The sequence below is a fragment of the Mustelus asterias genome, chromosome 25 (genome assembly GCF_964213995.1).
Source record: "Mustelus asterias chromosome 25, sMusAst1.hap1.1, whole genome shotgun sequence".
NCBI lineage: Eukaryota > Metazoa > Chordata > Chondrichthyes > Carcharhiniformes > Triakidae > Mustelus > Mustelus asterias.
In genome coordinates, this window is record NC_135825.1 from 18,715,170 (window position 1) to 18,787,258 (window position 72,089).

Here is a 72,089-nt window from a genome sequence, read left to right on the forward strand (position 1 = left end):
CATTTCTGGCATTTGATTTGTGTCCTCTTTTGTGAAGACAGAACCAAAGTATGTATTCAGCGTTATTTACATATCATAAACAATTCCTACTTTGTCAACTTAAATATATCGGTGTTTCTTCTTTCAGCCACAACTCCATTACCAAGCTCTACTGCAGATAATCCATCATCAAACTCAGAGTCTTCTACCATATGTCCTGATCTGGAATTCTGCCTTGAAAAAAGTGATGGTAACTATCCAGTTCCATGTGCTGTGGACAGCTTTTATCAATGCACCAACAAAAGCACTGACATAGAAAATTGTCCCAGGGGTACTTCCTATAACATGATTAAAGCCGAATGCGTCTGGCCGCCCAGATTATTTCCAGCAATCAATTTAGCAGCCAACAATTTTTGCAATGGCAAACCCAATAGTAACTATGCGATTCCAGTTCCCATCTATTATAAATGCACTGCGGGCAAATCACAGATAAAGCAGTGTCCCGCAGATCTACTCTATAATGCAATCACCAGAAGCTGCGACAGTGCAAATATTTTTGCTGACTTTGATGTGAACTTTTGCAGTGATCATCTTGATGGTACCTACCCAATTCTAGGCAGACCAAACAAATTTTACCACTGCTCCAATAAGGATACCAACATAGGGAGATGTCCTAAGGGAAGTGTCTATAATAATTTATGTAAATGTTAGACACCGCATTATGCAGAATAAGTCCACATTAAATTTCAATAAAAAGAACTTAAGAACTGCAACATTAAACTGATTTTACTGGAGACCATTTATAACACAAGGCATATTGACTATCTTCTTTAGACTATTATACCACATTGTTCAAATTTACAATTTCCAAAAGTTATCCATCCCCATCTTAGCCCACCATAAGACTGATTGTGATGTTCCTGGTGACAAACTTTAGATCTGCTGCACGAAACTGCTAAATTTAACATCCTATCTTAAAATTTATCCATGTTTCCTCTCCACCCTAACAATGATGTTTGGGTTCTGTTGGGACCACTCAGTTCCTGACTCCATTACAGCTTTGGTTCAAAATGGACAAAAAAGAGCTGAATTCAAGGTGAGATGGGAATGATCACCCTTGATATCAGGACAGAATTTGAGCGGGTATGGCATCAAGGAGCCCTCACAAAATTGAAGTCAATGGGAATCGGGATGAAACTTGCCACTGATTGCAACTATACCTAGCACAAAGGAAAATGGTTGTGGTTGTTCATGGTCAATCATCTCAGCCCCACGGCATCACTGAAGGAAATACTCAGGGTAGTGTCCTACACCCGACCATCTTCAGTTGCTTCATCCATGACCTCCCTGCGTTATAAAGTCCAAAGTCTGAATTTTTGTTTATAGTTGCAGAGTTCAACACCATTAATGACTCCTGAGATACTGACGCAGTCTGTGCCCATATGCAGCAAAAGCTGGACAATTTTCAGTCTTGGGCTGAAAAACAGCAACAAACCAGACAAATACAAAACAATAATACTCTAACCACAAGGTAATAATCTCGCCCCTTGACACTCAATGGTATTACCATCTCTTAGCTCCCTATAATTAAGCATCTGTAGGGTTACTATTGACCAGAAACTGAACTGTTTCAGCTATGCAAATACTGTGGCTACAAAAGAACATCAGGGGCTGGAAATTTGGCAATAAGAAACTCACATCCCAACTCCCAAAGTCCACCCAGATCTATAAGACTCAAGATAGGAAGGTGATGGAATACTCTTCACTTGCAAATACAATACTTAAGAAATTCAACATTACCTAGGATAAAGCAACCTGCTTGATGTATACACCATCCACCACCATAAACATTCACTCCCTCCACAGCCGGTACAGTGAAGGCAGTGTGTACCATCTACAAGATACACTGCAGCAACTCACCAAGCCTCTCAACAGCACCTTCCAAACTGTAGCCTCTACTGAGGACAACAGCAGGAGACCCAGGGAACACCAGCACATGAAGGTTCCCCTGAGACCCACATACCATCCGGACTTGGAACCATACCACCATTCCTATACTGACAGTGGGCCAAAAACCTGCAATTCTCTTCCTATCAGTTCTGTGGAAGTACCTCCAACAGGTGGACGGCAGTGGTTCAAGAAAGCAGCTCATCATCATCTTCTCAAGGGCATAGGGATGGACAACAAATGCTAGCCTTGCCAGCAATGCACATCCCATGAAAGATTTTTAAAAATCTTCTTTCAGCTGTCAGATCATTGACGTAGACATGTCACCCCATCCCTTTACTACCTCAGTTTTACCTTCTGTAACTTTCAAAAACCTCTCGGCCTCTGAAAAGCTTTCTTCTCCCTTAAAACCCATCTTTTCTAGTTATGGTCTTATTCTCTCTCTTTTTCAATGTTTTGACATCAGTTCCTATCTAATTTCCAACTATTACATGTTTTTTTAAAACAGCAAGAGTTCTATGCAAAATGTGGAAGATTTTAATACACTGGTTAAAATAAAAAAATCATGATTAAATTCCAGTTTGCTTCTCTTCCACCTCAGGAGACTTAATTTCTACAAAATAAGTAGATAATGCTCATGATTAAAAATTTAAAGAGTAGAAGCTTGATTATAAATGACTGACATAAAAGACTGTGGCAAGTAGCCAAAAATAATTAAACAAAGAAATAATTTTGAAATTCAAGTTTTTTAAAAGTTGAATATGCTCATTCGCACCAAGAAGTATTTTACTATAACCATTGAAACTGTGATAACAAATAACTTGCTTAGTCAGATAAAAGGGAAAAGTTGCAGATCAGTTCAGAAATCTAACTCAGAGAGCTAGGTTTTATGGGATCAATCTGCAGATCAAATCTCATTCATTCCAAACATGGCAACAGTTTTATTACTAAACTCCTTGTTTATAACAAAATAGCATACAAGTCATAACGCAATACCTAGTTTCTACAAGTGGATCTGACTGTATAATAAATGTGACATCTTCAGCCTTCATGTACGTGTTGCACGTCTTGCACTGTCACAAAAAGTTTGATGCAGTTTTCTAACACACAAATAAACTTACATTTTCATATCGTCGGGACATCCAAAGCCAATGAATGACTTGAATTACAATCAGTTGTTTTGTGGGTAAACACAATAACCAATATATCGAAGTTCTACAAACATGAAACGAATGAATGGCCAGATAAGGAATTTCTGGTGATGCGGCTCGAGGGACTGCTGGTTAGAAACATCGGAAAAACAGTTTGAATTTCGACATTCCCCCGAAAGGTAGACAGTGTCTTGTCCGAATGACAGCCCTCAATGCAGAACTTCTTCAATTGTTAAAGTTTATTTATTAGTCACAAGCTTACATTCACACTGCAATGAAGTTACTGTGAAAATCCCCTAGTTGCCACACTCCGGCGCCTGTTCGGGGAGGGAGAATTTAGCATGGCCAATCCACCTAAATTCCACATTTTTGGACTGTGAGAGCAAACCGGAGCACCCGGAAGAAACCTACGCAGGCACAGGGAGAACGCAGGCACAGGGAGAAGGATCAGCGAAGGGTCAGTCTGACAGATGCACTCATATCCTGGGACATGACCTTCTGATTCAGGATTCTGGCATCACAGAACCAATACTAAGATCACGTTTTGTTTTCTTGTTCAGAACAGAAGAACTTATTTTTACAAACCACTTGTGTCAGTGCAGGCACTCGCTTCCATGGAGACAGTGGTATCATAATATTTTCAAAAGATCGTTTAACGTGCTAGAATGTTAAAAGAATGCTTTGTGTAAGCAGCCACTGGATCCAAAATTGAGTAAAGAACTAACAAGAGATCATAGATTTAAAATTAAAAAGCTTAGCTACAAAAAAATAAACTCTTCCATCTTCACAGTTCAAAACAATGATAAAGTAAAACAGATTCTGAACAAATCTGCTAAGGTTCCATTAACTTCTTTTAAAAGGGAGCTAGTCAAATGTCTGATTGGGAGGTTTTCAGCTACAGCAAGCTACACATCACATATCTTGGTTAGCACTGCTGTCTCACAGCACCTGGGACCCGGGTTTGATTCCCGGCTGGGGTCACTGTCTGTGCGGAGTCTGCACGTTCTCCCCGTGTCTGTGTGTTTCCTCCGGGTGCTCCAGTTTCCTCCCACATCCAAAAGACATGCTGGTTAGGTGCACTGACCATGCTAAATTCTCCCTCAGTGCGCCCAAACAGGCGCCGGAGTGTGGCGACTGGGGGATTTCCACAGTAACTTCATTGCAGTGTTAATGTAAGTCTATTTATGACACTAATAAATAAACTTTAAGCTTTATCTACATGGAGATAAATCAAGTATAGCACATAATACAATGGGTTCTGCCCTACTGCAGGATGGAATATTGTGCTCAGAGAGCAGCCAGCCAGGGTTGGAGAGAGACGTGGACATGAATTTTTAGAATCTTGCTCAATATTATTTGAGGCTCAGGTAGCATTTAGGCAGAGTGTTCCATTAGGATATCAGTGTGGAGACCAACATGTACAATATGTCAACTGTTCCTGGTGTCAGCTTGCAAAGAAAATTACTTGTTAGAGCAAATTATCTTTTTAAAAACAAAACGTAAAACGTTATATAAGAGTAGCTAAAGCTAATATGGAATTACACCTCATAAAACTCAAAACCCAAGGGGAAAGATTTTCAAGTAGACATCAAAAAAAATGGCTAGCACACATCAAATTACATTTGTCATGTTAACTCTGGTTTAAAAAGATTGTGGAAGAAAATTTTAACCAGTACATCTGGAGAAAGATTGAGGGGGAAAAGACACCCCCAAAAACTGCAGCGGAAAACATAAAACACCCTACTGCAATGGCGCAGGCCAGAAACTCCAAGGTGTTTCGTGAAGTTAGCCTAGACCCGAGGTTTCACATTTGAGTTTGGCATTGGTAAGCATAAGGTGTTTCACTCAGGTCTGTTTCAAGTGATCCATGAGGAAACTTCTATCAAATAAAGTTTATTTAACAACACAACTAAAATATACCAAAAAGAATCAGCATAGCTTTTACCAATTACTTAAACATGACAGTATAATTCGTAACAGCTAGCTATCTCTGTTGTTCCAATTTAAAGCAATACCCCATATTCACACACCCTTCTTCAGAACTAATTAGCACTAAAACAATTAAGCTCGCGGGATATTAGCTTTCCAGCCGTTTTCAGAGGATATATCCTCAAGACAGCAAAACAGAAGTAGACCTAGTCTTTAGCAACTTGCAGTCTTCAGACTTCAGAGACAGAAAAAAAAATCTCTCTCTGCAGCTTCCAAAACAGCAACACTCAGACCGCAGAATCTCCAACTCCAAACAGTATCTGAAACAGCAACTAAGCCAGAATTCTCTGCGAAAGCCTAACTGTCCCCAGTCATTTGACCCGATCTGTCAATCATCCCAATCATGTTCTACTCTGCAATCCCGGGGGAACCCTAAAACAACAGAATACTGTTAAAACAAACATGGTATCAATTATACTGCTTCAGTAATAATAGAGGATACCAGTTGTAGACAAAATGATTCCGATAAAATGCCAGGGACTGCTAGAAACATCCTGCAGAGAAACATGATTAAAATAAATTTCCTAAAGGCACAGTAATGTCACACCATTCAGCAAGAACTTCAAGGTCTTCACAAAGGAGCACAAAGGTCTGAAGACCCCTATGAAACTCAGCAATGTTAAGCAACATCCAACAAGTAATAAAATTTAAAACAGCAATTTAGAGGGACACTCAGCTGCAGTTGTAATTCTTAGAAATCTTCCTAAAATTGATTTTATTTTAGTATAATTCAAGACTAATGAGACTATAATGTTACACTTATCAAGATTTCCTTCATCAGTTATATCAGGGAGAATTGGAAAATTTTGACCACAGGAGTTAGCCTTAACACTCACCTGTGGAAGAGGAGGACAACCGGTGGTAACTTAACAACCATAAGGCAGCACTGCGCATTGGTATCCTTGTTAAGGCTCGTAGACCCAGAGTTAACCACTCAGAAAGAGAGAGTCAGGAAACTGTAGTTCCAAAACAAGCAATCGGAACTATGTAGCCCAATCGCAACTAACTGTGGCAACAATAAAGGTAACCAAGACCCTAATTTTATCTATTCTGTTTTGAATGCCAGAGTTCAGCTAGGGACATGTCTCATCAGGCCATTAATCCACAGCACATCCAAGAACTTAACTGATTATGGTCACATCCAAGAACTTAACTGATTATTTTGCAAAGGCAAAATGATTGCATCAGTTTCCCCATGGACATCTGTATTCAACAGGGTGCAGTTTTTGCTGTCGCTCCAGTGCTCCAACCACAGGCAGCCATTGATTGAGTGCCACACCCTTAACATGCAGCTTGCAACATGTGCAGAGAATTATGCAGAAACATGCCCAGTTCTCTGGCAACCAGCATGATGCACCTATACTTTAGCAGTTCACCACCTACCCCATTGTTGGCGGAATGTGAGGTTACAGGCTAATTACTAGAGGCAAAGGACACCCTCCATACAAATGACTAATGTCAATTCTGCAGAACTCTGGCAGAACAGATGTAATGGTTGCAACAGACATGGCATTTAAGCAACAATTTTGATGCTTTCTGATGATGATACATCGAGTAGACTATTCAGAGTAAACTAGGGTGGTAATGCCACAAGACAAAATGTGCACAAGCTGCAAAGTAACTCTTTCATATCCTCAGACATGCTGCTCCAACTTGGAGGCAGACCACCCAATATCATCATAATTCTTGGTGCACATTAGTGCAGTTTCCTTTTGTGGTCTTGAGATCTGGTGAGCATTCCAACTTCCAACAAAAAATTTACCAGGATGCTGCCTGGCATACGAAAAGAGATTGGAGAAATTTGGTTTGTTCTCACTGGAACGACAAAGGTTGAGGGGGGACCTGATAGAAGTCTACAAGATTATGAGGGGCGTGGACAGAGTGAATAGTCAGAAGCTTTTTCCCCAGGCTGAAGGAGTCCATTATTAGGGGGCATAGGTTTAAAGTGCGAAGGGCAACGTTTAAAGGAGATGGACGAGACAAGTTTTTTTTTTACACAGAGGGTGGTGGGTGCCTGGAACTCGCTGCCGGGAAGGTAGTGGAAGCAGATTCGATAGTGACTTTTAAGGAGCGTCTTGACAAACATATGAATAGGATGGGAATAGAAGGATATGGTCCCCGGAACAATAGGGGGTTTTAGTTCAGTCGAGCAGCATGGTTGGTGCAGACTTGGAGGGCCAAAGGACCAATTCCTGTGTTGTAATTTTCTTTGTTCTATTCTCAGCAAAGCTAGGATCTGGCTATGCTTTTGAGACCCATCACCTGGGCTAGTTTTTCCCACTGGCCCGGGATCCTTTTTACTTGAGCTCTGAGAATCAGCATGTAGCTCATTAACTATCCCTGTTGCTTTCTCCATGGCAACGCTTCAGCCAGAGTTGATTTGTCATCCAATCAGCACCTTTTTTTCCCTGTAGCACAAGTTGTTGGATTTGGTATTCTTGCATTTGTCCTGATGAGTGCAAGACAAAGAGCTGTAGTAACATCTCTAGTCAGTCAACGTCTTCACCATGTACTTGAGATGATGGTTTAGGTAATTTTTTTACTCCAGGCTTGGTGTTGTGCTTAGGAACACTAGTTACCCAAGAGAATGAGGACCTGTCTGCCTGTCCTCGCCTATTACACTTGGACCACTTCTCCTGTGGGGCTGTACCTAGAGACTCTTGCTTTTGAAATTGTGTGCCTGATGCTGGAATTAAGTGAAATTACACTGGGGCGGCATGGTAGCACAGTGGTTAGCACTGCTGCTTCACAGCTCCAGGGACCTGGGTTCGATTCCCGGCTTGGGTCACTGTCTGTGTGGAGTTTGCACATTCTCCTCGTGTCTGCGTGGGTTTCCTCCGGGTGCTCCGGTTTCCTCCCACAGTCCAAAGATGTGCAGGTTAGGTTGATTGGCCGTGCCAAAATTGCCCTTCATGTACTGGGATGCGTAGGTTAGAGGGATTAGTGGGTAAATATGTAGGGATATGGGGATAGGGCCTGGGTGGGATTGTGGTCGGTGCAGACTCGATGGGCCGAATGGCCTCTTTCTGTGCTGTAGGGATTCTAAGATTCTTCTACACCTTTTTAAGTGATGCGTTCATCATTTAGATTTTTCCCACCAGCAGAAATCCTACCCCTCAACAAATGGGCAAGCTGCAAGTCACTGCTGCAAATCAACAAGATAAAAATGAGGCCACAACTTCAAAACTCGTTGGGCCTTCCGCCTCTGACTAGGCAGCTGGAGTCATCATTTCACTGACTAATCTCAAATCTATCCCATTTACTTTAGCAGTGTTCCCTTGTGCTTTATTTTTAAACTGTCTTATGATTAATTTGTGTGTACTGAATTTAAAAGGGCAGGGTGTTCTGCCATTAGATGGCAATGTATCTGATATGTTAGGAAGTTGGAATAAAGATAAAAAGTAAAGAATTGGATAAAAGAAAGACCAAGTGATTTAGCTGCATGGAGAACTTGTGAGATGGGGATTAATCTAGTAATAGGGCAGAAGAGACTTTTTTATAAGCAAAGTGGAGACAGTTGCAAAATGAGTCCTCAGAAAAAACAAGACTTTTGTGCAGAAGAAAACTGCAAGTCAGACCCCAGAGGTTCTGCTTTAAACTAGGAGAAAAGTTTACCAAAAGAAAGCTACAGGCCCTGTAATTATTTGCTGGATTTGGCTCATAGTTAAAACCTATGGGATTTTTTTTGGGGAAGGTGTATTTTCGGAGATAACACAAGTAGATAGATTTGGATTAATCAAGTATACTGTCTCGGTGACCATTATTGTGGTTAATTGCAAATGCTGTTCTGTACTATTGCTCGTGTGTTTTAAAGTTTAATAATTGTTTTATCATACGAATATTGACAACAAGACTTTCCTCACACAGTTTCATTTCTTCTCACATTATTCTAAATCGCAAAAATAAAAATTAAGAAACAGCATTTGAAGTTTCCATTCTGGGGTTTGGGATGCTCTCACATTGAACATCAGCAGGGTTTATAAAAGATAACAACAATTATGTAATATTAAGATCCACAATCCTCCTCGTGCACCACCAGCATCAACCTGGTGGACAAGGAAACAAAATTAAAAGGAGGAACTGGAGCTTGCTTAATTTTTTTCCAAACTTTAGTGATTACTGCCTTGAGACAGGGTGCCCAAAATTATCAACTGCTAATTATATGGGATGTGATGGCTTGCAATGCTATCAGTGGTCAAATATAAACGTGCATATTCCCACACTCCAACTTGAAATTGTAGCAAGTCAAAAAAGATTTTAATGGTTGCAGCCACAGTAGCTGTGGGGAAAGGCAGGAAAACGAGTTCTTATCTCCATCCACCCACCCTTTTACCACCTCCCCCTCCACTGCTCCCCACACCTAGAGACAACTCAAACGAGACATGTCCAGCAAGCCACCAAATGCTCGTACCAGAAACCAGTGTCAAATCTTATGCAGAATTCAGCTAAAATTTTATAGTTAGAAAAGCTACTACCTTCATCCAATAAGTATGCAGCTAAGTTCATTTTGTGGAGGATCTTGCTTGGTTCATACAAATCAACTCTAATTTGAATTAGTTTGTCTTCAATGGTCACCAAAATGTCTGATATATCAACTTAGTTTCAGAGTATTTTACTAAACGCTTGATAGCAAGTAACTGACAAGTGAACACCAAAGTTAAAAACAATTGTCCATAGCCATTGTATTTCTTGGTGCTTAATATTTTAAAACATTAAAATTTATACTTACTGAATCTTTTACTCAAGTTACAGACATATTTTCCATACATCATAAAGCCGATTCAGTCACTAAGATATAATAAAAAAGTATCGCAAATAAAACAAAAAAAATTACACAAACGAGAATTCAACAAAGCACAAATGTTCTGCTAACAAAAATATAGCAAATTTACAGAAATAGGACTACCCAATGATGTAAATTGCATAAAGCATTGGTTAGCTTGTTTCATTTAATAATGTGAAAACATTACAAAGTGGAAACGATTGTGAATAGTAGAGTACCAGTAGAATGCAGGTTGCAGGCAGCAGTCAAACCCCTGAAAAAGGTCAATATTTTAAACATACATCAATCTGGAGAGGAAAATTGCTACATCAGAGGTAATCTTAATAGCAAATACTATTACTGTACTAAACTATTTCTTCAAGTCTATCCAGCACTTTCCCTGAAGCCACCATGTCCTTTCAAAGTATGATTTATCTGGAATGAAGTCTTAATATTCTTCATTATTTTGTATTCTTTTCAGAACCGCATTAAATTTCCTAACTATTGCAGTTTTTAAAAAAATCAAACCTACGGAACATAAATGACATTGTGTGGGGACAGTTACACAATCAATGAATGAGGACACGCACTCCGGCAAGTCTGAAACATCACTGTTAGTAATGATTATTACAATACGGTGAGGCATAGCTTTCAATTAGAAGGATCGCGAGGCCAGCATCATCTTTTACGTACCCACCAGGTTACAACTTCCAATGTGCAATAAAATAAAATAGGCAGACTATTAATCAGCATCCACAAAAATCTAGTGTCCGTAGACATTAGGAGAGCCTTCAACAAAAGTGTCATATAGATTTTTCAGACGATCAAGGGAGAGCATGGGAAACAGAATTCAACATTGATTAGGAGGGAGAAACAGAAAAGGAAAGTATTCACAAGTGATTGAAAGTTATGTTCTGATACCTCACAGGGTTGAGTTCAGTGGACACTTCTGTTCACAATGTATTCATACCAATGATTTGGATACAGACCTATAGGGAGCAGTGTGACAATTTGAAAATAATCAAACCAATTCTTTAGAATACCAAAGAAAAGCTGCAAGGAATACTGACAAGATAGGGAGCCAGATACAATTTGTGGTGATATAATACAGGAATTACATTCTAAATAAGTGGCTTGTTGCTGTTGAAAAGCAGAGCAGATTTGGAGGGCACAAATTCAAGGACATTTAAGGCTCTCCTACAATTGATCAAGGTATTAAGAGTTAGTGAAACTCTTGTATCAGGAAAGGAACAGAACGTGAAAGCCAAGAAATAAGGATAAATCTATACAAAACCTGAATAAAATTTCAGTTGAATGTTGCATATTATTGTCCACACAATTGCAAGGATGATGGTGCTTTAGTGAGGATATGAAACACATTCACTAGGATGCTGTTTGGTATGAACAAATGCAACACAAGAAAAACTGGGAAGTTGAAGTTTCTTCATCAAAGCAACATGGGATTTTAGAAGCATATATACTTACGATAGGATGGAATGGAATGGGACAGTAGAAGTATACTCGTTCTAATAGTAGAGACCCCAAGAAGAAGGAACCATAGAACAAAATTAAACACAATATTGAGCAGTGAAAGCTTTTTAAGAGGCTCGAGGCTGCGGAATTCACTGCCAGAATAAATAGTTGGGGCAGAAACGATACCAACATTTACGATTAGAATTGATAGGTGGATTAAAGGAAGTGGGATACAGGAACAGGGCCAGTAAATGTGATTAGGACCTTTTTGCATGGAGGGTAAATGCTTAGATAGATTGGTTGAGGCAGATAACCCATTTCTATGCTGTAACTTCCATATATTCTATCAACTAACTTTCTCCCACTATTTACTCTGAGAGCAAACAAAATGGCATTGCCATTAATTTCAGTTGTCCCAGGAATCATTTCCCACTTTCTCTCCCCTTTCAAAACAACAGCAGACTGAATATTTTACAATACGAGTGGCGTCATTGGACAAAATATAAATGTGGAATTTTAGTAACCATGTCATTTATTTAACGCAATCCCCATACGAACTCGTAGAGATACTAATTAAGTTACCATTAAGTCACCAGCCTCTTGCTGAAGAGCAGTGATGGCATATGGAGGCCCTAATAAAAAGGAGAGAAAAATTGAAAATGTGATGGCTAACAACTAATTAACAGGAGACAACCCATCTTATAAACACCAACATTATTTGTTTTGGCTACATGCCTAAACATACTATTTAAAAGTAGATTTGTTGGAATCCTGTGAGGAAGAGTTCACTTCCATCACTGTGGATTAATGTACAAGATATTCGCTGTTTTACTATATACAAGTCTGAAGTCCAAGAAAATACAACAAAATCAACACACATACCATTAAAAATGGTACTCCCTGTCCTTTCTGTGCTTCATTCTATAATATTTTTCTTCACTGTAACTGTGTCCTTTCCCACTCTTTTCAGAGTAAGTATGCCGAGGATCACTATTACTAGAGTGATACCTCCTGGATTCATAAGGTCTTTCTCGGTCAAAATTATCTCCTTTGCGGCTTCTGTCTGTATAATGATCTATCCGAGGAGAATTTTCAAAGTGACTTCTTTGATAACTTTGCTGCCCCCTTTGATCATAATCCATTTTTTTCTTTTGATAATAACTATCACAGGAACTTGGACTTCTGGAACGATCTCGACTCCTGGAGCGATCCCAGCTCCTGGAGCGATCCCAGCTCCTGGAGCGATCCCAGCTCCTGGAGCGATCCCAGCTCCTGGAGCGATCCCAGCTCCTGGAGCGATCCCAGCTCCTGGAGCGATCCCAGCTCCTGGAGCGATCTCGGCTTCTTGAACAATCTCGCAGAGATCCACTTCTTTCTCTAGATCTCCGATTTTTCCTCTCTCTGGAATATTCATGCTCCCTTGTTAAAGGAAATAAAAGGAAAACTCATTACTGTAAGCCATTCAATGGGTTAATAACACAAAAATGTTCTATTTTGGTGTGTGTGATTACAAACAAACTGTTGTACTGCAAGCTTATGGAAACCAAAATTCTATGCTTCAAATACAAAAACAATCAATGTAATAAATGCCTGTTACCGGTTGGCTGAATTGTTAAGCAAGCTGGATATTTTTTTTAAATTACCATATTCCTGAGTGTTCAGCCTCTCCCCTGTGACTCTGATCTGGAGAACAGTTAGAATCACTGAAACTATCTTGTGCAATTGCTTTGGACTTTTTAACAAAAGAAACAAGCCGAAGTAGAGTCCCATAATCTTCTGAACCGTCATCTGAAACAGACAAGAAAGCTATCCAGAAATGTATCCTGCTTTTCTTTATTAGTTACACAAACAAATTTAGGTTTGTTCCTACTTTTAAAAAAAGCTTAATAGTATTACTTGAAATTTATTTTTAAAACATTTTAACAACAGATGGTTTACAAAACTAGCAATTTAACACCTATTGCTAATGAGGTCAGAGTCTTAAATGATTGCAGCCTAAGTAACAAGCAAGTCCACTCTAAAGAGACTGATTACTGTGACAGCCAAGTAAATAAAAGCTACCACCCAAACAAGTATCATCTTTAACGCATCTTTCTGTAATTCCTTTCCTTTTCTAAGTGCCAGCTGTGACTCAGTTGCCTCTGAATCATAATATTCTGGGTTCAAGTCCCATTGAAGGGCTTGAGCACAAAGGTTAAGGCTGACACTCCAGTGCAGTACCAAGGAAGCACTGTACATTTGTAGGTGCCATCTTTCAGATAAGCTGATAAACCGTCTGCCTGCTTGAGTAGATCTAAATGGTGCTACTTAAAAGGAAAGTAGGGAACATCACAAAAAAGCTGTTTATCCAATCATCAGCACATTGCTGTTTGTGGGAGTTTGCTGGTTGCTGCACATCCTTCGTTGCATCAGTGGCTACATTTCAAAAGTATTTAATTGGTTCTAAGCACGTTGATGATCAGGTGGTCATGAAAATTTAAGTCCTTCTTTCATTTTGATACCTCCCCCGCTTGCCCATCTAAGCTACGCAACCCACCTCCCTCACTCTCAATCTTTTTGCTGCTGACCTGCAAACTCCATCATTTCCCCTCCTGGCCCCTATGTTAGTTGAAGTTATTTACAGGCCTCTTTCCTGGATAAAAACAAAATACTCCGGATGCGGGAAATCTGAAATAACAGGAAATGCTGGATCAATTCAGTCGGTCTGGCAGCATCTGTGAAGATAGTAACAGTTTTCTGTTTTAATCTCTTTCTGGATGTCGTCCTTTAAATCTACCATTGTCATCCCCTCCTCATGCCTCTCCAAAGCCCATGGCCCCACCAATTTAGCAAATTACCCTCCCATCTTCTCCAAAGCATTTGAACCTTTTGTCATCTCCCAAATCTATGTCCACCTTTTCCAGAATCTGATGTTAGAATTCTTCCAGTCAGCCTTTTCACCCCTGCCACTGGACTAAAATGGCTCTGACTAAAAATCACATGACAATCCTAGGTGACTGTGACAAAGTTAAATTTTCTCTCCTTATGCTTCTTTACCTGTTTGGTCAACCACACCATCCTTCTCCAACATCTCTCTACTATCAGGGAACCTGCAGATGTAATATACTTGGATTTCCAAAAAAACGTTCAATAAGGTACTGCACAAATGGCTACTTAGTAAGATAAGTTATAAAATAGGGAAATCTTGCTAAAACTGCACAAGGCACCAGTTAGACCGCACCTGAAATATGGGAACAGTCTTGGTTCCCTTATCTAAGGAAAGATACACTGGTGTTAGAGACAGGATGTGGAGATGCCGGCGTTGGACTGGGGTAAACACGATAAGAGTTTTAACAACACCAGGTTAAAGTCCAACAGGTATATTTGGTAGCAAATGGCATTAGCTTTCGGAACCCTGCTCCTTCGTCAGGAGGAAGGAGCAGGACTCCGAAAGCTAATGGCATTTGCTACCAAATAAACCTGTTGGACTTTAACCTGGTGTTGTTAAAACTCTTACTGTGTTGGAGACAGTCCAGAGGAGGCTCACTGGGTTGATCCCAGGTATGGAGGGACCTTCTTATGAGTGGTCAAGTAGGTTGGGCTTGTACTTATTGCAGTTTAGAATTGGTGACCTTATTGGGACATACAGGATTCTCAGGGTGGGTGGGTGGGGGGGTGGGAAGGAGGGGGTCTTGATAGGGTGATGCTAATAGGTTGTTTCCTTTTGTGGGAGAATGGGAACTGACCTCATATTCATGCCATTACTAAAAAAATGCCTATTTTCACAAAGAACAAAGAACAGTACAGCACAGGAACAGGCCCTTTGGCCCACGCAGTCTGTGCTGGCACAGATGCCTCTCTAATGTAATTTTTTTTGCTTCTACGTGGTCCATATCCCTCTATTCCCTGCCTATTCATGAATCTATCCAGATGCCTCTTGAAAGTTGCTATAGAATCTGCTTCCACCACCTTGTCCGGCAGCGTGTTCCAGGCATTCACGATCTGTGTGTGAAAAACTTGCTTCTTTTAAACTTCCCCCCTCAATTTCAACCAATGCCCGAATAATTGACCCTTTGACCCTGGGAAAAAGACTCTGACTATCCATTCTATCCAAGCCTGGCGTAATCTTGTAAACCTCCAACGTGCCAATGAAAACAATCCAAGTTTGTTCAACCTTTCTTCATAGTCAATATCCTCCAAACCAGGCAACATCCTGGTAAATTTCTTCTGCACCCTTTCCAATGCCTCAACATCCTTCCGGTAGCGTGGCGACCAGAATTGTACACAATACTCCAAATGCAGCCTAACCAAAGTCTTATACAGTTGCAACATGATTTTCCAATTCCTATACTCAACTCCCCGACCAATGAAAGCCAGTATGCCATACATCTTCTTGACCACCTTATCCACCAGAGCTACCACCATCAGGGAACTATGGATCTGCACGCCTAGATCCATCTGCATGCTAATATTTCTAAGGGCTCTACATTTACTGTATACTTTCGTTCTGCAGAAGACCTTCCAAATCACATCACCTCACATTTGTCTGGGTTAAATTCCATCTGCCATCTTTCGGCCCAGGTTTCCAGCCAATTTATATCCTGCTGTATCCTCTGACAATCCTCCTCACTATCCACTGCTCCCCCAATTTTTGTATCATCTGCAAATTTACTAATCAGACAGAGGCCCCAGCACTGATCCTTGTGGAACACAGCTTGTCAGACCTCCAGTTAGAAAAGTACCGTTCCACTGCTACTCTTTGCTTTCTATGCCCAAGCCAGTTTTGTATCCATCTTACCAGCTCACCTTGGATCCCATATGACTTCACCTTCTGTATCAGCCTGCCATGAGGAACCTTATCAAAGGCTTTTCTAAAGTCCATGTATACAACATCCACCGCCCTGCCCTGGTCAGTTTTTCTTGTCACTTCTTCAAAGAACTCAATCAAGTTTGTGAGACACAACCGCTCCTTCACAAAACCATGCTGCCTATCGCTAATAAGCTTATTCCCTTCTAGATGTGAGTATATCCTGCCCCTAAGAATCTTCTCCAATGGTTTCCCCACCACTGATGTAAGGCTCACAGGCCTGTAATTTCCCGGATTGTCTTTTCTGCCCTTCTTAAACAGATGAACAATCATTTTTCACCTCTGGAACAATGGCCTAACTTTACCCGTCTCAGCTGAAGCCTTGTTCATGCCACTGTTTCCTCTATACTTCACTATTCAAATGCACTATTGGCTAATGGATCACTTTACTCTCCGTGAACTGGAAGTTATTAAAACTCTGCTGCCCATGACTTAAATTGCACTAAGTACTGCTCAACTATCACTCATGTGCTCACTGACCTACATGAAGCTCAGTCAAGCTACGTTTGATTCCAAAATTCTCATTCTGGTTTTCAAATCCCTTAGGCTGCAACTCTCCCTAACCCTCCAGGGTATCCACACTCCTCTAATTCTGGCCTCTTGAACATCCTCTCTACACATCTCTGCCTCTCTATCTTACTTTTGTCTCTTCAGAGTCTCTTATAACCTAACACTTTTAACCACCTCACCTAATATCTCCTCCATGTGGCTCTGTTATTTTGTTTTATAATGATCCGGTGAAGCGCATTGAGATTTTATATAGCACCTTTAACGTAAAAATAAATTATAACCCAAAATCTACAATAGTCCAGGATCTCTGCTCTCACTGTACTTAGGAGACAATGACCTTTTTTTAAAAAACTTTCACTGGCAATAACTACCATAAAGTCTAGTTTTGCAAACTGTGGAATGTCTAGATTAACACATGAACATGTAGAAATCTACAGCACAGTCATAATTCACGAAATAAGAAACCCCCCCCACCAAAACCGAACAATGTTCTGGTTAGTAAATTTGAGCTCCAGCTGCTTTTGAAGTTGATTGCAACATTGATTAGGAACTTTGTACTTGCCATTCCTCGGGAGTCTTTCTACCTCTTTTGAATTAAATACTAAAATAAAACCAAAATACTATGAATGTTGAAAATCCGAAATAAGTGGAGAGCTCTGAAATATCATACGGAAATGTTAACTCTATTCTTCTATTCACAGATGCTACAGGCTTGCCGTGTTTTTCCAGCATTTTCTGTTTGTCTTATCTCTTTTGAATATCTGTCCTGATTTCTTGTTCCATTTCATCTTTACCCCCAACCACAACATAGGCAATTAACAGGTGACCCGATAGCAAAATCAGTTTGGAGAATTAGTGATGAGAAAGTTAAAAGTACAGGTTTTTAAAATAAGATTAAATGGAATTGTGTCCAACAGCATAAAATACCTCGAGAATTCTACCTCATTTTGCAATTCACACATAGAAGTACATTTATTTGTAGGAAGCATATCTATTCATATTAATTAAAATATAATAGTTGGGCTACTTCTAAGTTTCTAAGTTGGAATGTTGAAAATTAAATATTGAAAATTAATATTTAGTTATATCACAGAACACTTACCTTTGCTTTGATCAGTGGTTGAAAGAGCTCCTATACTATTAAATTCTCTTGTAGGTTCCATCGTGCTTTGCAGGGTTTCCAGAAAACCTGTTTCCCTTTAAAACAAACAACCTATTAGTTTTAGGATGTAAAAACATCAGTTGAATTTACAGTTTATGACTCAATAGATTGAAGATGGAAGGTAAACCTCCATCAAAATGCCAAAATATTCTGTATTTCTGAAAGGTGAAAGATGCACAGCACAGACAAGATCTTTCTGAATATTGGGATTTAATAAATAGACTGGCCTGCAGTTTCCATTATACTGCTGTATTTTAAACACAGAGGTTTCAGCCATGATCTTATTGAATGGCGGGGCAGGCTCGAGGGGCTAGATGGCCTACTCCTGCTCCTATTTCTTATGTTCTTATGTTTCTGTGGCTGCAAACATGCGTCCTGGATAGTAAATTGCCATTCTGGTGCCAGGGTCAAGGGTGTTACTGAGCAGCTGCAGAGGACTTCAAGGAGGGAGGACGGACTGTCGGAGGTTGTCTTCCATATTGGTACCAACAATATAGATAGAAAGAGGGATGAGATCCCGCGGGCAGATTTTAAGTTGCTGGGAAGGAGACCAGCAAGCAGCATCTCAATTGGTAGCAATCTCTGGATTATTCACTGGCTGCAGAGATGGTGAAAGAGGAAGGGCTTTAGATTCCTAAGTCTTTGGGACCACTGGGGGAAAGAAAAATCAGTATCAACCAGATGGGTTGCACCTCAACAATGCACGGACTATTCGCCCCTATGGGCAGTTGGCTATTGCTGTCAGGGAGATTTTAAATTAAAGTGAAAAGGGGACGGAAACCAGGTTGTATTATTAGGAAGGATAAACAGAATTTAAAAAGGATTAGAAGAGAGAGTTGGCTCTACAGTATGAAAGTATAACATATTGGATCAGGTCAGACTGAACAGCAAGACTGAACTCAAGTTTACAGTTCACGCGTGCAAATGCACCAAGCTAGGAAAATAAGGTTATTGAGCTGCAAAAGCAAATACAGGCAGTAACATGTTATTGTGACAATTAAAGAAATATGGATACATGCATCCTGCATAGTACATTGCCACTCTGGTGCCAAGTTCAAGGATGTCACTGAGTAGCTGCAGAGGTTACAAGGGGCAGGACCAGGTATTAAATAGTCCTATATACAAGCTGTAACAGGGAAGGAAAGAAGAGGGATGGTAGTATTGATTTAGAAAAAATATTAATGTTGAGAAGAGGGACTGTCCTGGAACAGTCAAGAGCAAAATCCATTTGGTTAGTGTTAGGTTACCATCTGAGGAGACATTTGGAGGCCACCTCCTGCGAAGACTCGACCACCTAGCACAAAGATGGAAGAGGGCATGTGAGACCAGCCATCGTAAAGAACACCAAGTTCAAACACAAGGCCATTGGAATTGGCAGAGTTCAGAGAAAAAAGAGTCGGACCCAGCAGAGCAGTCTGGCCAAGTTCAACTGCACGGGTTGTATCAGAGTCTCGGACAGACAGTATGTTAATAAGTTCTAAGATTTATTTTAAATAGAATTTTGATAATAAAGTTCTTGGGTTGAACTTTGAGTAAACTCTTGCCCTTTGTTCGTCTCACAGCTACTCAGTGACATCCTTGACCTTGGCACCAGAGTGGCAATATACTACGCAGGATGCATGTACCCAATGAGTTTTAGTATAAACTGGTGAAGTATCTAACGTTAGAGCCAACACATCACATTGCTGGGCATATTCCACCAACAAATGGGAAAGATACAGAACAGCATATTGCAAGAAAGTTAGAGGTGCAAAAGCTAGAGTAGTGACAGTGAAGAATTTACATTATCTTACAATAAACTGAAATAGCAAAAACACAAAAGAGCATTCAAAGAATTGATTTGATCAGGTGACAGAGGATCGATGAGGGCAATGCAGCTGGATCTGTATACAGATTTTCAAAAAATGTTGATGAAGTGTCACATAGGCTCATCTTTGCTGACAAGCCTATGGAATAAAAAAAAGTGACAGCATGGGTACACACCAGTGAGTCCAATATCAGATGTGGGGAAACTACTCGAGATCGCTGTCAAGGACAAAATTAATTCTCATTTTGTGGAAGATAGTGGAGTAGTAGTATTGTCACTGGACTAGTAATTCAGAGACCCAGGTTATAGAGTCATAGAGGTTTACAACATGGAAACAGGCCCTTCGGCCCAATTTGTTCATGCCGCACTTTTTTAAAACCCCTAAGCTAATCCCAATTGCCCGCATTTGGCCCATATCCCTCTATACCCATCTTACCCATGTAACTGTCTAAATGCTTTTTAAAAGACAAAATTGTACTCGCCTCCACTGCTACTTTTGGTAGCTTGTTCCAGGCACACACCACCCTCTGACTGAAAAAATTGCCCCTCTGAACACTTTTGTATCTCTCCCCTCTCACCTTAAACCTATGCCCTCTAGTTTTAGACTCCCCTACCTTTGGGAAAAGATATTGACTATATAGCTGATCTGTGCCCCTCATTATTTTATAGACCTCTATAAGATCACCCCTCAGCCTTCTACGCTCCAGAGAAAAAAGTCCCACTCTATCCAGCCTCTCCTCATAACTCAAGCCATCAAGTCCCGGTAGCATCCTAGTAAATCTTTTCTGCACTCTTTCTAGTTTAATAATATCCTTTCTATAATAGGGTGACCAGAACTCCAAGTGTGGCCGTACCAATGTCTTGTACAACTTCAACAAGACATCCCAACTCCTGTATTCAATGTTCTGACCAAGGCTGAATGCCTTCTTCACCACTCAGTTCACCTGTGACTCCACTTTCAAGGAGCTATGAACTGGATTGATTCTATTGAACCTGGTTCAAACATGGCAGCTAGTGGAATTTAAATTAAAATAACTATGGAATCAAAAACTACTTTATTGGTAACCATGAAATCATGTTGTTAAAAAACCCATTTGGTTCACTGGTCTGCCTACACGTGATACCACCAAGCACACCTACACTAATGTGGTTGACTCCAATTATCCTCTGAAATGGCTTAACAAGCCACACAGTTGTATCTAACTGTTCAAAGTCTACAAAAATGAAAGAAACCGAACAGATCTTGACCTAGTCACCGGAAGCGACAATGACAAACCCAGCCCTGCCAACTCTGCAAAGTACTCCTTACTAACATCTGGGGGTTTGGGCCAAAATTGGGAGATTTGTCCCAGACTAGTCAAGTGACAGCGACCCGGGTTCAATTCCTGGCTTGGGTTGCTGTTCTCCTCGTGTCTATGTTGGTTTCCTCCGGGTGCTCCGGTTTCCTCCCACAATCCAGAAGACGTGCTGGTTAGGTGCATCGGCCATGCTAAATTCTCCCTCAGTGTACTCGAACTGGCGCCAGAGTGTGGCAACTAGGGGATTTTCACAGAAACTTCATTGCAGTGTTAATGTAAGCCTACTTGAGACCAATATATAAACTTAACTTTAAACTTTACGCTCCCCACACCCCCTCAGCTGATTAATCAGTTCTCCATGTTGTACATCACTTGGAAGCAGCAGAGAGGACGGCGAGGACACAAAGTATTCTGCGTGGGGGCTTCAATCACCAAGAGTGGCTTAGTAGCACCACGAATAACTGAGCCCTAAAAAGATATAGCTGGAATATATCTTCAGCAAGTGGCGAGCGAAACACGAAGAAGGAAAAACTTACTTTGCCTCGTCCTCACCAATCTCCCAGTTTCAGAAGCATCTGTCCTTGGCAACATTGGTAGGAATGATCACCTCTCAGTCTTTGTGGAGACAAAGTCCCGCCTTCACATTGAAGATATTCTCTATCAGGTTGTGTGGCACTACCACCATGCTAAATGGTATTGATTTCAAACTAATTGAGCAACTCAAAAAACTGAGCCCCCATGGGGTGCTTTGAAACATCAACAGCAGAATGGTCTACAACCACAATCTGTAACCACATGGCCTGGCATATCTCCCACTCTATTAGCAAGCTGGGCACCACCCTGGTTCAATGGGGAGTGCAGCAGCACTAGACAAACCTAAAATTGGGATGACAACCTAATGAAGCTACACAGGATTATTTACATGCCAAACAATGGAAGCAGCATGCGACAGAACTAGGAGATCCCACAATCAAAAAATCAGATCTGAATTGTGCGGTCCTGCCACATTTAGTCATGAATGTTGATGGATAATTAAAAAGCTAGGCACCACAAAGATCCCCATCCTAAATGATGGGTGTGCCCAACACATTCGTGCAAAAATAAAGCTGAAGCATTTGCAACCATCTTCAGCCAAAAGTGCTGAGTGGAAGATCCATCACAGCCTCCTCTGGAGATCCACAGCATCACAGGTGGATTAGCCTTCAGCTAATTTGATTCCCTCCATGTGATATCAAGAAATGGCTGAAGGCATTGGATACTGCAAAGGCTATGGGCTCTAAACGTTCCAGTAATTGCATTGAAGATTTGTGCTCCAGAACTAGTCTGCCTCGAGCCAAGCTGTTCTAGTATAGCTACAACATTGGCATTTACACAATAATGTGAATAATTGTCCAGGTATGCCCTCCCCATAAAAAGGACAGAAATCAAACCCAGCCAATTACTGCCTCATCAGTCTACTCTCAATCATCAAAGTGACAGTGCTATCAAGCAGCCCTTGCTCAGCAACAACCTGCTCAATGATGCTCAGTTTGGGCTCTGTCAGGGTCACTCAGCTTCTGACCTCATTATAGCCTTGGTAACCTTGGTTTAAACATAGACAAAAGAGCTTAACTCCAGAGGTAAGGTGAGAGTGACTGCCCTTAACATCAAGGCAGCATTTGACCAGTATGACATCAAGGAGCCCTAGTAAAAGTAAGTGTCTGACTTCACCGGTTCAAGTTCTTTAATGAAGGCAGTGCAAAAGGTGTTGCGTACAATGATTTACAAAAGGCACTTTATAATGTGCCATGTAACAGAGTTAGGTGAAAAATAGAAGCATATAGGATATTACCATATAATTGGTGAAGGGATATCAGGCAGAAAGTAGTACAAAGAACGGTACAGCACAGGAAACAGGCCCTTCGGCCCTCCAAGCCTGTGCCGCTCCTTGGTCCAACGAGACCAATCGTCTGTATCCCTCCATTCCCAGGCTGCTCATGTGACTATCCAGGTAAGTCTTAAACGATGTCAGCGTGTCTGCCTCCACCACCTTACTTGGCAGCGCATTCCAGGCCCCCACCACCCTCTGTAAAAAAACATCCCTCTAATATCTGAGTTATACTTCGCCCCTCTCACCTTGAGCCCGTGACCCCTCGTGATCGTCACTTCTGATCTGGGAAAAAGCTTCCCACCGTTCACCCTATCTATCCCTTCATAATCTTGTACACCTCTATTAGATCTCCCCTCATTCTCCGTCTTTCCAGGGAGAACAACCCCAGTTTACCCAATCTTTCCTCACAGCTAAGACCCTCCATACCAGGCAACATCCTGGTAAACCTTCTCTGCACTCTCTCTAACGCCTCCACGTCCTTCTGGTAGTGCGGCGACCAGAACCCGGACGCAGTACTCTAAATGTGGCCTAACCAGCGTTCTATACGGCTGCATCATCAGACTCCAGCTTTTATACTCTATACCCCGTCCTATAAAGGCAAGCATACCATATGCCTTCTTCACCACCTTCTCCACCTGTGTTGCCACCTTGTGGACTTGCACATCTAGGTCCCTCTGTGTTTCTATACTCTTGATGACTCTGCCATTTATTGTATAACTCCTCCCTACATTATTTCTTCCAAAATGCATCACTTCGTATTTATCCGGATTAAATTCCATCTGCCACCTCTCCGCCCAATTTTCCAGCCCATCTATATCCTGCTGTATTGCCCGACAATGCTCATCGCTATCCACAAGTCCAGCCATCTTCGTGTCATGCGCAAACTTGCTGATAACGCCAGTTACACCTTCTTCCAAATCATTTATATACATCACATTAGCAGAGGTCCCAGTACAGAGCCCTGCGGAACACCACTGGTCACAGACCTCCAGCCGGAAAAAGACCCTTCGACCGCTACCCCCTTTCTCCTATGGCCAAGCTAGTTCTCCACCCATCTAGCCATTTCTCCTTGTATCCCATGAGCCTTAACCTTCTTAACCAACCTGCCATGTGGGACTTTGTCAAATGCCTTACTGAAATCCATATAGACGACATCCACGGCCCTTCCTTCGTCAACCGTTTTTGCCACTTCCTCAAAAAACTCCACCAAATTTGTACGGCACGACCTCCCTCTTACAAAAATATAGTTTATGGTTCTCTCTTACTTTAGTCCCTCTTTACAATTTGCTGTCTTAGTCCCGCTCCTTAGAAAATACAACCATTGACCACACCTTGCAAACCTTCTCCAACCTCCCATTCCTCAACAAAGTCCTTTTTCCATTTCCATTTTCCAAATCTGTGCCTATCTTTCCTGGCCTCCATGTTTGGATTCTTCCAGTCCAGTTTCCACTCCTTCCATAACCTTGAAACAGCATGTTATTTTTGACTTTGACAGCTATGTGACAATAAGAAATCTATCCCTCTTTTTGTTTTGCAATCTGTCTTTGACACAGCTAGCAACACCATCATCCTCTAAGCCTCTTTATCTCCAAGCTGGATGGGACCATTCTCATCCGTTTCCATTCTTACCTATTTAATCGCCATTAGAGTATCACATGCAATGGCTTCTCTTCCCTCTCCTGTATCATTACCTCAAGTGGCCCCAAGGATCTATCCTTGGGCCCCTCCTATTTATTATCTACATGCTGTCCTTCCGGTAGTAGAGTGTTAATTTTCACATATGCATAGTTAACACCTAGCTCATGCTCACAACCACCAAGCTGAACTCCTCCACTGTTACTAAATTCAATTATTAAAGAGCAGAAATTTCCTCCAACTAAACATTGATTGGGGAGGCTGAAGCCATTGCCCTCAATGCTATATTCCCTAGCTACTGACTCCTACTCTGTCCCTGGGAATAGTCCAAGACTAAACCAGTGTGCTGCCCATAAGAGAAGTGGAAGCAAAAACAATCAAGGATTTCAAAAGGAAATTGGACGGACACTAAGGTAATAAACTCACAGCGGTACAGGAATTGAGCAGGTATTAGGGCTGACCAGATTGTTCCACAGGAAGCTGAATGGGCTGAATGCCCTCCTTCCATGCCAAACATGACTATTTGACAACATGAGCTTCTGACCACACTGTCATCACCAGACTGCTTATTTCCACTTACGTAACATTGCCTAGCTTTGCCGTCTCTAAGGCCTGGGTAGAGTGGACATGGGGAAGATTTTTTCATTAATAGGAGAGACTAGGATCCAAGGGCACAGCCTCAGAATAAGAACTGAGATAAGGAGGAATTTATTTAGCCACAGGATGGTGAATCTATGGAATTCATTGCCACAGAAGGCTGTGGAGGCCAGGTCATTGAATGTATTTAAAAGTTAGAAAGGCTTTTGATTGTTAAAGGGATCAAAAGTTGTAGGGAAAGGTGGGAGAATGAGATTGAGAAACTTATCAGCCATGATTGAATGGCGGAGCAGACTCAATGGGCCGAATGGCCCAATTCTGCTCCTATATCTTATGGTCTCAGTTCATCTGCTGCTGAAAACCCTCATTCATGGCTTTGTTACCTCTAAACTTCATTATTCCAAGACACTCCTGGCTGGTCTTCCACATTTTACCCTCAGTAAACTTGAGTTCATCCAAAACTCTGCTGTCCAAGTCTTAACTTGCAGCATTCACCTCTCACTCTTGGGCTCCCTGACCTACAATGTCTCCAATGAAGAACTGTGTTCATTTTAAAATTCTCATCCTCATTTTCAAGTTCCTCCCATGGCCTCACTCCTCCCTATATCTGTGATCATTGCCAGCTTCACAATCCCTCCTTGATACCTGCATTCATTTCATTGTGAATTCTTGAACATCCGATTTTAATTGCTCCATCATGGATGGTCTTCAGCTGGCTAGGCCCTCAGGTTCCTGAATACCCTTCGTACACCTCTACCTCACTTTTCTTCTTTATGACACACCTTAAAACCTACCTCTTTGACAAAGCTTTTGGTTATCTCGCCCAATATTTCATCGTACCTCTGTCATACATTTTTTAATCCTCCTGTGAAGCACCTTGAAACGTTTCATTACTTTAACACACAATACAAATTGCTCAGTCGACATATTACCAGTGAAGCGAAAAGCTGGAGGATTGTCTACGAATTCTGGACATCATCACTTTAGGAGGAAATGTCAAGGTTTTTAAAATGGTACAATGGCGGCTTACTAGATGATAGCATGGATATGAGGTTTCAGTTATGGGGAGAGATTGGAGAAGTTTTCTTCACAGCAGGGACAATTAGGGGGAAACTAATACTGATATCTAAAATGAGAAATTTATTAGAGCAAGTCAGGGGACAGATTATTCTGATAATGGGTCAGTATCCAGTCACAAATTTTAAATAGTTGGCAAAAGAGGAAAAAGGGGAAAAAAAGACAACAATTTGTCACAGAGGATTGTTAAGATTGGTAATGAATAACCTGAAAGAGTGGTAGAAGCAGATTCCATAGCTTTCAAAAGGTAATTGAATATTTACTGGAAGATAACTCATTTGTAGGGTTATGGGGAAAAATTGCACAGTTCTTTCAAAAAAAAAGACTGGTAAAGACATTACGGCCTCTTCCAGTGTTGCAAGATTCTAGGATTCGCCATCATCAAGAACACATCGCAATGGGCATGAGGAAATAGAACTAATTCAAATCTGCTCTCAAGTTTTTCTTCAAATTCAGATCATTTTAGCACATTCAAACAAGCCAATCTTTTCAGTGTTTTGAAGAGCATGTTTTGCATTCCTTCTTGTTACGTAAACTGATGAAAACTTAGTTTAGCAACCACTTATCAAGCATTAGCCTCACTATTATAAAACTGTTCTGGACCTCTTACGGTTCCCATAATGCATTTTAACAAAACTGAAACGCGGGCATAAGCAGGAGTCATGCCACATTAATTAAATTATGGTCCTAAGATTAAAAACCTACATTTGTGCAAATATTTTTCAAGAATGATGACTGGACAGAAAATGATTCTGCAATTGTGTAAGAGTGCTGTTTGAAAGCAACACCTATTCCAATGTTTACAAACCTAATTCAATTCTGTAAAATATGTTAAATGATAAACAAATTATTACACAAATTAGCATCCAAATTCTCACCTTGCTGATAAGCTGCAATCCATAGAGCATGTATTGTACACAGGAGGAATCGTATTACTGTCGAAGATAGGAAGACTTGGGCATGGCGTTATGAATGTCACAGCAGCTTGTGACAACTGACTTTGTCCTTGTCCACTAAGAGCTGGAGCTGGAATGTTCCTAGGTGGTACTGACGATGAAGTAAAACTTTGTAAGGAAAAATTGGGACATGCACTGAGAACCGGACTTGGGATGTTTGGAGGTGGTACTACCAATGGAGTTAAATGTTGAAAGAAAAAATTGGGAATTGCACGAAGAATTGCTTCTGGGATGTTTGTAAGTGGTACTGCCATTGAAGTCAAGTCTTTTAACAAAGAACTGGGAGAAAATGGTGTAGAACCATGGTTGATGTTAGTTTCAGCAGCTGAAGTGAGTTGCCTAAGTGATGGTGGTGGTGGTGGAAAAAGTGGTGGTGGAGGAAAGGTTTCATCTTTTGTCAGCGAACGAAGATTTATATGTGGTGAAAACTTCTGCTGGATTGGACATGCTTTTCAAAAGAAAAAGAAAAAAAGTCATTGTAGCATTTAAACGGAAATTTGACCAAATATTACCTTAACTATATAATTGTTCTTGCTAACACATTATTCCAACAATTTAATGTAAATAATTCTCAGCTAAATACAGAACTCTGAGCTCTTATTGATCCCATGGTATAACAATTCAAAGAAATAAATTTCTCAGCTCATCAATAACTTACCCTGGTTTACATTCATCCACAACTACCTGACAATTTAAACATAGTGAATGTAAAACACTCAATGACTTGATATATAAAATAAATACTTTCACAGAGGTCACGAGCCAGATATATGACATTAGTAGCAGCTTGGGGACACCCCGCACTGAAAAGGTCACTGTCACCTGACATCATGTTGAGGTTATAATATTAAATGTTTGAAAGTTAATTTGCTTCAACTCCATCACAATTTGATTTTACTCACATTAACCCAATATACCCAAGTACTAGAGATATTGCTCCCAAGGGATTGAGAAACGGAAAATAAACTACTGCTTTCGTGCAGCATGCCAAGTGAATTTTCCAAGATAGCCATTTCTGCAGTCTACGCAGTCATGTTACTTAGTGATGGGAAAATAATTCCTGCTTTTAAACAGCTCTTAAATACAACTCATTTATTTAAAAAACATGGGCACCAATGTACCCACAAATTTAATGAAAAACTTATATAAATCCTAGAAATTCAGTCATTGGATTTATGCAAAGGTTGCATTTATATTGACTTTAACCCTTTGAGCATGTAAATTGTGAGTGCACAAGTACCATTGCGAAATGTATTGGTTCATAATACTAATTGTACATAGGACCATTTATTAATAGTTTGGCAGATTTTTTTGTTCAGGAGTCGAAATACACAGCAAGACAAATTGTACATATTCATAGAATCCCTAAAGTGCAGAAGGAGGCCATTCAGCTCTCGAGTCTGCACCGACAACAATCCCACCGAGATCCTATCCTCATAACCCCATGCATTTACCCTTCAAATCCCCCCAACACAAAGGGGTAATTGAGCATGGCCAATCAACCTAACCCGCACATCTTTGGAGTGTGGGAGGAAACTGCATCACCCAGAGGAAACCCATGCAGACATGGAGAGAGCGTGCAAACTCCACACAGACAATGACCCAAGGCCGGAATTGAACCTGGGTCCCTGGTGCTGTGGGGCAGCAGTGATAACCACTGTGCCAGTGCCGCATTCGCTTCAGGAAATTTGGTTATTGGGTTCATTGGTTCAATATGTTTTTCTCGTTCCGTGCTACTTGTGTTCTAAATTACTTATTTTAATCTTCTCAATGATCACAATCAAAACAATCAAATTTATTACTGCTAGGCAATTAAACATAATTGCAATCTTCCATTTTCTTCTGAGACATAGGTGTTGACGCAGATTTGACCACACAAAGCACTATTCCTAGTATTCAGTAACAGTAGATGACCATGGAATTGAGTATGGGTAGAAAGGAGCAACTTCACCCAGAAAGTAACTGCACAAGATCAGGAAATACCAATTATTCCCTACTTCACACTCAGTTTATTGATCTTAGTCCGAGAAAATGTACTCTGGTACATTTGGTCTATCGTAGATATCGTAGAAAGCTTGTGTGGCTTTTGCTACCAAATAAACCTGTTGAACTTTAACCTGGTGTTGTTAAACTTCTTACTACATTTGGTCTAAGCATTTGATCAAGGAAAGACAAAATTAGCTAACGTTCCAATTCTGAATCAATCAATATCTTGCAACATGCATTATGGCAACATGGGGCAGGATTCTGCTTGGCTGCAATACTCCCAGTACTAAATAACCTTTGAACATCAGTCGTCAACGCTCACCCAGAAATAACCATTTGGACAACTCAATGATAATAAGCCATTTCTATGGAATCAAGGTCATCAAGTAGCCAATGCCTACAGGGAGAACAATTAGTGAGTGGATATAAACTTGGGGGATGTACACACAAGCAAAACAATGACACGAGAATATTCAAATAGGTCAAACATACCCGGAGAGCCTCCTTTCAATGGAACATGTGTAACATCAGGATCAAATACATCATACTTTGCAGAATTCAATTTTGATTGCATCATTGCTGTAAAGACAGAATACTGTATTGATCAAACAGTCATTTTAACAGTCAGGGAAATACAACCAACAATCCATAACTAATCCCACTTCCCTACTCTTTCCCTATACAGCTGCCTCAGCTTCAAATATACCAACTTGCCCCTCAAGATGGTAGAAAAGAATATGTGCTTCATCAAAATTTCAATTCTGAGCAAATCTATCAGATCTTGAGCTCTTTTCCAGCAAAACCAGTTTAAGTTTCTCTGGTCTTTTTTAATATCCAAAATCTTGCATTCCTGGAATCACCTAAATGAATCTATACTGCACATTTTCCAAGGCTTGTCCTCCTTCCTCAAGCAAAATAACAGAACTCAAAATTCTAAACATGTCAGCTTTGGCTAACTCATGGCGTTTTTGCCTCTGGATCAGCAGGCCATGGTCCTACTCTAGAGTCTTAAGCACATAATCTGGGCTGACAATTGAATGCACCATCCCCGATTGGAGTACTCAGGGAATACTGTCTTTAGGTGCTGTATGACATATCAAACTAAGGTTCCTTCTGCAATCTCAGTTGGATGTAAAAAAAAAACACTGCACCATTTGAAGAGGAACAAGGTAGATAGATATCCCTGGTGTCCTTCCCATTATACATCCCTTAACATCACTAAAAATAATTACCTGGAGATGGCCTGTCTATAGGACAAACTAATGGAATAGAAATAGTTTAAAAGTTGAATAAATGCTACCAGATGAAAGGAAAAGATTTGAAATGTAGGGAACTATTTTTAAAAGAGGCATGAGGTAACCAATTGCGAAATTTTCTCCCTTTATCAAATTTCCGCTGTTTAGTGACCTGTAATTTTAGACAATCGATCATTTCCATTCAACTGAATTCCGTCTTAATTCAAACTTCTAGGCCATCCTTACATTCTACCATTATGATATTACACATTCTATGTTAAAAACTGGTCATTCCGTCATATTCAATATTCCTAGTTATTAATATTGATCAAGTTTTCAATCTATCAAAACCTGAGGTGGAACTTTATGGTCACAATATCACATTCCTCCATACTCATTAATGTTCTCAACTCTTCAATCTGTCAATTCACAAAAATACTATTCAATGCTAACTCCAATCATTTAATTTGATATCCTTTGCCCCTTCCATATTGAACCTCAATCTTTTTCGGTTCCTTTCTTATCCATTAATATCTTCTCAGTATTTATTTCAATTAAGCCTTTTGCTTCTGCAGCAACCATTAAATTAACTGCTCTCTTTCTCCCCAAACATGTAATTCAATTTCTCCTGAACCGCCTCTGTTAACACAACTCAGGGTCTCAGCTTGCTAATTTTAGCCTGACCAGCAAATGGCATGGGAAGCAAACCAGAGATTATCTGGAAGTCTCCTAGTATCCAATTCCCTTTACGACCTGAAGCAATTAGATTAATCCCTGCAATTCTTCTCTTCAAGTTAACTTAAACAGTCACTCCCTCCACCATCAACACACCATGGCTGCAGCATATACACCTACAAGATGCACCATAAAAGCTCATTAGTGCTTCTTCGGCACCACCTCCCAAACTTGCAACCTTCAACATGTGGAAACATAAAAGGTACCAGCTACAAGGAACCACAAACAAGTTCTCCTCCCAAGTCATATAGCATCCTGAATTGGAGATGCATACAACCCAACTCCTCATTGTTGCTTGACAAAAAACTGGAATTTTCTACCTGACAGCACCGTGGCTGTACCTTCATTACATGGACTTCAAGAAACTGAACCTTCAAGGACAAATAATGATAGGGAATAAATATTGGTTTTGCCAGTGATGCCCATATCCCATGAATGAATAGGAGTGTGGCATACTCAACCACAAGTTGGATAATATCTAATCTTGCATCAAAATCACTGTCAAAACTAAGTAACTTTCAGGGTTTAACTGGTACAAATAACAACTTGCAATCCGAACTATTAGTTCAGGGATTTAGAACTCAGCCTCCAATAAGTAATTTCACAATGGTTGGGCTTTGCAACAGGTCAAAGTACAATTCCAAACCAGTGTTGAGCCACAATTAAGACGACATACTTCAGGAAAACATTGTAGTGCTTTGTCACTCTCAACGCCTCACAACACATACAATTATTTTGGAATGTAGCATCTTACATCGGCAAGCTGAAAAAACATTCTAAACCTCCTTCCAAAAGCAGTGAAATGATCAGCTGTTTCTCAATGGTACCGTTTGAGAAAGGGATTAGTCAAGATATCAGATACTCCAATCTTTTACAAATTGTGCCTTATTTCAATGTCCTCCTGAACCAATCGGCTTGGTTTTATAAATTCGTGTGGAGCCTCTGACAATGCAGCACTCCTCAAGCAGAAGTGCCAATGTACAATCTACTCAAGTTAGAATCATAGAATACCTAGTGCAGAAAGAGGCCATTCGGCCCACTGAGCCTACATCGACAACAATCCCACCCAGACTATATCGACATAACCCCACGTATTTACCCTGCTAGTCCCCTTGACACTAAGGGGCAATTTAAAATGGCCAATCAACCTAACCCGCACATCTTTGGAGTGTGAGAGGAAACTGAATCGCCCGAAGGAAACCCACGCAGACACGGGGAGAACATGCAAACTCTACGCAATGACCCATGGCCGCAATTGAACCTGGGTCCCTGGTGCTGTGAGGCAGCAGTGCTAACCACTGTGCCACCATATACAAGGTCTCTTATTGATTTCAAAATAATAAGCACTGTATGTTTTACTAACTTAAGCTGAACACTGAAAATGTGTCAAAAATAAATTAGAAATGAGGAATAGCAATTCTGTCTGTTGCAATTGTATACTTTAAAATTTAAAAAACAATTCTGGATGCCCTATCACTATGGAAAGAGTAAAGTTCCAGGATGTAGGGGTTTCATGAAACGACAATAACTAAAAAATTAAAACAGTTAAGTCTAACATTATTCTACATTTCTATCAGCCTAGTTATCAGCCAGACTCCTGAAATGGCTAGAATTTAAAATGTTTAGAAAACTCACCATTTTGGAATTGTGTTTCAAAATAATGGTAATTTGCGAGAGTAAAACGCCGAACATCCAGGTTCCTTCCATGAATTACTTTATTTGGAAGAAGCTTGATTAGTCTTTCTACATCACAATTCGAAAGCACTTTCATACGAACAAACCTACAAAACACAAGATGATTAATTTTTTAAAACCCAAATAAGAAATTCAATGACAATATATACCACTTTTGCTTTTTAAGAGCATGAGACAGAGAGCAACATTTCATGTACGATGTATGAACGCAGCTGAGTTTCCAACACTCAATCTCACCTTTCCATTCCTCCAATTCGGGACTTTTTTGAACTTATCTCTCCCTTTGCCTCATCATTCAAAGATGCGACCTCAGCATCCTAGACCTCAATGGTCTGGAAAGCCCCGTATAACTCAAGTCATTTCTAAAAAACCAATCACTTTGATCACCTTGCCTTTACATCCGAGAGGATTTGAGTGTGAACTGCCTTGGAACATTTTTTACTATGTTACAGACCCTGCATGAATGAAAGTTGTTCAAGAGGTAGTTAACAAAAAGAGTTTGTTGTCACAAGTGTGAGGTTAATGACACTCACCACTGTTCATGCACGAAAGGTACAAAACTTCAGGTGAGGGCAAAATGTGTGGTTAAATATAAAAATATAGGTGGTCTGATTAGTAAGTTCGCAGATGGCACAAAAATTGGCGGAGTTGCAGATAGTGATGAGGACCGTCAAAGGATGCAGATAAGATTGCAGACTTGGGCAGAGAATTGGCAGATGGAGTTTAATCCAGACAAATGCGAGGTGATGCATTTTGGAAGATCAAATTCAAGTGTGAATTATACAGTAAATGGCAAAACCCTTAGGAGCATTAACATAGTGAAATCTGGACGTACAGGTCCACAGATCTGTGAAAGTGGCAACACAGGTGGATAAGGTGGTCAAGAAGGCATACAGTATACCTGCCTTCATCAGCTGGGGCATCAAAAATAAAAGTTGGCAAGTTATGTTACAGCTGTATAAAACTTCAGTTAAGTCACATTTGGAATATTGCGTGCAGTTCTGGTCACCACACTACCAGAAGGACATGGATTCTTTGGAGAGGGTGCAAAGAAGCTTTACCAGGATGTTGCCTAGTCTGGGGAGCTTTAGGTATGAGGAGAGGTTGGATAAAGTTGGATTATTTTCAGTGGAAAGATGGAGGCTGAGGGGTGGCCTGATAGAAGTCTACAAAATTGAGAGGCATAGATAGGGTGGATAGTCAGAAGGTTTTTCCCAGGATGGAAGGGCACAGGTTAAGGTGAGAAGTGATAAATTTAGCAGAGCACACAGAGGATGGTGGATGCCTGGAACGCACTGGTGGAAGCAAGCACATAAGCAACTTTCAAAGTGTATCTTGATAAGACACATAAACGAGAGGCGAACAGAGGAATAGAAACTGCTTGGTGAGCCGAAGGGCCTGTTCCTGTATTGTTCTTTGTTCTCTGTTTTGAAGATTGTTGACCAAGCTGCACAACGCCATAGCTGCCTTGATGCAAAATAGCAACTACACTGTCTCATAATCGAAACGTCATAAAGTTGCTGTATTTCAATGAATTTAAGAGGAAACAAGATGGTTTTTTTGGCAGAACAGTTAGATCAGAGGAGGAAAGGTAATAAGAAAGAGTTCATATTATATCTTGTGAACTCTACGGTTAGCCAGTAGACAGTCACTTCTTGTCCCTAACATGCCTAATTTTTGATCTTGGCTTTGTGATCAAAGTGTGCAAGTGATATATAAATAAGTGTTTTTTTTAATGTTTCAAGAGAATATTTAAAACTAGTTTATTCTGCAGGCAATTTGAAGGGGAGGCGATGGCCTAGTAATAATACCACTACTACTAATCTAGAAACTCAGCTAATGCTCTGGGGATCCGGGTTCGAATCCTGCCACGGCAGAGGGTGGAATCTGAATTCAATTTAAAAATCTGGAATCAAGAATCTACTGATAATCATGAAACCACCATCAATTGTCAAAAACACCCATCTGCTTCACTAATGCCCTTTGGGGAAGGAAATCTGCTTTCCGACATATGACTCCAGAGCCACAGCAATGTGGTTGACTCTCAACTGCCCTCCAAGGGCAACTATGGATGGGCATTAAATGCTGGCCAGCCAGTGACGCCCATGTGCCGCAAATGAATAATATATATTTTTTTAAATCAGTATGCCTAGAAGGAATGCAGCTCAGATGTTGGGAGAACACTCATTTCAGCCTTGCAAGTGTTTATTTCAAGTAGAGTTAATGGACTTTTGTTCAAGTTCCTTTGGAATTTCTGAATAGAGTGATTGACAGGGTCATGTGATAATGTGGTTCGTGCACAGAGCTAGGTCTGTCACAGAAAATAAATTGAGCAGTTGCAGGCGGAGGTCTGCTAAAGTCAGAGGATTGTGCAGCTTGTTCCTGAGAACTCACTCTCTGTCTCCACAAAATTTCCATAGAAGCTTCAAAACTGTTAATACAATTTACAGCAAGTATGCCTGGGTTTGCTAACTGTATTTATTCAAAAGTGGCTTTGATCTATGCATGAATGGGGCTATTTGGAACTGGAACAGTCATAAGCTAGAAAGTAAAGTTACTCTCTTACATTTTTAAATATTGTTCAACTGTTAATGGTTAAGCCGAGTCATTTGTTAGAGTCATATTTAAACTGATATTAAATAAAGTTTGTTCTACTATTAAAGATCCATATTTGTCATCAGCCTCACATTTATGCCAAAATAAAAATATTTTGGGGTCTAGTCTGGCTTCCTAATGTGACTTGGGGTTCTGATTGAGAACCTGAACAACTTTCAAATTTATGACATTCTACATAATGAAATGAAGCCAGATGCTCTGCAAAAAACAAAAATCATAGATAACGTACCCTGGTTAAGGTAAAGATAAACAGGTGCTCTATTTTGGAATGAATATAGACAATATTTGCATTTTGGAGAAAAATGAATTGAGAGGGGTGGGAACATTTGGCTGCATTGTTAAAACTAAGCTTTAGTGAATTTGAGAACTTTTTACTGTTTGGAGTTATGATCAGTTAATACCCCTAAATTACAACAAGTTTAGAAATAGTTCATCACGGATGACTTGAGCCACCAAAATTTGTCAACTCTATGTTTGCAAGGGATAGCATTTCCTTCCCTACTTAGCCTTCTAGCATTCCTCCTCTTCTTTTTCAGGTATCACCTGGGCGGCACGGTAGTACAGTGGTTAGCACTGCTGCTTCACAGCTCCAGGGACCTGGGTTCGATTCCCGGCTTGGTGAGTTTGCACATTCTCCTTGTGTCTGCGTGGGTTTCCTCCAGGTGCTCCGGTTTCCTCCCACAGTCCAAAGGTGTGCGGGTTAGGTTGATTGGACATGCTAAAATTGTCCCTTAGTGTCCGGAGATGCGTAGGTTAGAGGGATTAGCGGGTAAATGTGTAGGGATATGGGGGTAGGGCCTGGGTGTGATTGTGGTCGGTGCAGACTCGATGGGCCAGATGGCCTCTTTCTGCACTGTAGGGTTTCTATGATTCTATGATGATCACTCCTCAAAAGGGTGCTAGTGACCATGGACTTCAATTTGATTGGTCCATTATCATGCTTGGCAAAGTACCACAATGGTTTGTCGTTGTTTTCTGCAATATGACAGACCAGGAAGCTCTCCTGCTCTTATGGCTTGTCATATTGAAAAGATTTACAGGCTGATAATCAACCTGTTTGGCCACATTATGAACGTACCGTCTATGGCGCCGGAGCTTCTGACAATGGGTAGGGATGCTACTACTGCGCCACAAGACCTCCCCTTGACATTACAAAATACTTCTTACATTTTAGCAGACAACTTGCAGTAGACATGGAATTCACCTTCCATTCTTAAGTACAAACAATCCAACTTTTAATGTTGATCAATGAATCTTCTGTTCCTTTTAAGCAAACAGAATGGGCTTAACGCTGGATATATGACATAGAAACAAGCCTTCGGCCCAATTAGTCCATGCCGCTGTTAACACTCCAAAAATCTAATTGTTGTAATCATCAATTCCATTCTCCAGCTTTCTAGCTTCTCCTTAAAGGAATTGTGACTATCTCCTTCAGACATTCCATGTGGTAGAGAGTTTTGCAATTTCACCACTCTTTGGGGAAGACGTTTTTCCTGATTTCCCTATTGCATTTCTTGGTGACTTCTCCAAAAACGAAAACAACCTACTCTTCATATTTCTCTATTAGGTCACCTTTCAGCCTTCGCCACCCCTCCCCACCCCACAAAAGAAAAAGAGACCCAGCTTGTCAATCCTTTCCTGGGGAGATGGCCCTTTCCTGAAGTCACACTAAAGGTTGGATGATAGTGAATTTTAAACTGACTCCCCACTACTTTGATTAGGCCTCTCTAACAATCCCTCATATATTAGCACACAAAATGATTATGTATTTCATAACTAAAATTAATATATCCAATGTATGCTCCCAGACTTTATTGGGGCGATACAAATACTAAAAAGTGAACACCATTCCTGCAAAGGAGAATACCAAAAAATAAACAGAGAAGTCCTAATGGCCAATACATCCTTTGAGCAAGAGATGCCCAAATATGCTGCCACTGTTCACGCACACCTGTTAAGGTTAATTCCATAAACTTAATATTGTGTGGACAAATCTGACCCAAGCCCCACCAAGTCCAAAATTAGCCTTGTCTGGTGGCAATAGTTTTCTATAGGTCTGCAGGAGACCATTTCATACAGAGGGATATTCATGGTAGAGGCCTAACCATTTACAGTCAATAAAGAGGAACTCAGGAGGAGTCATCTACTAACAAAGGTAGTGACAGATTTAGTAGCTTTTGAGAGTAGCAATATCAAAAAGTCTAAATGCAGTGTTTTAAATTCAAGAGATTCGGTTTACCTTGATATTGTTACTTTAAAACAATCAGCATATGCAGACCAATACAAAAATGTTTCAGAAATGATATTACATACATCAATCTTCATGTGGAGGAGACACGGGTTAGCACGATTGTGTTAAGGTACAATTAAAAAGGCATAATTAACTTAATGTGCTTAGCAGACCAAACAGAAGTCAATAGCAGAATGCAAGACCCAGATATTTTGCTCTACCTAGTGACATCTCCTATCACTGATCCCTTGCAAGAATGTAGCCAATGACACAAATGCCAGTTAAAACAAAAATATTGCGGCTGCTTGAAATCTGAAATAAAAAAACAGGATGGGCTTTAGGCCCGAGGCCTGTAGCCACTATATTTTGCAATTTTGTACCTTGGCATTTTATTTCTGTTTTGCATTTAAAGTTACCGTGTAGACTTAGTGTGATTGGGCTTTAAGTTAAATCATTACTCAACAACAATCAGTAGCGACATTAGCTGCTTTTTCACAGATCTTGTTTTTCCCCATACGGGCCGTGCACAGCTGGTATCTGCATCTTTGTTTTCCCTTTGTAAATTAGATTACTCAAGAGTTGGTTTTTTGCTCATCAGAAGTTATTTTTCTTACTGTGTTTTGTGATCCTTGAACTACAAGCCAGGAAAACAAATAGCCTTACACAAGGGGTAGTCAACTATGGTGTGGAATCAGCGGATGGAGTTTGATTGATGGACATATAACCTGATTGATGACAGATGGGATAGACCATCAAAAGATGTGTAAACAGTTTGAATATTGTGAAATCTGCAAAGCCTTGCAGCGTCCGTGATCAGGATTTGTGTTTACCAGACAACTTTTGAGAATGTCTGAATAAGGCTTCAAATGGCTGGAATGAGGTCAGAAATTTGACTTAAATGGATGCTGCTTCTAAGATCCACAGCAGCAGCTGGATGGAATGGTCAATCACTGGAGAACACAGGAGGAAGGGCCGGGAACGAAGTGACTGACCAAAGTGTCCACTTGTGTAAGGTTATTCGGAAACTTGGTAAACAAGGAGACTTTTACAAAACTAGGTTCTTGTCGTAGAACAAATTTGGGATTATCCATTTTGGGAAGCTGTTGTGAAGAGATAAATTTGCAACCTCTAATATAGTATACAAGTAAAGTTGTCTTTTTCTCCTTCTTTCAATATACAAAGTGTGTTCTCCTTTCAACAAAGGTATCTTGCTTTTTACAGTTATATAATAATTATCACCAATATTCAACAAAACTGTCATTTTAGCACATTACTTGGCATTGTCACTCATTCCTGTTACATCCAGTGTATGGTTTTGAACCCAAGTGAGACTCCATAAGGGAGTGTCTCACATTACATTCCCAAAAGATCATGCAGCACATGTAAATTGATGTCAACATCTCGGGTTGATAACCTTAGGTCAGAGCCGAGGGAAAGCCATCGTACCAAAGCGTCAACTCAATTGTTGAATGCTTTTATTACAGAATTACAAGTGTCCAATAAACAGTACTCCATTAAGGTAAAAAGTAGGAAAGAAGTTGAGGAATGAGAAATGCTAAGGAAAATGAATTGCATTCTAAAATCTCCTTTTCAGTTCCTCTGGATAATGCAAAATGTTTAACAAACATATCGATTACTTTTGAACTAGCCACTATTGAATCATATTATCCTGTGAAGATGGTTAATTGTGATTAAAACTGGATTATTATGCTTCCAGGATATAAAGACTTCAGTCATAATTGCGTACAGGGAGAAAAATGCTTAAATTAGAACAGTATAAATAGATTTTCCAGGCATTTGTTTTGCTACAACTACAATAGCTAAAAATTTGTCCCTAATGCTCAGTGTAGAAAACCAAAATGTATTTTGCATATTTTCAAAATATATCCAAAAAAAGTAATTTAACTAAAATAGACGTACGAGGACAAGGACTCCATCCATCATATTTCACACAGTTCCAAAAGCCTTTCCTGATTTACATATACAAGAAAGCACCTTTTCAAGAATGTAGATATGAATGAAACAGCAAAAGATGACAAATGCTGGGATTTTACAACCAAAACAAATGGGAAGACACAGCAGGTGGAAAGCACTGGCAAGTCGTTGGGGGTGATTTTCAGCCCACGATCGTCCTATTTCCCGATTTCCTCACTTCTCACTGGCGATGTCATGAGGCTCACGCTCACAAATGGCGGGAACCTCATTTAAATAGATTTTAATGCATTTAAATTTAACAGACCCCCAACACATGACCTCCCTCATTAAATATTCACACCTCACCAACATTATGTCATATTGGCAAAGTTTACAACAGGTTTGGCCAAATGAGAAACAGTTGAGGGGATTCCACAGGAGGCGCAGAGGTACGTATAGTCCCCAAAGGGAGAGGAACCTGTCCCCAAAACAGGTTGGCACTGCCAGGTCAGCAGTGCCATCATGTGGCTGGGGCAGGCCCTAGTAGGAGCGGGAGTCATTTATTCATGGTGGTTGGAGGGGTGGGGGGCGAGGCACGGGTGGTGGGCTGGGAGATGCCAGCGGCGATTGTTTGTTTGGGGAGGGCGTATTTTTTGTTCCGATTGGGGTGCCCTTTAAAGATGGCAGCCTGATTGCCGAGGAGTCTGTCTTGCCGGCTCTATTGGGCCCCACCAGGAAGCTACTGGAAGTTGGAAGCAACTGTGAACTGTTTCTTACAAGGGCTGTAACTTAGTGGAGAGTGCAACATGACAGAATAATGTGATGCTGTCCCTCAAGTTTCTAAAATAGAGATGAGAGAGTGGGATGGAACATTGAAGCACTTTACGAGTTATTTTAATTACAGGTTATTTTACTTTATCTGAGGATAAAAGGCCTGTTTTGGTGTTGATGATTTTATGTACTTTAATATCTTCCAATTCTGGTCAAAGACCTAGACCCAAAATATTACTTTTGTCTCTGGTCTCCACAAATGCTGAGATGTCACCTTCCAAACTGATGGCAGCAACCATCAAGGAGGACAAGGGCAGCAGATACATGGAAACACCACCACCTAAAGATTCTCCTCCAAGTCACTCAGCATCTTGACTTGGAAATATATTGCCATTCTTTCACTGTTGCTGGGTCAAAATCCTGAAACTCCTTCACTAACAGCACTCTGACGTTGCTACACCACACAGACTTCAGCAGTTCAAGAAGGCAGCTCACCACCAACTTCGAAGGAAATTAGTGATGGGCAATAAATACTGAACTGGTCAGCAATGACAACATCGCGTGAATTAATAAACACACACCATGGATGAATTAAAAAGTATTGCTTCTGGCTATTTTGTTTTTGTTAGATTTCCAGCAGGTACAATGTTGCATTTTGTTTTTTGCTTAGAGGATTTAGCTCATACGGGTTTTGTTTCTCCATTGTCTTTTATCCTACTTTTCACTGTCTGGTTTAGAATCCATCCAGAATCAAAATCTAGTTCTTAAGCAGATTACAAATTCTTACATCAGCCCTTTAATTTAAAAAAAATCTTTCCATTTCTTTAGTTCTGATGAAGATCTGTACACCTGAAACATCAACTTGGCCTCATCTCTCCACAGCAGCTGAATGGCTTGTCATTTCATGCTCTCTGCTTTGATATAATTTTCTACTCACCCTCTAGATTGTCCACCTTTTGCAACTGTATAAAATCTGATTTCATCGACAATAGATATTCCAGTAGAAGTAACGGCAGCTTGTAAGTCATCAACAGTTGTCCACTGTAAGAAAATACACAGCAATTAGAATATAATAGTTCAGCATTTCCACTGTTTTGCAAACTTGTCGCTCTAGTCTCCAATATGTTTTCACAGCTTTCATTAACTTGGTTTTCTCTTAGTATTAAAAGTCATCATAAAATGTAATTCTCAAAAAAAAACTAACAAACCAAAACAAACACAAGAAAAGTCAGATAGTCAAACCTGCCTGAAAAGAATGAAATGCACAGCAGCCCTTTGTGCAACTCTTCTTTCAATGTACATCAAGCTACCATCCTGCATCAGCAGTCCCATTCCCCTCTTGTGACCTTTCTACACACCACACTCATTTGGGGCCATAGAATCCCTACAGTGCAGAAAGAGGCCATTCGGTCCATCAAGCCTGCACTGACAATAAGCCCACCCAGGTTCTAGCCCCATAAACCCACATACTTACCTGCTGACAAAGGGACAATTTAGCAGGGCCAATCCACCTAATCTGCACATCTTTGGATTGTGGGAGGAAACCGGAGCACCCAGAGGAAAAGCACCCAGAGGAAGCCTACCCTGACACGGGGAGAATGTGCAAACTCCACAGTCATCCGAAGTCAGATATGAAACCCGGTCCCTGGCGCTGGGAGGCAGCAGTGTTAATCACTGTCCCATGTTCAAACACTTGCCAAGTCTCACTTATCCCACATATTAGGCCCGATTCTCCCATCCCAACTCGCACATTTTTTGGCTGGGCTGGGACATTTTCAGGATGGGAAATGCGAATGTCGGCCATTTTGCAGGATTGGCGCATGCGTTCCCAATGCATGCGCGTCTCCCACAGCCAGAGAGCAGGCGCAGTCGGGACTGTGCTGGAAACTGGCGGGAAGAGGGGTAAGTCATTTAAATCTGTTTTTAACGTATTTTAAATATCATTATCGGACCCGGCACAGAATTCCCTGGGCCCGATAGCATCTCCCACCCCACCAGCAGTATTTCACTCCGGTGGGGTTTACAGTAGCTCCCCACTTGCAGGGAAGTAGCGGGACACCACGTAGGAGTGAAGGGGGATGCAAATGGGGTCCTCCAGGGGGTCGGGCGGCAGGGGGTGGAGCCCCGTGGGTATGGGCACCCTGGCAGTGCCAGCCTGTGCCCCCTGGCACTGCCCAAGGGGCAAAGTGCCCATGCCCAGGGGCACCTTGCCACTGTCCACCGGGCACGGGCGGAGCCAAGGGCTATGGGCGATCGGTGGGGGTGTGGGGTCCCGCTGCCACTCTGCAGATAGGATCGGTCGAGGCTGGAAGGAGATCAGCGATCGGGGGGGTGGAGGAGTGGGGGGGGTGGGAGGCGTCAGGGCTGGCCCGGGAATGGTTGTGCGGGCCACGATCGGGCCATGGGGGAGCTAGAGGGGCAGCAGTGCGGGGGCCGTGGGCTGGCCAGCAATCGAGCTGACCAGCAAACTGCAGTCTGGCAGTTCAGGGCTACTGCACATGTGCAGAGGCCCGGAACTGTCAGACTCTGGCGTGAATAGGCCCTACCACCCCCAAGCGTTTAATGATATTCACGACTGACCTCTGCATTGCACGGAGTGTGGGAGATTCGAGTTTAAACTCCCATTGAAAAAACAATCGTGCTTTACACCCTTTTTCCCCCGAATTCAGTGCTTAGAATATTTTGTGGGAGAATCGGGCCCATTATTGCCACTTTCATCATTGCTGAACAAATTATCCTTCACATTTCCTGTATCTGCATACTCACAAATAAGACTGGCCTTTAGCTTGAAGTAAAGTTTATTTATTAGTCACATGCAAGGCTTACATTAACATAACAATGAAGTTACTGTGAAATTCCCCTAGTTGCCACATTCCGGCACCTGTTCAGGTCAATGCACCTAACCAGCACGTCTTTCAGACTGTGGGAGGAAACCGGAGCACCCAGAGGAAACCCACGCAGACAGTGACCCAAACCAGAAACCGAACCCAGGTCCCTGGCCCCAGGTCCCTGGCGCTATGATGCAGCAGTGCTAACCACTGTGCCACCCTCTTATGGGTGTTTTCTCACCTTACTCCTTTGGTATGTTATTCTCTCTGTACATCTCATTTTCCACCTCTCATTTCTCTTTTTTTAAATTCTTGTTGGCTGTTTACCAAGCATCATCTGAAGTCACCCCTTCGTTTTCCTTTCAGCCTTTGTGTTCAGTAACTTCTCATCCTTAGTGACTTTAACCTTTACCTTAGCACCTTTTGCCTTCTGAAGTTACTGACCTCTCTCCATTGAAACACTCTTATCCATACTCACAGCCATCTCCTTGACATCCTTGACTTCTCAATTCCTGTGATCTCTATCACAGACAAGACCAGCTCTAATCACTGAATACACATCTCTCCCCCACCCTCCAACCATTTCCAAACACCACCTCATTACCCATCTTTTCCCCACACCACCGAAGCATTTCCTTCCAAACCCACTTTCCTCTGTATCTGCCACTAAAGAAAAATATCTTCCCTTCCCCCGCCTCCCCCACCAAAAAAAACACAAGTATTTTCTCCCAATTGCATATCCGCTGGCCCTCATCCCCACAAGCTATTTCTGCTTTAGATTTCAGTAGTGACTGCAGTCATTGCACCACTGACCACAAAATCCAGGTTCATCTGTTCAGTTGCCTCTTCCCATCCATCCACAGGCCAAACCATGCCAACATTTCTTTTGCATAATGAAGTGGATCTCATGGATGGGATAAATTTAACAGAATGCAAGGGTAGACATGGGAAAAGGTATAAAATATCTTTCTTCCCATATTTGCCTTGCAGCCTCTTAAGATTATCACATCCACGAGATCCACTTCATTCATTCTCGACCCCAATCCTATTAAACTGGACTGATATTAGTTGACAATGGTTCTTTGTCCTCAGACACATCCTTGCAAAATTCCCAATGTCTCCCCACTCTTTAAAAATTCATCATTTCCTTGTTAATTAAGAATCTATCTAGCTCTGCTTTAAAAATATTCAAAGATTCTTCCTTCTGATAAAGTGCTTTCCAAAGACTCATGACTCTCAGGAAAATGGTTTATGAAGAGAGGTTGAGCAGGTTAAGCCTATACTCTAAGTTTAGAAGAGTGAGGGGGGGATCTAACTGAAGTATGCAAGATGCTAAAGGGGATTGACATAGGCATGGTGGCACAATGGTTAACACTGCTGCTTCACAGCACCAGGGACCTAGGTTCGATTCCCAGCTTGGGTCACTGTCTGTGTGGAGTTTGCACATTCTCCCTGTGCATGGTATGCGTGGTTTTCCTCCGGGTGTTCCGGTTTCCTCCCACATTCTGAAAGACGTGCTGGTTAGGCGCCAGACTGTGGCGACCGGGGGAATTTCACAGTAACTTCATTGCAGTGTTAATGTAAGCCTTACTTGTGACTAATAAATTAACTTTAAACATAGAGAGGATGTTACCTCTTGTGGGGCAATCTAGAATGACAGGTCATAGTTTTAGGATAAGGGGTGGCAGATTTAAAACAGATGAAGATAAATAACTTACTTCTCTCAAAGGGTCATGAATCTGTGGAATTCACTTTGTGGATTCCAGGACAGTTGAGTAAATTTGAAGAAATAGACAAATTTTGAATTCATAATGGATTGAAGGTTTGTGTGGAATTGGTAGGAATGTGGGGTTGAGGCTGAGCCAAGATCAGTCTTCAGCATTGAATATTGGAGCAGACTCGAGGGGCTGAATTGCTTACTCCTGCTCTTAGTTCTTATGTTCTTAAATAAGTGACCCCTAAATCTAAGTTCTCCAACAAGACGAAACAGCCACTACTGGCACCATAACTCAAAGAAAATGTTAATGAGCTCTGGCTTTGATGCCCAACTATGTTGGTCAGCAGCACAAGAGGAATGCTGATATGCCCAGATAGGCACCCTCTATATTGCCAAAGCAATCCTTGAGCAGATGCTGCCAAACATAAGTTTCTGTTTTTGTTCCCAATTTATCCTTCAGTTTCCATCTGCTCAGAAAAGCTATTCTTAAAATATGCTGTACCCAACAATAAAAGCAATATCCTCTTTACTTTAGAAACTAGAGATCTCAGTATGCAGTATACTGCAGCAGGTACCGACATAAGACAAAACACTTTGTCTTATGTCGGGAGAGGTTCCGGAGGATTGGAGGATTGCAGATGTGGTCCCTATATTCAAGAAAGGGAACAGGGACAGCCCGGGAAATTACCGACCGGTGAGTCTAACCTCAGTGGTTGGTAAGTTGATGGAGAGGATCCTGAGAGACAGGATTTATGATCATCTAGAGAAGTTTAGTATGATCAAAAGAAGTCAGCACGGCTTTGTCAAGGGCAGGTCGTGCCTTACGAGCCTGGTTGAGTTCTTTGAAAATGTGACCAAACACATTGACGAAGGAAGAGCGGTGGATGTGGTCTATATGGACTTCAGCAAGGCGTTCGATAAGGTCCCCCATGCAAGACTTCTTGAGAAAGTGAGAGGGCATGGGATCCAAGGGGCTGTTGCCTTGTGGATCCAGAACTGGCTTGCCTGCAGAAGGCAGAGAGTGGCTGTGGAGGGGTCTTTCTCTGCATGGAGGTCAGTGACCAGTGGAGTGCCCCAGGGATCTGTTCTGGGACCCTTGCTGTTTGTCATTTTCATAAATGACCTGGATGAGGAAGTGGAGGGATGGGTTGGTAAGTTTGCTGACGACACCAAGGTAGGTGGTGTTGTGGATAGTTTGGAGGGATGTCAGAAGTTGCAGCGAGACATAGATAGAATGCAAGACTGGGCGGAGAAGTGGCAGATGGACTTCAACCCGGATAAGTGTGTAGTGATCCAGTTTGGCAGATCCAATGGGATGAAGCAGCAGTATAATATGAAGGGTACCATTCTTAGCAGTGTAGAGGATCAGAAGGACCTTGGGGTCCGGGTCCATAGGACTCTTAAATCGGCCTCGCAGGTGGAGGATGCGGTCAAGAAGGCGTACGGCGTACTGGCCTTCATTAATCGAGGGATTGAGTTTAGGAGTCGGGAGATAATGCTGCAGCTTTATAGGACCCTGGTTAGACCCCACTTGGAGTACTGCGCGCAGTTCTGGTCACCTCATTACAGGAAAGATGTTGAAGCCATTGAAAGGGTGCAGAGGAGATTTACAAGGATGTTGCCTGGATTGGGGGGCATGCCTTATGAGGATAGGTTGAGGGAGCTTGGTCTCTTCTCCCTGGAGAGACGAAGGATGAGAGGTGACCTGATAGAGGTTTACAAGGTGTTGAGAGGTCTGGATAGGGTAGACTCTCAGAGGCTATTTCCAAGGGCTGAAATGGTTGCTACGAGAGGACACAGGTTTAAGGTGCTGGGGGGTAGGTACAGAGGAGATGTCAGGGGTAAGTTTTTCACTCAGAGGGTGGTGGGTGAGTGGAATCGGCTGACGTCGGTGGTGGTGGAGGCAAACTCGTTGGGGTCTTTTAAGAGACTTCTGGATGAGTACATGGGATTTAATGGGATTGAGGGCTATAGATAGGCCTAGAGGTAGGGATATGATCAGCGCAACTTGTGGGCCGAAGGGCCTGTTTGTGCTGTGGCTTTCTATGTTCTATGTTCTATATTCACAATTAGCTCTCTCACCGGAATAGTTGGCCAATGAAGGGCCTGATATATACACAGCTTTCAATGTACATTTAATCTGATACTGTGTACCACCGCACATGCCGTTAGATCATAGGGTTAAAAAGTAATGCTCACCCATGTCAGATTTCCAACCAATACAGCTTTCTTTTTATGAATTGGCATTTTAACCCCATCCAGAAGATATTTAGAAGAGTCAACTTTATTTGGAACATCAGTAGTTGGAACAGTTGCTTTCTTTGAAGAGCACACTGGACTGTCCTTTTCAGGTTTTATCCCATTGTTTACCCCTATTATATCATCAATCAAATCATCATATAAATCCATTTGGACCAAATTTTCATTTTCCGGCTGCTAGAGAAAGAAAAGAGAATAATGGTAAGCACTTCTCATTAAATGCCTCAATGCACAGGACAGTACTGTATAATATGACTACATTTAGAATGTTCTATAATAAAAGGACCCCTACTGTTTCACCATTGCTATTAAAAAGCATTGGTCTTCACTAATGCTTCAAATAATTTATTGACATTAGCAGCATGGAACACATAACAAGCATTGCCTTCAAATTGTGTCAGTTATCATGCCAACATCCATCTGTACATTTCAGCATTATTACAAGGTATCCTAGGAGATTGATGATAATTAATGATTCAAGTAAATTCCCTTATCAAATTAAATGCATTAAATACAAATCAAAATATAAGCGTACAAATTAAAATTACTTTCTACAAGTTGTTATACCATTATTATACAACAAAGTTATTATACAACAAAGATTGCACTCCGACATCAGTAAAATTAGCAGACCTCTTTGGAATACAGAGCTTAGGGGAGGCAGTGGCGTAGTGGTATTGTCACTAAACTAGCAAGTCAGAGAATCAGGGTAATGCACTGGGGACCCACATTCAAATTCCACCATAGCAGATGGTGAAATTTGAATTCAATAATGATGACTATGAAATAATTGTTGTAAAAACCCATCTGTCCTTTAGGGAAGGAAATTTGTGGCCTACATGTGACTCCAGACCCACAGCAATGTGGTTGACTTTTAAATGCCCTCAGGGATGGGCAATAAATGCTGGCCCAGTCAGCAACTCCCACATTGCACGAACGCATTAAAAAATACATTTAAAAAAGTGAAAAGATCTGTTGCTGCATTTGCCAACTCTGCTTCTACTTTTTTTTTTGATTGCTCTATACACATAATTGTATTTGTAATACTGACCACTAAAAGTAACATAGCCCAATTTGTTCAAGTGAAACAATGAGCATAAATGAGAACTGGCATGCCTTGCGCATGGATGTAATTAAGATGCATTTAAAAATCTTTAATTTAACATATTTCAAACTATTTCAGAACCACTATATTTACTAAGTAAATCAATTTTATTTCATGGGATGGTTGGATTAAAACAAAGTATTGGCAATTGTATTCTACAATTACCTCCACATCCACAGCGTTGATTGATTCAAAATATTTTGATCACAGAATTTAAAGTATTATACATATCTAACACACATAACTTAAACTGCCAAGTGACAGGAAGTTGATCAGCATCATTTAACTAAATTTGCAGGCTTGGTTTTAAACTATTGAATATAAATATTTATAAGTTGATTCTTTTTAATACCTAGTTAGAAATTGTGCTTCAGAGCCGATTTGATTTATCACATATAATTTCACAGTAACTTCGTTGCAGTGTTAATGTAAGCTTACTTGTGACTAATAAATAATTAAATCATGTATTGGGATAACAAAAAGTACAAGTATTGCTCACTGCACACTGAAAGTTAAATTTAAATTGTGTGGATCACTTAGATATTTTTCAATGTTGCATTCTGACACTATTAAATTATATTTAATGGCAAAATCATTTGGCCACCACTGGAACTGATTAGCACAAACAAATTTTAGCATTAGGTTGTAAACCTAGTCATACTTTTGCATCATTGTGAAATGATGTGTTTCTAATTTGGCATTAAATTGTCAACATGGCAGTGGTAGTGTATGTATTACAGAAATATGCTAGGATCAGGGTCATATATTGCTGGAGTGAGTTACTTGTGTGCATTCTAATGCACACTTTACAACTCATTTTATTTGACTCGAACACAAATTTATAAGGAAAGTGCAATTGAGGCGAGGTGCGGTGAAGCAAATAATTTATAATTATTTCTCCATTTTGATTGCCAAAGAGAAAAATAAAACATGATCCTTGGGGAGTCACTATTCAGGTAAAGGCACTGGGAAATCCAGGTCTCTGTGAGCTAGCTCTGCGGCCTTGGACTTGTATCACCCCCCACAGTGCTTATCATCCCGGAAAAGTGTAACACCCGATGAATCCGAAGTAAACATCACTCCCGGCGAAACCTCTCAGGTCGCTTTCCGCCCATTGTGGCCGAGGCCCTGGTTTGAACCGGAGCCTGGGCTCGCCGGCGGACACCGGGAGATAAGAGAGGGCTCCGGAGGGTCGGGGGTGAAGGCGAGGAGGAATCCCCCGGTTTCTCTGCTGGGTTGGGTTGGGCCACCCTCCTGCTGCCGGCAGTACCTGCTTCGAGCTGTTGCCCTCGTCACTAGCCGCCGCGGCCAGCAACCCGGAGACCGACTGCTCTGTGCTGATCGAGTGCACCGCCATTTTAGAATAGCCCATCATGCCAGGCGCCGACCGCTCGCGCAATCGCAGTCGCGCTCTTTGGGCACTCATGGGCCCCATTCACTGACCTCCCACCCTTCCTCCCACTGGCAGCAAAGCTGCAGACTGCTGTGACAAGTGCTGCCTCCTTCCTGATTCCAATTCAAAACTATTTCCCAGCAGGAAAATCAAATCAGAAAAAAAAATGTAAAGGGAAACGACAAATGCAGCAAACATGACATAAAAGTCACCTCCTCAGCTAGCCTCTTGTGAAAAGGACAGCTTCTATTGTTTGAACAGATACCAAGGGCAGCACAGTGATTAGCACTGCTGCTTCATAGCGCCAGAGGCCCGGGTTCGATTCCCGGCTTGGGTCACTGTCTGTGCGGAGGCTGCACGTTCTCCCCATGTCTGCGTGGGTTTTCTCCGGGTGCTCCGGTTTCCTCCCACAGTCTGAAAGATGTGCTGGTTAGGTGCATTGGCCGTGCTAAATTCTCCTTCAGTGTACTTGAACAGGCACCGGAGTGTGGTGACTAGAGAATGTTCACAGTAACTTACTTGCAATGTTAATGTAAGCCTACTTGTGACACTGATAAATAAACTTTATGAGGTTGGTCTCTTGGAATATGAGATCCCTGATTAAGGTAGTGTTGAAAGAAATACCCAAATCCCTGATTAAGGTAATGATTGCCTACCCAATCAGGGAGTCTCACCTGTTTATATATATATATTGAGAAGCATCAGGACTACTGACACGACGGATTCTAACTTTGTATCTGAAGCACTCTTAAGATTGTAATACAGATTGTAAATAAAGGGCATCAGGTGAAAGGGTGCCTGCCTCTGGAGTTATTTCAAAGCCCTTTTTAAGAAAATTAATAAATACATAAATCAGAGGGTCATTGACTTGAAACATTAACTCTGTTTTTATGCTCATGTTGCCTGAGTATTTCCAGCATTTTCCGTTTTATCACAAATTATAAATGGAGATCTGTGATATGCTCTGTAGAGCTATCACATGGTATAAAACATTAATTGTTAAGATTGATATTAATGATTTGGATGAGAATTTAGTAGGTATGGTTAGTAAGTTTGCAGTTGACACCCAGATTGGTGGCATAGAGGACAGTGAAGGTTATCTAAGATTGCAACAGGATCTTGATCAATTGGGCCAGTGGGGTGAAGAATGGCAGATGGAGTTTAATTTAGATAAATGCGAGGAGATGCATTTTGGTCGATCGAGCCAGGGCAGGACTTACTCAGTTAATGGTAGGGCATTGGGAGAATTATAGAACAAAGAGATCTAGGGGTACAGGTTCATAGGTCCTTGAAAGTGGAGTCACAGATGGGCAAAGTGGTGAAGAAGGCATTCGGCATGCTTGGTTTCATTGGTCAGAACATTAAATACAAGAGTTGGGACATCTTGTTGAAGTTGTACGAGACATTGGTAAGGCCACACTTGAAATACTGTGTACAGTTCTGGTCACCCGATTATAGAAAGGATATTATTAAACTAGAAAGAGTGCAGCAAAGAGTAAATAGGATGCTACTGGGACTTGCTGGATTGAGTTATAAGGAGAGGCTGGATAGACTAGGATTTTTTTCTCTGGAGCGTAGGAGGCTGAGGGGTGATCTTATAGAAGTCTATAAAATAATGAGGGGCATAGATCAGCTCGATAGTCAGTATCTTTTCCCAAAGATGGGGGAGTCTAAAACTAGAGGGGATAGGTTTAAGGTGAGAGGGGCAATTTTTTTCACACAGAGGGTGGTGAGTGTCTGGAACAAGCTGCCAGAGGTAGTAGTAGAGGCGGGTACAATTTTGTCTTTTAAAAAGCGTTTAGACAGTTACATGGGTAAGATGGGTATAGAGGGATATGGGCCAAACATGGGCAATTGAGACTAGCTTAGGGGTTAAAAAAGGGGCGGCATGGACAAGTTGGGCCGAAGGGCCTGTTTCCATGCTGTAAACTCTATGACTCTATAATGCAAAAAATAAAACAATGTGCAGATTGAATCAATTAATCCTTACAGTGCAGAAAGAGGCCATTTGGTCCATCAAGGTTACACTGACTCCCCAAAAGAGCATCCCACACAAGCCCTATCCCCACGCATTTACCATGGCCAACCCACCTAACTAGAAGCATACATGACAAGAGGTCTAGTCAAACATGAAGAATTAAGGTGCAATACAGTGAACTGAGAAGTGCATATTCTCAAGTTAAATCAGGAAATGTAAGTGATAAATGTCAGATTCATCAGTCATATGAGACAAAAAAAAATTTCAAAATACATTTGGGTGGCACAGTGGTTAGCCCTGCTGCATTACAGCACCAGGGACCTGGGTTCAATTCCAGCCTCTGGTGACTGTGTGGAGTTTGCACGTTCTCCCCATGTCTGCATGGTGCTCCAGTTTCCTCCCACAGTCCAAAGATGTGCGAGTTACGTTGATTGGCCATGCTAAATTGCCCCTTAGTGGCAGGGTAAATACATGGGGTTATGGGGCTAGGCTCTGGATGGGATTGTGGTTGGTGCAGATTCGATGGGCCAAATGGCCTCCTTCTGCACTGTAGGATTCTATAATTCTATGATTCTATATCCACAGCCCTGACTCACTTATCTGACATTGTTCTAACAAGTCACCACCACAAATGTCAATTTGCATTTCCTTTTCCATTTAATGACACACCCTTACCAAATCATAATACTCAAGGTCATACCACAGTCAGGCAGCCAGGACAACAGAGAGGTCATTGAGTGAACAGAGGCATCTTGAACCCCAGGGCTGAGGAGGGCAAAAAAAGCATGTTCTTTCAGAAAACTCATTTGTTAAAATCAATCTGGCAGTCAAAAGCGCAGAAAAATGAAGGTGAGGGAAGAGGATGCAGCTGGGCAAAAAGACAGTTTGTAATTTTACTTTAGAAAATTTGAGGCACTAAGCAATGCACAAACTACACTTTCATCCTCATCCACTGAAAGTATGGGTGAATTATCTGATGACTTTGACTTTCTGATTTCTGGAGATATCACATTGCACAAAGAAGTTTAAGAACAAGAAGTGGACTCTGAAGTGGGAATAGAACTACAAGATACTGCTGATTCATCTGCTGCTGAAATGACAGAAGAAGCTTACCCTGAAGACATTGCCTTATGGCCAAAATCTGTCCCACTGGGTATGATAGAATATTTCATACTAAATAATCAGAAAACATAGGATTGTGGACGGAGAAAGAACAGATACAACAATAATTTAACAACAATGATGGTAACAGTGGCTTTAAAATGGCTACTCTAGCTGAGAGCTAAGCATGCTGGAATTTTGGTCAACCTATAGATTAAAACCAGATGCAGTCATAAAGAGACTCTGGTCTGGGAGCTGTGATCTGAAGCTTCCTGAGTTGGTCAGATTGTTTACATTAACTGAGACAGGGTAGCTCCGGTTTTTATGGCTGCTATGTATGGGGCATGTAAAATGAACTAATCATGGCATCGTTCAAAAGTAATTTCACTGAATGTTTGAGCCATGTGATTGGATGGATGACAGAGAATCTTCTGGAAGCAAGTGGAGAATTGTGGATAAAAGACATGTGAGTTCTTTGTTTGGCAGCGATAACTCCAAGAGAACAACCATTGCAACAAAGCTTGTACCCTGAAGGATATTTCAGAGAGAAGGTAGATTCTACATCGAGGATATTTCTTGGCCAAGGTTTTCCTAAACTCGGTATATCTATTTTCAGTTAAATAGTTAAAGTTGATGTTCAATTAAAGTTAAGGTGCAGTTGAAGAGTTAAAAGTTCAGTTGAAAGTTCGGTAAAGAGTTAATGAGTTGCAACTATTTATGTTTGAGTTGGTACTAGAAGTGATAAATAAAGAAATAATTGAATTATTGTCCTTGTTTGTCTCACTAAACTGGAATGCTTGGGAGGTGTTTAAATTAAATCTGTATAACAGGGAGTAATAGGGAAAATTTAAGAGAGTTTGAGGTTGGAGGCTGGAATCAGGTTAGATGTCTTCATAAATCCCATTTTCTGACAGTGAAGAGAAATGGAATGATGAAAACTGGAAGTTGGTTGATATTTTTCGGGAAACTCTAAGGCAGTCTACTGTTATGTTTGTAAATTATTCCGACCCTAGTAAAGGGAAAAAGTCATTCCTCAATGGGTACTCTAACTGCAGAAATGTTGGAAGAGATATTGCTGATCATGAAACTTCCAAAGCCCACGTTAAAGCTATGTGTGTTTTTGTTCAAAGGTTTCAATTATCTGGAAGAATTGATTCTGTATTATCGTCTCCATTTGTAAAGGTGTGTCCTTACCAGAGGAAAGTGCTGAGACTTGTTGTTGCATCAGTCAAACTGCTGTCTCCTCTGGGGCTACCTCTAAAAGGACATGATGAGTCATCATTGTCAAGTCAAAGAGGTAATTGTTTAGTCTGCCTTAAATATCTCTGAATTTGAAGAACATTTTAAAAGTTATCAATATTTTGGCTCACGGAAGACCAACTTTTTAACGCACAGAAACTTCATCAGTTTAATGGCAGAACACCACAATGAAGTAAAAAATGCTAAATACTATTCCATAATAGTTAATTCAACACTAGATATGAGTCATGTAGACTGACTAACATTAATTTTAAGATACGTGACCAGTGATGGTGATGTTGTGGAGCAATATCTGTTTTATCCAGCTACAATCCACACTTCTAAGTGTCTGGAGACAACGATTTTGGAAATCATTGCGATAATGCCGCAAATATGGCAGGAAAATATTCAGGTCTACAAACAAGACTAAGATCCATAATTGTGCAGGTTAGATGGATTAGCTTTGCTAAACTGTCCCTTACTGTCCCAAGATGTGTAGGTTACATAGATTAACCGTGGTACATGGATTACAGGGATAGGGTAGGGGAGAGGGCCTGGGTAAAACACTTTGCCAGACAGTTGGTGTCGACTCAATGGGCCGAATGGCGTCTTCTGCAGTGTAGGGATTCTATGATAAACAACATGAGCCCTTGTATATTATTCATCCCATGTTCCAGTCACTCCTTGAATTTAATTTGAAATGCTGTAACTGAATTCTGTACATTTTTTCACTTTGTTCAAAACTTGTTTGCCTTTTTTCGGTTTCCACGCATTGGTGGAATATGTTGCAAACACGCTTGAAACAGATACAGGGAAACCGTCTGACAGTAAAAGAATTATCAGGTGGTCTACTCATGCAGATGCTGTTTTGGCTTTGAAACTGAACTTTGTTGATATAAAAGAAACCTTATCAGACATAGTTACATCAAATTCAGAAAAACCATGTGTGAGAGCTGAAACAAAATCATGACATCATGGGTGGGGGACCCCAGAAATGAAGGTGAGCATTGGGCTCCCAAAATGTAAGTCCGCCACTGCTTCTAGGCAGTGCATTCCAGATCCAAACCACGCCTTGTGTGGAAAAGTATTTCCTCACATCATATTATCTCCTTTTGCGAATCACCTTAAATTTGAGCCCTCTTGTTCTTGATCCTTTTATGCAGGGGAACAGTTTCTTCCTATCTACTCTGTCCAGCGTCTCATGATTTTGAACATCTCAGCCTTCTTCTATCCAAGGCGAACAGTTCCAACCCCTTCAATCTATCCTCATACCTGAAGTTTCTCAGCTCTGGAACAATTTTTGTAAACCTCTTCTGTACTCTCTCCAATGCATTCACATCCATTCTATAGAGTGGTGCCCAGACTGTAAACAATATTCCAGTTGAGGTCTAACTAGTGTCTTGTATAAGATCAGCATAACCTTGCTCTTGTACTCTATGCTCCTATTAATCAAGGCAAAAATACTATACACTTTATTAACTGCTCTCGCCACCTGCCCTACCACTTTCAATGATCTATGCCCATATACACCCAGGTCTTTCTGCACCTGCACACTTTTAATAATTTAATGTTGTCCCTTATTTATGCTCCACGTTCTACCTACCAAAACGCATTACCTCACACTTCTCTGCATTGAACTTCATCTGCCACCTTTCTGCCCATTCCACCAACTTGTCTATGCCTTTCTGAAGTTCTACACTGTCCTCTTTACAGCTTACAATACTTCCAAGCTCTGTATCATCCATACACTTTGAAATTATGCTCTGCACACGAAGATCTAGATCATAAATTTATATCACAAAAGTAATACCAACTCCTCTATGATTTTGGGATTCTCCTTTATGTTAGCTCCCAGTCTTTTCTTATAATCGCTCTTCACTTCTTTTTCACCTGCCCTCTGAACATTCTGTATTCCTCTTGGTTTTCGATTGTATTTTTACCTGACATTTGTCATTAGCACACTTTTCATCCTTACCTTAATTTCTATTGAGTTCAGGCCTCCCCTCCCCACCTCAAGACTCCAGATTTAACTGTGTCCTGTAGGCTTCAGCACATTGACTCTGGGGACCTCACATAGTCCAAGCAGTGGCCATCACCCCCATTAGACCTGCTGGGTCTACAGAGTTGGTCGCGAATCAGATCTCTGAGATGGGACTTCTAGCAAATGAGGGGTGGAAGTCTCAGATCCAGCCAATTAACTCTCCTCAAAGTGCCAAATGGCTGTGGGAGAGCTCTGATTGTTGGGGTGGAATATCCTGTCATCGGAAAAATTCTGACCTTGATTTTCCTTTATATATGCTGCTGTGTATTTCCAGCACTCTTTCACTGGAAACCTCCCACCTCGTCCGTGGCTGGGATTCACAGTGCCGCTGGAGTGAGTGGAGTTTTGGCTGATCGCCAAATTTACCATTCTCGCTGGCAATGGGGTGGAAATAGGCAAGATCGGAGAATCCCGCCCTTTATCTTTGTTGAACACAAAGTCAACAACAACTTATAGTTATATTGCACCTTTAATGTAATAAACCATCGCAAGGCACTTTACAAACGTATTATAAAACAAAATATTACACAGAGGAGATATTAGGTCAGATGACCAAAAGCTTGGTCAAAAAGGTAAGATTAAAGAGTGTCTTAAAAAGCAAAGCAAGGTAGAGATGAAGAAGTCTAGGGGGGATATTTGAGAACATAGGCCCGAGAACTGAAGGGACAACCATCATGGTGCTGCCATAAAAATTAGAGATGTTCAGGAGACCAAAATTAAGGTGATTGCAGATAGCTCTTAGAGTTATGGGGCTGGAGGTGGATTATAGAGATAGAGAGGGGTGAGAGAGACCATGGAGGGATTTGAAATATGGATGAAAATTTTGTCAGAAGAAAGCCATTAGACAACCCCTTTATATCAATAGGTGTATTCTAAATAAGCAGTCAGTGAATTACTTAATTAACCTTGAAATTGTTATGTGGAGATGCCGGCGTTGGACTGGTGTGGGCACAACAAAAAATCGCACAACAACAGGTTAAAGTCCAACAGTTTATTTGGAATCATGAGCTTTTGGAGCACTGCTCCTTCATCAGGTGAGTGGAGAGGTAGGTTTCACAAACATGGCATATATAGACAAAGACACAATTGCAAGATAATGGTTGGAATGTGAGTCTTTACAGGTACAGACAGTGTGAGTAGAGAGAGGGATAAAAGTTAAAATGTATTTATTAGTCACAAGTAAGGCTTAAATTAACATTGCAATGAAGTTACTGTGAAATTCCCCTAGTCGTCACACTCCGGCACCTGTTCGGGTCAATGCACCTAACCAGCACGTCTTTCAGACTGTGGGAGGAAACCGGAGCACCCGGAGAAAACCCATGCAGAGACGGGGAGAACGTGCAAACTCCACACAGTGACCCAAGCTGGGAGCCAAACCCAGGTCCCTGGCACTGTGAGACAGCAGTGCTAACCACTGTGCCATCATGCCACCCAATAATCACAGGTTAAAGAGGTGTGAATTGTCTCAAGCCAGGACAGTTAGTAGGATTCTGCAAGCCCAGGTCTAATGGTGGGGGTTACACGTAGTGTGGCATGAACCCAAGATCCAGGTTGAGGCTGTCCTCATGCGTGTGGAACTCGGCTATCAGTTTCTGTTCGATGATTTTGCGTTGTCATGTGTCTTGAAGGCCGTCTTGGAGAATGCTTACCCGAAGATCGGAGGCTAAATGCCCTTGACTGCTGAAGTGTTCCTGGCTGGAAATATACACTCCTGCCTGGTGATTGTTGCACGGTGTCTGTTCAGCTGTTGTCATAACGTCTGCATGGTCTCGCCAATGTACCATGCCTCAGTTCAGCTATGAGGTGGACAACATTGGCCGAGTTGCATGAGTATGTACTGTGTACCTGGTGGGTGGTGTTCTCACGTGTGATGGTGAAATTGTCGAAACAGCATACCTTAAAAAATACGCTGTGAATTAGATTTTTTTATCCAACTCTTCAGATCATTTTAGTATTTCAAATTACTACATATGCAAATTGACAAAGGTTTCAATGGCTCATCCGGAATTTCTTGAAATTTTTTATTCAGTGGTTTATCTCATTAATCAATTATATCTAACGATATAGAAAGAAACAGAGCAAACAACAGAAAATGATACAGATTAGAGTCAAATTAGTTACAGAAAGAGGAGTAAAAAGGAAGAAATGAAGAACGGTTTAAAAGCGAGAAGAGAGAAAAGAAAAAAAAGAAAAATCTTGAGGAACAATTTATTACTGGCAGGTTCTCCAAAGTTGCTTTCCAGGTCGATGACGCTTCATCAGAACTGAAGAAAGATAGACATGTAATAGGTTTTGAGCAAGTGAAAGTGCAGCTGGGAACTAGAACAAAAGGGAAGGACTGTGTTAGGATGGAGAACAGGGGAAATTAAATGACAAAAGATTTAATTGTACAAAATATGACACAAAAGGAGTGATAACGGTTAAAACAAAGAAACAAAGGATGCATTTAGATGAGACATAATTGGCAGGTTAACAGCTATCCACATGCAAGGTAAAGAGATAAAGAAACTAGAAGATACTAAGCAAGCAAAATAAAACAAACGAGGCAGAGATTATACTCTAAAACTGTAAAGCAACGATTGACAACAAGGTGGCATTTTATTTCAGTTATATCAGGGATAATCATGCAGCATTTCATGGAAAATCAGAACCTGTGGCACTTGTCTTCTTCATCATGAAACACATTAGTAATAGCAGTTACCTTGAAATATCTTTCCAACAATTTCTTTGTCCATTCTGATTCCCATCAGATGTGTTTCTAAAGGTAATTTGACCACCATGTCCTTGAAATGGTTAGTGTTTGCAATTGCAGTTTTTAAAATTACATACTGAGTGCATTTCTTTTGTCTGATTAAGGGCATAGCAAGTCATTCTTCTTCATATTCAACGCTTTCAGAAAGGCTTGCCCAACCTTTCTGCTCCGGGGCCTACATTTTCATACTTCGGTCACTCGAGGGGCCGATGCACAAATTTCAGAAAGAAACAATTGCTGAGCAAAAGTACACCAATGTCATAGCAATAAATTATAAAGTTAAAAAAAGAGTAAGTAATGAAAATGATCGGGGTGAGAGTCAGTATATGTGGGTGGGTGAGTATGGGTGGGTGTGTGTGCGTATGTGTTGCTGTGTTGGGGCGAGAGTGAGAAATCTGGGACTGGCTGTATAACATACTCACACTCACCCCAACACACTCACTCCATCTCTTTCACTCACCGCACTCACTCGCTTAGTCTTTTGCACTCCCCTCCACACATTCACTTAGTCACGCACTGACATTCCCACACAGTCACTCACTTGGTTACTTATTTAGTGAATGCAAAGTCCCGAAGCCAAGCAGATTCTTCCAGTCCTGCTGTGTTGAGTGCGGATAGGCCTCCGCTGAGTCTGTGGATTGGACACTCTTCGGATATGGTGCAAAGTCTGCGCTCTCCCACAGGGGGGAGCACTAATAGGGGGCTTGCACTAATGCCCCATCTGTGGAGGTTGGCCAAGCATGTGCCGTGGCCAGACCTGAACCTGTTGAGGGTGGACTACTCTTTTCTTGGAAGGATGAAATCAGGCAGCTGTTGGGTTGGGTTTGAGACCAGGTATTTGTTTGTTGCATCCAATGATTTCCATTCCATTGTCCAGGTGGAATTTGCGTTGAAATTCTGTGTGGGAGGGTTTTAGCAGATTGGCCTTCTTGATGGGAGTCATACCTTGGGTGGCAAGTGCGGTACATTGCAAACTTTTTCCATCACTTTGTGTTCGGCGGATATGTGGAGGAGTAATGTTTGTCAGGACGGGGAACCAAGGGAATGGTGTTGAGCATAGCATTTCATTAATGATAGTCACTCACGCATGAGTGCATGCACACAAAGTTATTGGATGAGTAGACTATGAGCATTTGTTAAAATTCTGCCTGGAAGGTTATGGAGTTGGACAGTTGCCTGCAGTAAAATGATGTGATGGGCCATGTGAAAATGCCTCACAGGCCGCACCCAGCCTTGGACAAGCCTCTACCAAACATTCATTTTCTGAGCAGTAAATCCAGGAGTTTACAATGCATTATCTGACATGTTACTATAAAGAACCTGGGCAAAAGAGGCTGTCTTTTTCGTTAATAGTCCTCTCATTGGCCGGCCCAGCTGCAGCTAATAACTGAAGATGCTGCTCTATTCCTGGAGAAAATTCTGTACTGCCTCTTTCGACATATACCTTTCCTATTTACACTCAAAGCTGCTATGGTGTAGAACGTGTCTGTTAAAGAAGTTTTCATAGTCTTCTGTATGTTAACAGCAAGTCTTTATTAGCTACCTGTAATTATATACAATTATGCAGTAAAGAGTACAGGTATAGAGTTATCGCCATCCTAGGTCTTATCGCGTCTCTGGCCAACACAATACTGACCCAAGATCGAGGTCATGTACTTTCTAACATGACTGTGTGAACGATTCCGTACTCAGTTCCACATTAACCCTGTAGGTACCAAATCCGTCTACAGTAGCCACTTCTTCAACCCCATTGCCTCTCTACTCCATCTTAATCACCAATAAACTATCTCCAACTATTTCATATTTCCTTATATTCTTCACCATTGTACTAGCCTCATTCCAGCTCTTTTGAATTTGTCCCGTTAAAAAAAATCTCCATCAAGCCATTAACAACAGTACATTCAAACTTCTAATTTCCTAATCTTCAGTCCTCTATTCACCATACCTTTGCAGTTGTTCATTTGTTCCATCACTGAGCATTGTCTAGGTTGCACAACCACTGTGCTAAATGGGTTCCATTCCGAAAACAAGGTATAGATTTAGATGAGTTTAATTATGTGTTTATGTGTAAGATTCAAAACGTTGGTTAGATTCATGTTGAACAAAGGTGCTTGCATGTATGGGGGTTTTGGTTTCATTTAAGCAAACTACTCAAGCTGCAGACTGTCAGGTATCCAGGTCCTGATGGACTCCATCCTAACGTCTTTAAAAGGTGGGAGGTTGTAGATGGTGTTAAATTTCCAAAACTCGTCATATTCTGGCAGGGTTCCATCAGACTGGAAAGTGGCTCTCAGGAAGGAGGCAGAGAACAGGAAACGGCAGGCCAATTAGCTTTAAGTTGGTCATGCGGAAGTTGTTGGGATCATAGAAACATAGACATTGGAGCAGATTTGGCCCTTCAAGCCTGTTTCGCCATTCATTACAATCATGGCTGATCGTCCAACTCAATAGCCCAATCCTGCTTTCTCCCCACCCAATCAATAAGGTCATAACTGGGCACTTAGAAAAACTCAAGGTAATTGGGAAGAGTCAGCATGGTTTTGTGAAAGGGATGGAAAAGTTGGTCCAATAATTGGAGAGAATTTGTATTTCTCCCCTTTATCATATGGCAACATCAGTTAACACACTATAACCCTCAAATAGGGTGGTGTTGGGGGGGGGGTGGGGGAGTGATAAAAAAATCCACTGAATGTTTCATTACATTTTTTCGATCTGGTTGGAAACGGGACTTGGATGCAAAGTTAATCGGGGCTGATTTACAACATGTACAGAAACGGGGTCCTTCCAGTTATTGTCATTGCTCCTGTCTAATCTGGAAGTAGACAACAGGCCATCCATCCCATTTGACTAACAACTTCTCGACAGGCAACAGATGAAAGAGTAGAACGAGTGTTCCACAGTAAAACAATGGCCATCTTTTCACTACCTCGTGGATTGAGGAAGGAGAGATTGAGGGTGAGACGCAGGAAGATATTCATTTAACTAATTTTGCACCCGCTGCTACTGCGGCTGCGTACGATCTTTACTCACGTGACTCCCTCAAGCCCCGCCCCGGATCGACATGATTAACGTCCCCATCCGGCTTAGCCCCGCCCCGGATCGACATGATTAACGTCCCCATCCGGCTTAGCCCCGCCCTCAGTGGCTTCAGCCACGCCCCAACAGTCCATAGCCCCGCCTCTATTGGCTCCTCCTTCATGCATGAAGCCAGGCCCACATTGTCCTTGACCACGCCCTAACAGTTCATAGCCCCGCCTCCATTGGCTTTGCCTCCATTGACTTTACCAACGGCCCCCGCTCCCATTGCCCTCGGCCACGCCGCCGTTGTCCTTAGCCTCGTCTCCATTGGCTTTACCTCTGACCTCACTGTCTCGAGCCCCGCTCCCACTGTCCTCGGCTCCGCCCCACATTGTCCTTAACCCCGCCCCCCGGCCTCCCTTAACTCCGCCCCAACCTCCGCCTCCATCAGTCTTCGCCCATCACTCACTGCTCCCCATCCCCTCCCCCACGCTGGACAACGGTCAGCCCTTGCCTCTTGTTGCGGCTGCGCAGTAACAGCGGCACGCGGCGACAATCGCACTGCGCAGGCGCCACATTTTGGCGGGCAGCTGTTGTCTGCTGGCTGAGGGAAGGAGCGGGAAGCTGTCAACCTGTTCAGTAGATATCGATAGGAAAAATTCGTGCCGCCCGCCGCAACTTCTGAAAATCAAAATTTCAGAAGCAACCACACCAGGTGGAAGGGAAACGAGCGGATAGATTTGATTTATTATTGCCACATGTATTGGGATACAGTGAAAAGTATTGTTTCTTGTGCGCGACACAGACAAAACATTCGGTTCATCGAGTAAATAAATGGGGAGAAGGAAAGGAAAGGGTGCTGATTATAATGTTACAGAATTTGCCACCATCAGTTGCTCAGGCAATGCATTCATGATCCTAACCACACGCTGTGTCGATGTTTTTTTTAACCAATTTTGAGGAGCTTCACAATTTTGTCAGGAGTTACAATCTTGATGTAAATCTGCGCCCACTGATTCCTGACCCCGCTGCCAGTGAAAACAGATTCTTTCAGCGAATTTTGTTTTTAAATTATTTGTGCAGTGGCCCAAGTGAAGCTGTGGACACCCAGCAAGTTTTGAGGCATTTGGAAAAAATAGTGAAGTGAGGCAGTTTAACGAAGTTGAGTACAGCTAAATCTTGGCTTGTAGACTTTTCCATGCAGGAGAGAGGGGGAGGGGGGGGGGTTGCACATTGGATCTCCTCTACATGTAGAAGAGCTGGTGCATTGATTTTGGGTGGGGTGAGACCGTGTATGGGTTTAACTCTGAAGATAAGCATTTTGATATGTTCATGATAGTCAAAGGAGAGCTGCAAATGATCAATATGCAACACCTCGGGATAACATAAGAGCAGCAGAGATCAAGATGAGTTAGAATTTGTGTGGGTAAAGAGATTAGGAAGAAAAACTAAGCCCTGAGGTACAAAAAATTCAGTTACGTTATTTGTGGGTGTAGTACAAGAAAAACATTCAACTTAAAATATGAATGTTAATTGTTTAAGAATCAAATTTGGGAAACCTATCCAGGTGTCTACCATCTACAGATCTGGAAACTGCTAAATATGAGCATTTATAACTTAATTGTATTTGACTTAAGACAAATTTCCCTTAAAATATATTGATAATGACACATTTTCATAATTATCTATTTATTCTTCCAAATATGATTCAATTACTGCTGACCTGAAAATACTGAATGTGGAAATTGTCTTTGCTTTAAAACTACTTTCCTGTGTCTTTACAGTGGATAGTGTGCAGACCCTTGGGATTCTGCTGAGGCTCATGCTCAGAATCTGATGATTGTGAAATTATTGTTGCAACATGCACTCTAATTCCAAGATGTTTGAGTACAAAATTTAATTGCATATCAGCCTCCTCTACCATCCCCTCTCTGCACACACCCCATGAATTAAATGCAAATCGGTGTTTATATACAACTAATAATCCTATATATTGCAGGATATGTGAAGATATTGCATAATTCTAGCTACTCTATAGTATCATAAATGACAATGCAGAAAGCTGCAAAGACACTGAGTCACAACATGGGAATATTTAGACCAATTGGTAAGTATGATTTTTGAAATCTTTGAAAATAAATCCAAAAAGTGCTGAACAATATTTTCCTCGGATTTGAATTGTTTGAGAAAAGAGTTATTCCAGTTACTTGTTATGAATATATTTATCAAATAATATCAAATAAATCAAAAATGTTCTGTGGTGCTAGCAACCTTTTGGTAGCAGTGGTGTGCAGAAAAGAAGCATCGATAAAGAGGAGGAAGTAAAGAGCTAACTCCATTGGAGAGTGGTCAGAACTAGCCAACAATAAATTTTAACAACATATTAATGGTATGTATTCTTAATTACATTTGATCTGTATTTTTTTAATATAGGTGGTTTGTGACATACTTTGCCATAAGTTTTCATTTGTTTGTCCATATTTATCCAATTTATTACTATACTCAAAAAGATTCATTGTAGAAATAGACTGTATGATCTTCCCATTTATTTTAAAGCAATGAGTTAAAACAAATACCATAAATACTCCCATGGATCTCTGGTGTAGGCAGTATGCAGAGTGTTGGGATTCTGTTTTGACATTATTTGTCTTTTTTATTTTGTGCATGCATTATCACAGCCAAACCATGGCCTTGTTAATAGCTGGGCGAACTTCTTTAAGATCAGACAGCACTTGTTCCTCAGTAATGAGTCATTCGGCAGAAGTGTCCAATTTTGAGACTGACCTATACAAGAAATCCAGATACGATCTATGGAGAACCATCAAAGAAACCAAGAGACAGTATCGGACCAAGCTGGAGTCCTATAGCAAGGTCTGTAAGACATAACTGTAACGTATGCAGGACCTAATCCCTTTAAGAGGATGGGTCAGCTGACCCATGGCGTGGGGTAACCTGCCCGGGAAATCGCCCCTACAGCCACTCGAGGGCTGGAGTGCGAGAAGTACAGTTCTTCAATGAACCCTATTGTTCCTGTGGCTTGCCTTTCCGTGTGACTTCTTTGGAGCTTCTTCCCCTGGCAGTTTCAGACATAACACCGTCGAAGCAAGTCAATGCCTTGGTTCCACAACTGTGAGGAAGAGCGAGGATTTTCGTTTTTCTCCACCGTACACCATTGACTTTACCTGCATTGGCTTTAAGGACCATGTGGCAGCCACAGTAAGCATCGGACAGACATTAGAGGGAAGGAAACAGGTACTTGGACTCAGGTGACGAACCTACTCACTACAGCTCTGCTGATGGCTGGGAATGGCGGGGCAAGTGAGGAGTCCTGCGGTTGTCAAGGAACTGCCAGTAATCAATGCGGGAGAAACAGACTTCAGCCCTAGCGAAGTGCGGAAGCCAGCCAGAAGTCAGCGCATGAGGAGCATACTTTGGGCTTAGTTGCATTGAGGCAGAAAACATTGCCAGCGAAATGGCGGGAATGTTCGGAACCGTTCCACGAAGAGGCCGAGGCATGGTCGGATTACATAGATGCAGCATTTTTATTACAGTGAATAAGATTGAAGATGACCTCGTTGTCCCAGTATTCTTGAGCACTATGGGCAGTAAAACATTCGGAGTCCTAAGGAACATAATGTAGCCAGAGAAACCAGCTGATAAACCATTCGTGGAGTTGTGCAAGTTATTGAAGGGACAACCATTGCAAATTGCAGAACAGTACAAGTTTTACAAGCAGGATCAAGTGACGGGCGAAAGCATTATTAAATTTGTCATGGCTCTCAAAGGTTTGGAAGAATTTTGTGATTTTGAGCTTTTCTTCAAGAACCGTTGCAGGACCGTCTTGTATGTGGGTTGCAACAAGAAGAAATCAGGCGAAGGTTGTTAACGGAGGAACGTCTAGATTTGAATCTAGACGTCGGGGGGGGGGGGCGGGGGTCACAAAGAGGGATCTTTCCCAAGTGCATCTGCGAGTGGGGGTGACTGAGAATTCACGACAATTGTTAACAATTGTCACCCAAAAAGGATTGTTTCGCTACAAGCGACTACCCTTTGGAATTACATTGGCTTCAGCCATTTTCCAGGGGGAAATGGACCAAATTCTCAGTGGTCATCAGGGGATGCAGTGCTACTTGGATGACATATTAACCAAAGGGTCACCAACAAGGAACATTTACGTAATCTGGAAGAGAGGCTGCAAGAACAGGGTCTGCAAATTAGGAGAGACAAACGTGAATTTTTCAAAGGCTCAGTGGAGTACTTGGGTCACGCCATCAATGGGGAGGGGTTGCATAAGGCTCCGAAGAAACTGGGAGCTATCGTGAAGGCGCTCAGATGGGAATGTGTCACAGTTGAGGTCCTTTCTGGGACTGATCAATTATTATGGCAAATTTGTGCTGGATCTAGTGACAGTTTTAAAGCCTCTGCTTTGACTACTGATGAAAGGTCAGACTTAACAGTGGACGCTGGAATGTGAGAAGGCCCACCAAGTAGCAAAGGAGGTATTAAAGGAGTCTGGAGTTTTGAAACACTTTAACCCAAAGTTACCTATTCAGCTGGCATGTGACACGTTGCGAGACGGGGTGGGAGTGGTTCTCTCCTACGTGATGGACAATGGGGAAGATTGACCCATCGCTTTTGCGTCGCTCTAAGGCAGAGAGAATTATGCCCAAATAGAGAAGGAGTGTCATTTTTGGATTGGCGAAGTTCCACCAATTCTTATGTGGCCGGAAATTTGTTCTCCTAATGGGCCACAGACCACTCACAAAAAGTTTGAGTCCCTATTCGGTTCTTCCGGCCACGAGGTTGCAAAGGTGGGACTTGATCTTGTCAGGACATTTGTATGAGATCTGTTTTTGCCAGTTGGACCAACATACCAATGCATTATCGAGACTGCCTTTACCAGGGAACAGGAGACGGTGAAGATAATGTATTTTTCACTAGAGACTGAAGTTCTGACAACAGCTGCGAATGTTAAACAAGAAAAGACCCCATACTGTGTCGGGTGAGAGACCTCGTCCGGAGCGGAACGGCTTATCACAATTAGGACCCAGAATTGAGACCCTGACAGTGGGAAATGTTAGCACAGGAGAGTTGCTTGTTGTGGGATATGCGGATTATTATCCTAACCGCGTTGAGGAGTAAGATGCCAGAGCAGCTGCACCAAGGGCACCCAATGGTAGTACAGGTGGCTAGGAGTTGCGTCTGGTGGCCAAACATTAATGCTAACATAGAAGAGAAAGCAGGAGTATGTGCAGCGTGCTCCCAAATTCGGAAAGCGCCACAAGCATGGCCATTACATCCTTGGGTATGGCCAAAAGTACTGTGGGAATGCGTCCACATCGATTTCGTTGCGCCAGTGGAAAACTGCATGTTACTAGTGGCTGTGGACGCATACTCTTAAGTGGCTGGAGCTGATCCGCATGAAAACAATAACCACAGAGGCAATCCTGGACAGGCTTGATGACATGTTCGCATGTTTAGTTACCCGGAGGAAGTAGTGACAGCGGGCCACAGTTTGTGTCGCAGGAATTCAGAAAGTACATGGAACTGCAAGGCATTCGGCATGCTGGGTCCACTGTTATTTGTCATTTATATTAATGATTCGGATGAGAATTTAGGAGACATGATTAGTGAGTTTGCAGATGACACCCAGATTGGTGGCACAGTGGATAGTGAAGAAGGTTATCTTGGATTGCAATGGGATCTTGATCAATTGGGCCAGTGGGCTGACAAATGGCAGATAGAGTTTAATTTAGATAAATGCGAGGTGATGCATTTTGGTAGATTGAACCAGGGCAGGGCTTGGTCAGTTAATGGTAGGGCGGTTGGGGAGAGTTATAGAAGAAAGAGATCAAGGGGTACATGTTCATAGCTCATTGAAAGTGAAGTCACAAATGGATAAGGTGGTGAAGAAGGCATTCGCCATGCTTGGTTTCATTGGGCAGAACATTGAATACAGGAGTTGGAATGTCTTGTTGAAGTTGTACAAGACATTGGTAAGGCCACACTTGGAATACTGTGTACAGTTCTGGTCACCGTATTATAGAAAGGATATTATTAAACTAGAAAGAGTACAGAAAAGATTTACTAGGATGCTACCAGGACTTGATGGTTTGAGTTAAAAGGAGAGACTGGATAGACAGGGACCTTTTTCTCTGCGTAGGAGGCTTAGGGATGACCTTTTCGAGGTCTATAAAATAATGAGGGGCATAGATCAGTTAGATAGTCAATATCTTTTCCCAAAGGCAAGGGAGTCTAAAACTAGAGGGCATAGGTTTAAGGTGAGAGGGGAAAGCTACATAAGGGTCCAGAGGGGCAATCTTTTTCACACACAAGGTGGTGAGTGTGTGGAACAAGCTGCCAGAGGTAGAAGTAGAGGCAGATACAATTTTGTCTTTTAAAAAGTGTTTAGACAGTTCCATGAGTTGGATGGCTATCGAGGGATATGGGCCAAACGCGGGCAATTGGGACTAGCTTCGTCATTTCTAAAAAAAAGTGTGGCATGGACAATAGGGCCGATGCTGTAAACATCTAAGACACTATGTAAAGTCTGCATCATATTATCCAGTGACGAATAGTCTAGCAGAGCGGTATGTGCAGTCAGTAAAACAGTCCTTGGAGGAGTCAAAGGGGGAAGGGTAATTGAGGTGAAGAGTGAACCAGTTTTTAAATATGTATCGAAACACACCACATGCAACGGCAAAATGCATCCCCAGTGACGTTGATGATGGGAAGACAGTTATGGACAATGTTCAATTTACTGAGGCTGGAAGAGACCAGGCAAGTGGTGGAGAGGAGTCGAGGGAGGCAGATGGACCGGCAAACCAAACATGCAAAACTGAGAACTTGCCAAAAAGATGAAGTAGTCCTCGTGAGGAACTATACACTGGGGAGGAAGTGGGTTCCTGCAGTAATATTAGCCAGGACTGGACCGCTGTCCTACACTGTAGAGACGCAAGATGAGTTGGTTTTGCGTAAACATGTGGACCATTTACTGCCAGCACCATATTAAGGAGTGGAAACACTAGCTGAGGAGATGGAGACAATTCGGCCAGAACCAGCAGAGGTTCCCAAGGAAGGGAGCTACACCTTCAGCTGATGAGCCAGGAACACTGGTAAATGATGTGTGTATGGAAGAATCACCGGAGCCATGATTGCGGAAGAGGGACAAAGGTCGGTCCTAGCACACCAACCTTCACAGAACCATTGTCCTCTGGCGTGATTGATCATGTCTATATAACATCAAATGAATGTTATTTGCTGTCTGCAATGTGTAAATAGTCAATTGTTATTTCTGGATGGGGATTGCTATTTAGAAGGGAGGAGTGTTATGTATGTGGGGTGTAGCCCCTTTAAGAGGATGGGTCAGGTGACCCAGATTGTGGGGTGACCTGCCCAAGAATCTGCCCCTACTGCCAGTTGACGACGGGAGTGTGAGAAGTACAGTTGTTCAATGAAACCTATTCCTGTGGCTTGCCTCACTGACCTCTTTGGAGCTATCTCACCGGTAGTCTTAGAATTAACAATAACAAGATGAGGCCATGTAGAATCGCTGGCATCAATGCACCCCTTGCCAATGTGCTCAACACATTCTATGCCCGTTTTGAGCAAGAGGTCAGCGAGAGCATGCCTTCCACCCTGGGAGCCTCGCCAAACCAGTATCTGAGGTCACCATCACAGCCTCCTTGAAAGTCAACCCATGGAAAATGACTGGCCTGGATCGGGTACCCGGACTAGGACTCAGGTCCTGCAGGAACGGGTTATTTGCAGACATCTTTACTCTCTCCTTACACCCATCTGAGGTCCCTATCTGCTTCAAGAAGACAGCCATCATCCCTGTACCAAAGAAAAGCCTGGCAGCGAGCCTCAATGAGTATTGCCCGGTGACTCTGACATCCACCATTATGAAGTGCTTCAAAAGGTTAGTAATGGCAAGGATCAACTCTGGCCTCCCAGATTGCCTGGATCCGCTACAGTTCTCCTATAGCTCAGCCTTCAACATGATTATTCCTACAAAACCCATTTCCAAGCTCTATGGCCTGGGGCCCAGCTCCTTCCTCTGCGACTGGATCCTAGATCCCCTAAGTGAGCCGCAGCAGAGGTCATCGGCCTCACCAAATTCAAGGAGGCTGCTGCAGAGCTCACTAGCGAGGACTACAATCACTCCTGTGGTAACGCAACAACCTAATACAGATTTCAGCTCTATCACTTCACCCAATTCACAGTGAGTGCCATCTGCTCTGAATTCGCTTTAGCTCATCCACTAAAACTGCCTTTTTGTCTTTTGCTGACTGGCAAGTAGGCCAGTCCAGCAGCTCTCAGCCCCTGAAGCATGTCTGAGGATGAGGGGGCTCAGGAAGAACCATTTCAGTGCTCACCCACACCTTCCACCACTCCAGAGACATATGCCTCAGTGGAGCATAGTTCCAGGTTATGTCCCCACAGCAATCAGAGGCAGGGACAGCCCAGGTCTCTGGCACTTGGAGGGCTGCTGGAGACCAGCCACTTGCTCAGTCCCAGTCAGATGATGAGCCTCTGGAAGCGGCTGCCAGCCAATGTGGAGATGGCAGGCTGCGGAACATTGGGCATATCTTTGACAGGCACTTATCAGATTAGAGCAAATAGTGGGGAGTATTCATTCTGTCTGATGTTGTGGTTCCATAATGCAAGCGCATGGAGACATCCACAAGAATGTTGGCAACCACTAGGGAGACATTTGTCCAACACGTCCTGTCAGATTTGTGCTCCATGGCCGCATACTCTGGTGGGTACCATCGTGATGTAGGCCACATGGACCAAGCACCATGATCTCCGTCCGGGTGTCCCATCTCCTCCTGGAGTCATCCCGAGGTCCTATGGCATCCACAGGGAGGATGAGCATCAGCCAGATACCCGAGAGGCTCCACTCAGGACACCCCAAGATTGTCCCTCAGTGTCCTGCCTGCCTGTGCCAACTCTAGCAGCACGAGTTGCTGAGGGTGCTTCTGCCCCTCAGCAGAAGAGTCCTATGAGGGTGTTCGTCAAGGTCATCACAGGCATCAAGATTTAGCCGTCAGCAGGCTACCTCTGCCCCTGCAGTTGATGTCAGGGCTGAACCAAAACATAGTGGTAGAGTTAGTAAAGATAAAAAGTTTTGATGTTACCCCAGGGTCATCACGGGTGCTCTTGGGACGAATGGGATCAAAGGTTATGGAGAGAAAGCGGGATTAGGCTATTGAGTTGGACGATCATCCATGATCGTGATGAATGATGGAGCAGGCTCGAAAGGCTAAATGGCCTCCTCCTGCTTCTATCTTCTGTGTTTCTATCACTGAATAAACTGCACTTTTTGAAAACCATTTCATGGAGATGTGAATGTAATGGCCAGATCCAGGTTTGGATCTTTGCAATCCTTTTATTCTGAGGTTCGACCTTTCTAACACTCGAGTGTCCCCCAACCTTAGTGCCACTTGGTATTGTATCGTTATGTACTGTCAGGTAGATGTGTGTAATTGTTTATTCAGTGTATGATGGGTGAGTTCCCAATCATTTGTTCTCAAGGGATAGCAATGGCTAATGAGGGATCATTAGATATGTGACTCTGTGAATCTGGGTTTCTAACTGATAGTGTCACAAACCAAGACATGCACTTCAGGATGAGAGCCCTACGCTGATGCACACTTCGTTCACGGAAGTTTTTGCCTCCATAAGTGGGGTGGGAAACATTCAGCCTCAATTCCTATTTCTATTCATCCTGGCTGGATTTTATATTGGCAGAGTGAGTACATTACCAAAGTACAAATGACCACAGCTAAGATCTGACCCTCGTGAGTTGTGAGCACTTAAGGCATGCGATAACGCCCAGGACTTGCAAGGGGAATCACTGACCTCCCCGTAGGACTCGTACAATGCAAACTCCCTGGTGATTGGTAATTACCTTACCAGGTAGAGCCCACATACCGAGTCCTTTATAAAGCTGGCACCTGAGTGGATTCATTATTGTATTGTCCAGGTTGGGATCACCACAGACTTGTGGTTTTGCTTTACATTATTTTGTGCAATAAAGCACTGTTCCTTTACAGCTGATTCCTGGAGTTATCATACTGGTGACAAGGTAAAAGGAACATTCTGGTGATCCTGCTCATCACATCCTGGTAAGCCTGTATCGTGCAGTTTTTGTAATGCAATTATTGGGAAATTCGAGCCATATGATGGGAGTGTTGAGGACTGGCCACAATATGCTGAGAGAATTAGGTACTTTTTTCGGGCTAATGAAATAGAAGGAGGTAACTGACTAAAGATCATCCTAATGACCGCATATGGGTCTGCAACATTCAGTGTTATAAAAAATTTGACATATCTGACAACACTGGATTCCAAGCCCTTTGATGAGTTAGTGGAAATAGTGGCAAATCATTACGATCCTAAACCATCCATT

The 72,089-nt window shown here is 41.9% G+C and overlaps 2 protein-coding genes across 4 annotated transcripts in view; one reads left to right on the forward strand and one right to left on the reverse strand.

Annotated features, from left to right (window-relative positions):
• The window catches only part of LOC144511834 (acidic mammalian chitinase-like), a 21,048-nt gene extending 20,336 nt beyond the window's left edge, over positions 1 to 712 (forward strand). Inside the window, exon 12 of the mRNA XM_078242198.1 lies at positions 128 to 712. Within this exon, the coding sequence (XP_078098324.1) occupies positions 128 to 690 (563 nt within the window). The 3' untranslated portion in view covers positions 691 to 712. The remainder of the gene's footprint in view (positions 1 to 127) is intronic.
• A 9,011-nt stretch (positions 713 to 9,723) lies between these two features.
• Positions 9,724 to 49,526, reverse strand: LOC144511835 (uncharacterized). 3 transcript variants are annotated; one of them, XM_078242200.1, is made up of 10 exons: positions 49,421 to 49,526; positions 46,986 to 47,222; positions 41,179 to 41,282; positions 32,651 to 32,796; positions 29,538 to 29,624; positions 26,982 to 27,507; positions 17,760 to 17,854; positions 12,945 to 13,089; positions 12,184 to 12,720; positions 9,724 to 9,854 (listed from the first exon to the last, which is right to left on the reverse strand). In XM_078242200.1, the coding sequence occupies exons 1-9, from the start codon at positions 49,523 to 49,525 to the stop codon at positions 12,186 to 12,188; spliced, it is 1,980 nt and encodes a 659-aa protein (XP_078098326.1). In that variant the 5' UTR covers position 49,526; the 3' UTR covers positions 9,724 to 9,854; positions 12,184 to 12,185. The 3 variants fall into 3 exon arrangements, with proteins under 3 accessions (XP_078098326.1, XP_078098325.1, XP_078098327.1); XM_078242199.1 differs by having other exon boundaries at positions 9,724 to 12,720; XM_078242201.1 differs by having other exon boundaries at positions 9,724 to 12,720; positions 46,986 to 47,219; positions 49,421 to 49,509.
• Between the last annotated feature and the right edge of the window lie 22,563 nt (positions 49,527 to 72,089).

What these genes read in the sequence shown, in the direction of transcription:
- LOC144511835 (XM_078242200.1), bottom strand. Translation starts at nt 49,525, where the DNA reads ATGATGGGCTATTCTAAAATGGCGGTGCACTCGATCAGCACAGAGCAG. An exon ending in AGGGCAACAGCTCGAAGCAG is followed by an intron (nt 47,223 to 49,420) that starts GTACTGCCGGCA and finishes TTCTTTCTCTAG; the next exon opens with CAGCCGGAAAATGAAAATTT. An exon ending in AACCACTGATCAAAGCAAAG is followed by an intron (nt 13,090 to 17,759) that starts GTAAGTGTTCTG and finishes TGTCTGTTTCAG; the next exon opens with ATGACGGTTCAGAAGATTAT.